At 38.9% G+C, this 56,845-nt stretch overlaps 3 protein-coding genes, 1 long non-coding RNA gene, 2 other non-coding genes and 1 pseudogene across 8 annotated transcripts; 3 read left to right on the top strand and 4 right to left on the bottom strand.

Moving 5' to 3' along the window:
- The first annotated feature begins 348 nt into the window (after window positions 1-348).
- On the top strand, window positions 349-1,006 carry LOC125580355. Its single transcript, XR_007318097.1, has 2 exons — window positions 349-547; window positions 774-1,006. It is a non-coding gene; the product is annotated as an uncharacterized LOC125580355 (long non-coding RNA).
- A 10,104-nt stretch (window positions 1,007-11,110) lies between these two features.
- On the top strand, window positions 11,111-11,217 carry LOC125581107. Its single transcript, XR_007318818.1, has one exon. It is a non-coding gene; the product is annotated as a small nucleolar RNA R71 (small nucleolar RNA).
- Window positions 11,218-19,214: 7,997 nt separating this feature from the next.
- LOC125581108 lies at window positions 19,215-19,321 on the bottom strand. Its single transcript, XR_007318819.1, has one exon. It is a non-coding gene; the product is annotated as a small nucleolar RNA R71 (small nucleolar RNA).
- Window positions 19,322-24,683: 5,362 nt separating this feature from the next.
- Window positions 24,684-27,385, top strand: LOC125580350. Its single transcript, XM_048744711.1, has 2 exons — window positions 24,684-24,794; window positions 25,165-27,385. Exon 2 carries the CDS (start codon window positions 25,168-25,170, stop codon window positions 26,653-26,655), a length of 1,488 nt encoding a protein of 495 aa, XP_048600668.1. The 5' UTR covers window positions 24,684-24,794; window positions 25,165-25,167; the 3' UTR covers window positions 26,656-27,385.
- A 5,674-nt stretch (window positions 27,386-33,059) lies between these two features.
- On the bottom strand, window positions 33,060-35,181 carry LOC106378771 (receptor-like protein 35). Its single transcript, XM_022695668.2, has 2 exons — window positions 33,418-35,181; window positions 33,060-33,325 (listed from the first exon to the last, which is right to left on the bottom strand). The coding sequence occupies exons 1-2, from the start codon at window positions 35,179-35,181 to the stop codon at window positions 33,254-33,256; spliced, it is 1,836 nt and encodes a 611-aa protein (XP_022551389.1). The 3' UTR covers window positions 33,060-33,253.
- A 3,191-nt stretch (window positions 35,182-38,372) lies between these two features.
- LOC106382270 (receptor-like protein 53) lies at window positions 38,373-47,434 on the bottom strand. 3 transcript variants are annotated; one of them, XM_048744705.1, is made up of 3 exons: window positions 47,241-47,434; window positions 38,826-42,174; window positions 38,373-38,750 (listed from the first exon to the last, which is right to left on the bottom strand). In XM_048744705.1, exons 1-2 carry the CDS (start codon window positions 47,324-47,326, stop codon window positions 39,579-39,581), a joined length of 2,682 nt encoding a protein of 893 aa, XP_048600662.1. In that variant the 5' UTR covers window positions 47,327-47,434; the 3' UTR covers window positions 38,373-38,750; window positions 38,826-39,578. The 3 variants fall into 3 exon arrangements, with proteins under 3 accessions (XP_048600662.1, XP_048600663.1, XP_013677724.1); XM_048744706.1 differs by lacking the exon at window positions 47,241-47,434 and adding an exon at window positions 44,403-44,624; XM_013822270.3 differs by lacking the exon at window positions 47,241-47,434 and having other exon boundaries at window positions 38,826-43,515.
- Window positions 43,763-53,077, bottom strand: LOC111202000 (annotated as a pseudogene).
- Window positions 53,078-56,845: the final 3,768 nt, after the last annotated feature.

The following is a 56,845-nucleotide window of genomic DNA, read 5'->3' on the forward strand; positions in this document are numbered from 1 at the left end:
ATGGTGAATGAAATAGCAAATGAATGAAAATGAAAAAGCTCCCACATCGGTTGTGAGAAGCAAAGTCAACTGATATATAGTTCACACACTTAGATTTAATTAGACGTCGGCTTCGGAGATGAGACGACTCCCCCACACATATGTTTAACATAAGAAGTCATATGTCAGAGGTTTATATTTTCGACTTATCTAGTTAAAGGCTGGTTGATAAACGATGTGGTTAAGGATATATCGTTAGCAAAACATTGTGATTATGGCTTTCAGTAAGTTGAAGACAGAAAGGAAGATTTTTACTCCTTGTAAAGCTTTTACCGCCAATATTTAGCTAATTAGACTTCTATGACTTATGATTTTTATTAACATGTAGATCCGAGTGAAGGTGAAGGGTCGTCGTCGTGTAGGGAGCTGGCGAGAGCGATTCTGAAGTTAGGAGATGGTGGAACCTGCGAAGGAGCATGAGTTGCAACGTGTATGAATATGTTGATGGATATGCAAATGGAGCTTGAAAGATCCAAGCTTGCCAAACGTAGAGCTGCTGCTGCTTCAGGTAAAGATATAAACTTTCTTGGTCTCTGTTAAGCAAATTGTGAATATGGTAAAGTTAAAGATTGAAACTTTATGTAAGCTTCCGAGGTTTCAGATTGTTGATTTGGAACCATGTCTTTGAGCATCTACTCTTGATTCTGTTTCTTAAGATTATATCACTTGTTCATCATATGATGATGAGTTGCTGAGAACTTGAATTGTGCTTTGTTGTTGTTGTTGTTGTATAGGTAAGAAGTTGTAGGGATTAGATTGTGGAGAAGCTATACTGTAGTAAAAAAGGAGCATTGGTTGGATCTGAGAGCTCATTCGGAATTGGAGAAACTGTTATTATTCTTACTCACTAGGTTTCATGCTAGAGCAATGTGTTTTTCTTCTGTTTCATTCTCTTCTTTAGGGTACGTTGGTAGCAAAGCAGATTGGTGAAAGAAACGCTTGTAGTAATCTGACAGACATATCACCATGTACTTTTGTAAAGTGTTAGCTAGGCCTGGGCAAAATAACCGGAACCGAAGAACCGAACCGAAACCGAACCGAAATATCCGAAACCGGAACCGGACCAATATCCTCAAATACCCGAACGGTTCCTATATTTTTATATCCGAAATAACCGAACCGAACCGGAACCAAACCGAGAACCGAACGAGTATCCGAATATATAAAAATATTAATTATATATACATATAACATCACTAAATATATATTTTTAATTTAAAATTCTATTAAAAGTATTTGAAAATAGTTGAGGATAACTAAATTATTATAAAGTATCCAAACTACCCGAAAGTATCCGAAACTATCCGGATAGTTTTATCCGAAATATCCAAAGTAATCCGAAATATCCAAAATTTTATCTAAATCATCCTAATTATTTGATATTTTACCTTAAATAACCGATATTTTACCTTAAATAACCAATATTTTATCCAAATTATCCAAACTACCCGAACTATCCGAACCCGAACCGGATCCAAATGAGAACCGAACTTTTTCCGGATATTTTTCGGTTCCTACATTTACTATCCAAACCGAACCGAACCCGAAACTATCCGAACCGAACCGAACCGAAAATAGGTCAAGTACTAAATGGATCCTCTAGCCCCTATCCGAACTACCCAAAACCCGAAATACCCGAACCGAACCGAACCGATACACGAAATGCCCAGGCCTAGTGTTAGCTCTGTTCTTTTGGTTAACGCTGCCGCAGCGGCCAGCGGCTGAAAAATACGAAGGAAATTAAATAATTAACGGCATCGTCTTCTTAGTTTCGATCGCTGGCTTTTCAGAAACGCCTGCGTACTTCCACTTTTCTGACGCTGGATTTAATGGCGTCAGAAATTTCATACAATTTTCAGATGCAGTATTCTTTTTTTTTGGGCAAACTACTTGATTGATATAAAATAAAGTTACACTCCAACAGGAGGGGTTACAGATAAACGAAAGGCGTTCTTTGCCAAAGAGTCTGCAACAACATTATCTGACCGGGAAACAAAGGAAAAAGAGATAGAGTCAAACCGACCACACAACACTCTAATATCAAACAGCACACTGTGAAGAAGAACTGTCGAGGAGGAGGAGTTGAGAAGGTTGACAAGAGACTTCGAATCAGAGAACACGTTCAACTGAAGGAAATCATGAGTGACTGCATCCTAAAGAGCAGCCTTTACCACTAGAGCTTCCGCCACTATGGGCATAGCTACATGAAGACGGTTGGAGGAGTAGTGTCTTATCACGTCACCAGCAGGGTCGACAAATGCCCATCCTTGTCCGCTATGTCCAGATATCGGGTCCCATGCTCCGTCAGTGAAGCAGGAGATACCCTTCAATTCCGGAGTAGGGAGTGCAGAGCGAGTACATCGGGGGGACGGGTGTTTAACCGCTTGAGAAACTTCTTCCCAAGCACGGGCATCATAGAGAACTTTACGGATCAGTTCAGCTTCGGACCAAGACTTATTCTCAAAGATCAGCCTGTTTCGGTTTTTCCATAGGTACCAATAAAGCCAAGGGTAAATAGGAGAGGATACCAGACCAGTAGGAGCAGGTCCGGCCCTGGGCTAAAGCCCATAAAACAAGGGTTTTAGGCGCCAAATATTATACATATTTTGGGGGCGCCAAAGTTTGCTTAAAAGTTGTCCTTAGGCTAGTGGTTGTTAACTTGTCCTCATGAATAACAAGTCAGGAGTTCGAAACTGACTTCTTATTCCATTTTATTTATAATAATACTTTTGTCCTTTTTGATGATAATACAACAAAATTTGATTTATTCATTAATATACAATACTAAAAGGGGAATAAGATCAATAGCTAGGGTGTCCACGTAGGCAATTAAAATCATCCAATAGAAAAGTTTTATACTGCCACGTCATTACCAATCATCTAAAAATCAAAGTGATATCAATCGTATCACTCCTAAACCCTAAAGACGCCGACCATCACTAGACTCTTCCATTCCCTTATCGTTTCATGTCTCTGTAAATCGACATGGCAGCTCGTACATATAGGAACGGTTAGTACTTAATCTAACAACTGCACATGTTATATTAAGTAGTGTGAGAATAAATAAATAATTTAATTAAACAAAACATAATTATTTATTTTTCTGTTTTAATAACAACTAACAAAAATTTATTTTCTTTACGTCTTTTTGTGTATTTCTTCCGATATTTGTTATTAGCTACAGAAACTATAACAATTAAAAACTCAAATGATCAATTCTTCATATTCCAAGTTTGTTTCTACATTCGATGCTGATAAATGATTTTTTTCAAAAAATAAAATTAAAAATTCATGAAATATTTGTTCATATTTTCTTCATTTAAAAAAAAATAATTTTAATAATATATAATAACATTTTATTAATTATTTTAAAATATAGTAAAAATAATATATTTAAAGGGCATATTTTTTAAGTACGCTTTAGGCGCCTGATAAGTCCGGACCGGCACTGAGTAGGAGGAAGATTGATCATTCTGGTGTTACTAATCAGGAGCTCTCTCATTGTCGAAACAGAGCCTGCATTAGGCTTGCACAGGTGATGTCTCGAGTTTTAACCCGATTATCTAACTGCAAGTGCACAGTAAAGTACGCAGTAGTAATGCGGGATCGAATCCACAGGGACCGATGATCACACGTAGAGTTGCAGACAAGTTAATAGCTACAGCGAATCAAGATATATTTTTGATGGTTCTTATTTAATTTTCTTAGGTGTCACAAAACATAAACAAGCATGTAAAAAGATGATTTAAACGATTTGAAAACTATTTTAAAACAAACGTTGGGCATTGGGAATTCTCAGGGATTTCTTTTTAATCAAGATACAATTAATGGAAGACACAGGGATATATTAAGAACCGTCTAGAACTCAAACACGATATTAGAATTAACCTACTTCCGTAGCGCTAATTCTCTATGTTATAGAAATCTCCACACTAACTTCCGCTGAGTTTCAATTTCTAAACAAGCATTAAGAACAGGTTCAATATGTTCACAAAGCGCAATAACATCAACTTCCGAGGGTTAAGGACACTTTGCTCATCTAAAGTATTTTCGGAAGTTCAAACAATCACTTTCGGTGCATCAAACAATCTGAAATCATGAACTAAGTGATCAATTCAGTTCAAGCAGTAAGAAATCCATTAGATGAAGAACCAAAACGTAATCCCTTAGTCTACACACGTTTTATGGATCAAAACATCAAGAAATCCCCTATGAGAACCCCTAAACCCAACTAGATGACTACTCACACATAACTAAGCAAGAACAAAACGATTTTGATGAAGAAAACATGATAAGATTGTATTAAAACAGAGTAAAGGTTCAGAAGATCTTCTCCAAATGGTTTTGAGATGAACTCCTTTACAAATCTTCACAAATCACACCAAAACAAGTACAAAACACTCAAATCTTCTCTCTAGAACTTGTAAATCTCCTCCTTGGTCGCCCCTGGTCTTTTCTGAGTCTCAAAGGTCGAGTTTTTTTCTGAATTATTGAGGGGAGTGGGTAAAAAGGAGTGAAAAGCTCGTTTGTGCGTGTGGAGCCCGTAGAGCCTTAGATCGGTCGATCCACATATACCGGATCGGTCGATCTAGTGCATGAAAGCATAAGATCGGTCGATTTACATTGACCGGATCGGTCGATCCCACGTCCTGTGCGATCAATACTTCATTCGGTCCATTGTTCGGTATATCTTGCTTCTGAATAAATCCCGAATGCGTTCTTTTCTTTCAAGCTATCTAGTAACCTGCATATTACACTTAAGAACACCAAAATGCATCAAATAGACCAAAACATTAATTAAAACCGACCATTTAATTGCTCCAAAACGAGTTTAAAACCGTTAAAAACACGGAATATCAACTCCCCCAGACTTGAATCTTTGCTTGTCCTCAAGTAAAGAGGATTAAAATTTGGGAGCTCACTAACCCTCAGTAGACCTTACCTTGTGATTTCGCTAACCACTTGAATCAGAGACTGTCAAGGCTTTCATTCCAAATCCATACCAAGACCTCGCAAACCTTCCCATATTTCAGACCTGCAAGTCTCAGTTTCAAGTAATCAACTCTTTACATTCATTAAAAAGGGCTTGACCTTTCCACCAAAGATATCTCCATCAGGTATAACGGGCTCGGTGTATGGGAGGCTGTTTTAGTGTTTAATTAGGTGAGGCTCAAGTGTTTGTGGGTATCAGCGATAACAAAAAAAAATGCAAAACATTATGCAAAATCGCTGGAGAGACCGAGTATATTGATAACCATGTTTTCGAACTGCTCAAGTCTCAAATGATCAAAACCCAACAAATCTCAAACTCTAACCCCAAATTTAAACAAAGCATCATCTCTAGTACATAAAATAAAAATAAAATGTCTAAATCAAATATACTGAATGAGATATAAACATGAACTCTTTTTTTTTTTTTTTTTTTTTTTTTTTTTTGGCAAAATTGCAATTCATCCTACAAATTGGCAATCTAGGTAACCCATGAGTATAATCATCACAAATAAACCATCCTAGATGCTATTCTATTTAGAATTCGTAGATTCCCCTAAATCCAAGCCTAGGGCGATTTTTGATTCTAAAATTAGAGAGTCATACCTGTGTCTTGATGAAAACTGATGGTAGAAATGGATAGAGCTTGAAAAACTAATGAGTTTAGCACCAAGAATTACAAAAATCGGTTGAGATATGATGAAAATCGATTTGCATGTTCTTTAGAGGTTTGAGAGAGTTTAAGAGGAGAGGAAGATGAAATTATGAGTGTTTTGATCTGATTTTCGCGAGTGGGATCTTTTGTGGGTGTTTTCCGGTTTAAATTGAGTGAAATCAAACCGGGCAAGACTTACCTGAGATCGACCGATCCGTACTCTTACGATCGACCGATCTTATGAACGGATCGACCGATCTGCGTATACCGGATCGACCGATCCCTTACCTGGATCGCCGTTCTGTTTCTTTCGGATCGATCTATGCCTGATCGTGATACATGCCTAAAAATCATCTAAAAACACAACCAAAAATCAATTCACACAAGAAAACATAATCACAAAAGAGAAAGAAAATCAAACCATGTGGGTTGCCTCCCAGTCAGCGCTTGTTTAAAGTCGCGAGCCTGACTATTTTGTTGTCCTTAGGCGAGATCGGGTTCCGTTAAAGGAATGTTGGTCCTTCTTCGGGTTTTGCATCTGTGAAGTAAGGTTTTAGCCTCTGCCCATTGACGGTGAATTTCCTCCCATTGTCTTCCAAGACAACAGCTCCATAAGGTCTAACCTCTGTGATAGTGAAAGGTCCGGACCAACGAGACTTAAGCTTTCCAGGAAATAGCTTGAGTCTAGAGTTGAACAGAAGGACTTTGTCTCCAGCAGCGAAGTCTCTCGGGATTATCTTTCTGTCATGCCATGCCTTAGTTCTTTCCTTGTAGATTTTGGTGTTCTCATAGGCGTTCAACCGAATCTCGTCCAGCTCGTTCAACTGAACCATCCTCCTTTCTGCTGCGGTTTTAATGTCGAAGTTCATCAACTTCGTTGCCCAAAAACCACTGTACTCCAATTCCACAGGTAGGTGACAAGACTTTCCATAGACCAGATTAAAAGGAGTGGTGCCCAAGGGAGTCTTGTAGGCGGTTCTATACGCCCATAAGGCGTCATCAAGCTTCACAGCCCAATCTTTCCTTGTTTTGCCTACAGCCTTCTCCAAAATCCCTTTGATTTCTCGGTTCGATATTTCAACCTGCCCACTTGTCTGAGGATGATAAGGTGTAGCTACCTTATGCTTTACTCCATGTTTCTTCAGCAGTTTATTGAACGTCTTGTTGATGAAGTGAGAGCCTCCATCACTAATAACCACTCTCGGGATCCCGAATCTTGGAAAAATGACTGTCTTGAACATTTTCTTGACAACACTAGAGTCATTTGTCTTGCTGGCTACTGCTTCCACCCACTTGGAGACATAATCAACCGCAACCAAGATGTACTCATTTCCATAAGAAGATGGGAAAGGGCCCATAAAATCAATTCCCCATACATCAAAAACTTCAACTTCAAGGATGAAATTTTGGGGCATCTCATTTCTCTTACTGATGTTACCCTTCCGCTGACATGCATCACACTTTGAGACAAACTCATGGGCGTCTCTGAAAAGTGTAGGCCACCAGTAACCAGCCTGCAGGACCTTAGAAACCGTCTTGAATGTTGCAAAATGGCCTGCGTATTCTGAGCTGTGGCAGTGGAAAAGAATCCCTTGCATCTCATTCTCCAGAACGCATCTCCTGAATAAACCATCTGAGCATCTCTTGTAGAGGAAGGGATCATCCCAGTAATAGTGGTTCACATCTCTCATGAACTTCTTCCTCTCATATCCCTTCAGGTTCGGTGGTTCAATTCCAGCACATAGGTAGTTTGCAAAGTCTGCAAACCATGGGAGATCATCCTGAATTTGTCTCATGGCACAGCAATCAGCCTGATCCAAATACTCATCCTCCAGCAAGGTGATCACATAGACATTCTCCTCGGGTAATGTATCATCCAGTGGTGTTTCAGCTTCCACTCTCATTCGGGAAAGATGATCTGCCACTCCATTTTCTGCTCCTCTCTTGTCTCTGATCTCAATATCAAACTCCTGTAGGAGTAAGATCCACCTTAAGAGTCTCGGTTTAGCATCTTTTTTCGTCATCAGGTACTTCAAGGCTGCATGATCTGTGTGCACAATTACTTTCGAGCCCACCAAATAGGACCTGAACTTCTCGAAAGCATAAACTACTGCCAGCAACTCCTTCTCAGTGGTAGCATACTTGATTTGAGCATCATCAAGCGTTCGGCTGGCATAATAGATCACATGGAGTTTCTTGTCTTTTCTCTGCCCCAAAACAGCTCCAATCGCGTAATCACTTGCGTCACACATTATTTCAAATGGCAAGTCCCAATCTGGTGGCTGCACAATGGGAGCACTGACTAGAGACTTCTTGAGAATCTGAAACGCAGCGAGGCAGTCAGCATCAAAAACAAACTTCGCTTCTTTGCACAGCAGACGGGTGAGTGGCCTCGCTATCATAGAGAAGTCTTTGATAAACCTCCTGTAGAAACCGGCATGTCCCAGAAAACTCCGAATATCCCTCACTGTCCTGGGAGGCTGTAGGCTGGTCATAACTTCAATCTTTGCTTTGTCAACCTCGATACCCTGCTCTGATATCCTGTGACCCAAAACAATGCCATCTTTCACCATGAAATGACACTTCTCCCAATTTAACACCAAGTTCTTCTCCTCACATCTTTCCAGCACCTTGCACAGATTAGCAAGGCAGTCGCTAAATGAAGAACCGTAGACTGAGAAATCGTCCATAAAAACCTCCATAATGTCCTCAATAAGATCAGTAAAGATCGACATCATGCATCTCTGGAAAGTGGCAGGAGCATTGCACAATCCGAAAGGCATTCTCCTGTAGGCAAAAGTACCGTATGGGCAGGTGAATGTTGTCTTCTCTTGGTCGTCTGGATGAATGGGTATCTGAAAGAACCCGGAGTAGCCATCGAGAAAACAGTAGTAGGGGTGGTTGGCTAGTCTTTCCAGCATCTGGTCAATGAAAGGAAGTGGGAAGTGGTCCTTCCTTGTGGCTGAGTTTAGCTTCCTGTAGTCAATGCACATCCTATGCCCTGTGACTGTTCTGGTAGGAATCAGCTCATCCTTCTCATTTGTGATGACAGTGATGCCACCCTTCTTAGGAACCACATGAACCGGGCTCACCCAAGTACTGTCTGAAATTGGGTAGATCACCCCTGCACTCAACAGCTTTAGAATCTCCTTTTTCACAACTTCCATCAGTTTGGGATTCAGTCTTCGCTGGTGCTCTATGGACGTCTTTGACTCATCCTCCAAGTGAATCTTGTGCATGCAAAGATCTGGAGAAATACCTGTAATATCATCCAAAGAGTACCCCAATGCTTTTCTATACTTTCGCAATTTTGAAAGAAGCAAAGCGGTCTCCACATTATTCAGGTTAGCACAAATAATAACAGGATATGTGGAATTCGGTCCCAAGAATGCATACCTCAGCCCAGCTGGGAGGGCTTTAAGTTCCACCTTTGGAGCATTCTCCTCACTCCAATCTGGTTGGGAGGATGACGGTTTGACGGTTTTATCGGTGCCTGAGTCTTCAAGGCTGACATAGGCGACATGCTTCTCAATCGGTGAGGCTGAATCCAAAATCTCAGAAAATCCAACCACTTCTTGGTTCATGAACCCGAACTCACTCTCCTTTTGGGTCAATGCGACTTGTAGAGGATCATCAGTGTGCAACTCTTCATCCATTTCCTCCACCAGTTCAGTCAATGTATCAACCCAGAAAGTCTGTCCATCAATAGTCGGATTTTTCAGCACCTTCTCCACATTGTATCTCATCGCCATGTCTCCTAGACGTAAGTCTATATGCCCATTCTGTACATCAATCATGGCTCCAGCAGTAGCTAAAAACGGTCTGCCCAAAATGAGAGGATCTTTAGGTTCCTCTTCCAGCTCCAGAACTACAAAATCGGTAAGCACGTATCCCTTTCCAACACCAACAGGGATGTTCTCTAGTACACCGACTGGTCTTCGCACTGATCGGTCAGCAAGGACCAAGGAGATCCTTGTAGGTTTGTAGTTCGTCATGCCTAGCCTCTCAGAGACAGAGAAAGGCATTAGGCTCACTCCTGAACCCAGATCGCAGAGACTCTTCTCAAAAGTAAGTGATCCAATGCGGCATGGTAGAACAAATGCTCCGGGATCTTCACGCTTTTTAGGCATGACATTTTGTAGAACTGCGCTACACTCCTCATTGAGCATCAACACACCCCGCTCTAGGCTCATCTTATCGGTAAGAATCTCCTTCATGTACCTTTTAAGAGAAGGTACCATCTTCACCGCTTCAACAAATGGCAATCTCACATGTAACTCCCCAACAAGGTTCTTTAGCTTCTCGTACTCACGTTCTTTGATCTTCTGCCTTGGTCTGGATGGGTATGGAGCCTTAGGAACATAAGCAGGAGGCGCCACATACACCTCTTCAGGTTCAGAGGAATTTGGCTTCGTCGACACGGGATCGGTCGATCCAGATGGACCGGATCGGTCGATCTCCTTCCCCTTGGATCGGTCGATCTGTTCTTGAGATCGGTCGATCTCTTTCTCTTTCGATTCCTCAATCGTTTTTCCACTCCTAAGTGTTATAGCATTCACAAACTCCTTGGGATTCGTCTCTGACTTCCCTGGTAGAAATCCAGGTGCTGTTCTGCTGCTGGAGGCGGTTTGAGCAACTTGCTTTTCCAAAACTTTCAAATGGGTGTTCAAAGCTTCGAACTTCCCATTAAGCTCTCCATACATGTTATCCACCTTGGTGTTTATCTCTGCAGTGCTATTCTTCTGACCTTCTAGCACCATTTGCAGCATCTTCTTAATTTCGTTATCCTGAGAAGGCTGTGACGAAGAGGCATTTCCTTGATTCTGATAGTTGTTGTACTGCTGCCTTTGCTGAAATCCTGAGTTGCCCGAGTTGTTCCCCTGATATTGATTTCTGTTCTGAAATCCTTGGTTGAACACACTCTGGTTCTGATTCTGGTTCTGCCTGTTTCCTGCCTGAGGGTAGGACTGATGTTGTGGATTCTCCACATTGTTGCTCCGGTAAGACAGATTATTTTGCTGATTTTGATTCCACCCAAGGTTCTGATTGTAGCCTCTGTTGTAGTTTCCTTGACCACCAATGTAGTTCACATCAGCCTGCATATCACTTGAATCATCACCAACAGCTTCTTGTGAGGAACGATAGCCTTGCTCCTCCACAAATTTCACAGATTTCTGATCTCTCTTGAGAAGCATCTCAATCTTGGCATTCAACTCATCTATCTTCTTGGATTCATAACCAACACCCTTCTGGCTGGTATCAAACCTTGACTTGCGGTTTGCTTTGCTGGATGACAGGTTGTTCAACAAGGTGTAAGCTTCTTCAACAGTCTTGGTCATGAAATCACCATTACTTGCTGTGTCCATGGCATCTTGACTCTCTTCATGAACTCCATTATAGAAAATGTTCAGCAAACTCACATCAGTGTAGCCATGGTGAGGGCAGTCCTGTGTGTACTCCTTGAAACGCTCCCAAGCCTCATGAAAGCTTTCTGAATCAAGTTGCTGAAAGCTTCCAATTCTGCTTCTCAGATATGTGGACCTTGACTTGGTGAAGAAATGCTGTAGAAAAGCAGCTCTTGTCTCTTCCCATGTAGTAAGAGATCCTGGAGGGATGGACTTTAACCATCTGATAGCTTTATCAGCTAAGGAAAACGGGAACAACCTGCATTTCAAAGCGCCTTGAGGAACTCCATTATGTCTGCTGGTGTCACAGACTCGCTCAAAATGCTCCAAGTGATACATCGGGTCCTCAGACGGGTTTCCATGAAACGGATTTTTCTCCACCAAATTAATGAGACCAGTCTTGATCTCAAAGTCTCTTCTCTCAATGGGAGGTGGGCGAATCCCAGAACGATCGGCATAGAATGCATCTGGTGTATCATAATGTGCAAGCGTCATCCTAGGCATGCCATAGTCTCCAGCCTGTTGTCTTGCAGCTACACCAGCCTGCTGATTATCACCAGCATTGTTGCCTTCTCGTTCATTTACAGGAATTGGATTTTGCGGGTTGTCCTGAAATTGGTCTTCTTGGTGTTCAGCCATTTCAACCTCTTCAGCGGACTCAAGTCTTTTCTTTTTCACTTGTCTCTCTAGGCGGCCGAGCTCTAACTCCAAAGGTATTAAATTCGATGATCCTTTGCTTCTAGTATGAAATCCGCTCATTCACCTGAAAACACAAACAGAAAGAGAAAGACAGAAACATTAGACAAAATAAAGAAAATGCTATAGTCTTAAACTGATCATTAACTCTAGGGTGACCAAATGGTCCCCGGCAACGGCGCCAAAAACTTGATGTCTCGAGTTTTAACCCGATTATCTAACTGCAAGTGCACAGTAAAGTACGCAGTAGTAATGCGGGATCGAATCCACAGGGACCGATGATCACACGTAGAGTTGCAGACAAGTTAATAGCTACAGCGAATCAAGATATATTTTTGATGGTTTTTATTTAATTTTCTTAGGTGTCACAAAACATAAACAAGCATGTAAAAAGATGATTTAAACGATTTGAAAACTATTTTAAAACAAACGTTGGGCATTGGGAATTCTCAGGGATTTCTTTTTAATCAAGATACAATTAATGGAAGACACAGGGATATATTAAGAACCGTCTAGAACTCAAACACGATATTAGAATTAACCTACTTCCGTAGCGCTAATTCTCTATGTTATAGAAATCTCCACACTAACTTCCGCTGAGTTTCAATTTCTAAACAAGCATTAAGAACAGGTTCAATATGTTCACAAAGCGCAATAACATCAACTTCCGAGGGTTAAGGACACTTTGCTCATCTAAAGTATTTTCGGAAGTTCAAACAATCACTTTCGGTGCATCAAACAATCTGAAATCATGAACTAAGTGATCAATTCAGTTCAAGCAGTAAGAAATCCATTAGATGAAGAACCAAAACGTAATCCCTTAGTCTACACACGTTTTATGGATCAAAACATCAAGAAATCCCCTATGAGAACCCCTAAACCCAACTAGATGACTACTCACACATAACTAAGCAAGAACAAAACGATTTTGATGAAGAAAACATGATAAGATTGTATTAAAACAGAGTAAAGGTTCAGAAGATCTTCTCCAAATGGTTTTGAGATGAACTCCTTTACAAATCTTCACAAATCACACCAAAACAAGTACAAAACACTCAAATCTTCTCTCTAGAACTTGTAAATCTCCTCCTTGGTCGCCCCTGGTCTTTTCTGAGTCTCAAAGGTCGAGTTTTTTTTCTGAATTATTGAGGGGAGTGGGTAAAAAGGAGTGAAAAGCTCGTTTGTGGGTGTGGAGCCCGTAGAGCCTTAGATCGGTCGATCCACATATACCGGATCGGTCGATCTAGTGCATGAAAGCATAAGATCGGTCGATTTACATTGACCGGATCGGTCGATCCCACGTCCTGTGCGATCAATACTTCATTCGGTCAATTGTTCGGTCTATCTTGCTTCTGAATAAATCCCGAATGCGTTCTTTTCTTTCAAGCTATCTAGTAACCTGCATATTACACTTACGAACACCAAAACGCATCAAATAGACCAAAACATTAATTAAAACCGACCATTTAATTGCTCCAAAACGAGTTTAAAACCGTTAAAAACACGGAATATCAACAGGGCAGGGACTTTCTCCCAAATGCGGGCAGCAAAGGGACAGGAAAAGAATAGGTGGAGTGGGGTTTCAGTTTCCCCGCACCGCTTGCATCTTGACTCGGCCTGTAGCCCTCTTATCAATAGGGTATGTCCCACCGGTAGTGCTCCATTCAAAGCGCTCCATAGGAAAGATTGAATCTTAGGAGCAGTGTTTAGGTTCCATATGCATTTGCGCCAGGGATACTCAGCTGTCACAGGGGTATGGAGTGACTTCCTGGCCAACTCATATCCTGATTTAGAGTTGTACAAGCCTGAAGCATCTGGAAGCCAAACAAGTTCATCATGTTTTTTGAAGGAGCTAGGAATAATCTGGAGAATCCGGTCCTCATAAAGAGGCAAGTGTTGTCGTATAGCCATGACGTTCCACTCCATAGTGTCTGGGTGCATATGGTCTGAGACTCGTAAATCTTGGCTCTCTATAGAGGGAGGAGGTCCTATAGGTGTTAGAGGTTCTGAAGAGGCCAGCCATGGTTCAGACCACACCTTGATCTGGGACCCATTTCCGACGCTCCATCCCAGTCCCAGCTGAAGAAGGTCACGGCCCTAAATAATCCCTCTCCATCTGTGCGACGCAGACGTGGGGCAGTTACACTCACGGAGGGAGGACGACTGGCAATACTTTCCCAAAAGGGTTTGAGCCAGGAGTGATTGCGGTTCTCGGATAAGCCGCCAGGTTATCTTAGCCAGTAGGGCCTGATTGAAACACTCGATGTCTCGGAAGCCTAATCCACCCAAGTTCTTCGGTAGGGTGAGCTTAGACCAGGCTATCCAACACATCTTCCTAACATTGGGTTTTGAATCCCACCAAAACCTCGTTAATAGAGATTGGATTTTCTTTCATAGAGAGGTTGGGAGTTTGAAACATGACATAGCGTAGGCGGGAATAGCGGTGAGAACCGACTTGAGTAATACTTGTTTACCCGCACCAGATAGTAATCTTGTATTCTTAGCATTCATTTTAACAACAGTAAAAGAAAAGATGAGTCTATTATGTAGCGTATTTTCTGAATTGTTGGCCGCTGCGGCAGCGTCAGCCAAAAGAACAGAGCTAATGTATGATGTTTTGTGTATCGACAACGCATGCAGATCCAAAGAGTCTTGTAGTAATCTGACATATCAACATGTACATTGGTAGCAAGCAATTCAGAGTGGTGAAAGCTCTCTTTTCTCCTTATGCGATCTGCAATTTAATCTTTTGCGTAATCAGGTCTTAGAGCATCACAGTAATTCATGTTCTTCCTTAATTCACTTTTGGAACTGATCAAACCCACCAAGCTTTTCATTTGGCTGTTTGCTTACGTGACTTTGCCTCAATCTGGAATCTCCAGGACAAGAATCTTGTGACCTGATGGACACGAGCCTTGACACATGAGGCTCTATTGAGCCTCAAAAGGAAAACCGCAGAAGCATATCTATCAATGTTTTGTGTTTGGTTGAATTGGGGGCTGACATTAGAATGTGCTCTCCTAAGTAGACCTGACTTACAGAGAAGTTCTGCATCGAAAACACGTTACTTTACTTGTCATGGCCCTTGGTCCAAAACTGGCAAGGACATAGACCTAACAAGGCCTATCATGGGCGTTAGTGGATTTGGACTTTGTGGACGCGGTCGGTCTAATGGTCACAAAAAGCTAAGGTTTCTTATTCAAGTTATCCCGTCAAAATATCAAAATTGAATTTTTTCTTCTAAAATCTAAATATCGAGTATTTCCACCAAAACCGCAAAACTGAGTTTTCCACAAAAACCGTAAAATCAAGTTTTTCACCAAAACCGCAAAATCAAATTTCCCACTAAAACTGCAAAATCGATTTTCCACAAAAACTCATAAAATCAAGTTTCCGCCAAAACCGTAAAATCAAATTTCCCTCCAAAAACGCAATATCGAATTTTTCCGGCAAACCCGCAAAATCAAATTTTCTGGCAAAACCGCAAGATCAAATTTTTCTGCTAAAACCGTAAAATCGAGTTTCCCGCCAAAATAGCAAAATCAAAATTTCCACTAAAATCTTAATATCGAGTTTTCCGCCAAAACCGTAAAATCAAGTTTTCCCGCCAAAAATGTCAAATCAAAATTTTCCACCAAAAACGTGAAATCAAATTTTCCCGCTAAGCCGTAAAATCAAGTTTTCCCGCCAAAACCGCCAAATCAAATTTATCCGCCGAAACCACAAAATCGAGTTTTTCCGTCAAACTCGGAAAATCGAATTTTCCCACTAAAATCTTAATATTGAGTTTTCTGCAAAAATTGCAAAATAAAGTTTTTATGCCAAACTCGCAAAATTGAGTTTTTCTCCAAAATCAAGTTTTTTTTGGAAACAAACACGAAAATCAAGTTTTCTGCCAAAATCATAAAATTGAGTTTTTTCACCAAAACTACAATATAAATTTCCTGCCAAAACCGTAACAACAAAAATTTCCGCAAAATCTTATGAGTTATGAAATTATGTGTGAAGTTGTACTACTTATATGGTCTTTTGAACTTATGTTTTGTTGTACTTATGGATTTATAGATGAATTTTAGTCTTATAAACTTGTATTTGTATTTATAGGCTTATAAATTGATATATAAAATTTTCTTATATGGTTTATTATGGATTTGGTCCTTAATGGATATGGTCATTCCATACGTCCATAAACAATAAATGAACAAATGAATATAGGGCGAGCCCAATTTACAGTTCACCTTATCTTTCTTATTTTTCATAAGGTGGTTGACTTTTGAAGTTAATCTGAGTTGCTTTCACAAATGAGGAGGTAAGCATGTGATTTTGCATAATCGGATTGATACATTAGCGACTTCAGAAGGGAACTGTAACACCCGTAACCTCCTATATGGAGAACGGCGTGTAACTTACCGTAAAATATCGAATTAAACCGATTTATAAAATCAAATAAAATGTCGAACCTTTTAATCAAATAATTTCCAAATAAATACGAGTTTACAATTTAAAACCAAGTACCTTAAATCGAAAAGTTAATTAAAACCGAAATAAAATACAACGATCCCAAGACACCAATCCGTCCACATATCCAACTAGTTGTCATGCTCACCTGCAAGGGGAAGAAAGAGGGGTGAGCAACAGGGGAGTTACTCCGTGAGGTATGGGATGCTAAACACGCAAACCACTGACTTGAGTAAATAGAACTTCCACTATGGAAGTTTAACTCTAACATGAACAAACAAGATGCCTAAAGCATCACACAACACAAACAATGCGATGATAGCATATAGCTAGTCCATACACTCCGCATCTCCTCATACGGATATATATACATATGTTGCATCGCTAGTACAGTCTGTCTCTGTACCCCCGCCCTCCAAAGCTGCGTCGAATGCAAACGTCTCTGCACCCACGCCCCACACAATCTGCGTCGCTAGCCCAGACGTCTCTGAGCCCCCGCCCACCAAAGCTGCGTCGCTAGTCCAGACATCTCTGGACCCCCGCCCACTCACATAGTCCCTACTCATAACTATGTATACATACATATATATATCGCATATTTTAACATCACACAATCAAATCAACGGTTGAATCCTCTAGACCCCTAGTTCCAGTTTACAATGAATGAACTAACTAACAATCAAGACTCAAACAGACTCGACTCAAACAGACGGATCATGATTCAAAATCTAAACTACGATAGAGAGAATTCTACACTGGTACGGGATTTACGGAATAGACCCTCACCTTAGCCAATATCTAGAACCGGAATCAGATCGGAAAACAATGACATAACTTGATCACCAAGAAAGCTAAGGTTTCGCCATGGATCTTCATCCCGCCAACAACACTGATATTCCGTGTTTTTAACGGTTTTAAACTCGTTTTGGAGCAATTAAATGGTCGGTTTTAATTAATGTTTTGGTCTATTTGATGCGTTTTGGTGTTCTTAAGTGTAATATGCAGGTTACTAGATAGCTTGAAAGAAAAGAACGCATTCGGGATTTATTCAGAAGCAAGATGGACCGAACAATGGACCGAATGAAGTATTGATCGCACAGAGCACGAGATCGACCGATCCGGGATACCTGGATCGACCGATCCCAGGCTTTCATACACGAGATCGACCGATCCTAGCCATGTGGATCGACCGATCTCAGGCGCTACGGGCTCCACACGCACAAACGAGCTTTTCACTCCTTTTTACCCACTCCCCTCAATAATTCAAGAAAAAGAACTCGACCTTTGAGACTCAGAAAAGACCAGGGGCGACCAAGGAGGAGATTTACAAGTTCTAGAGAGAAGATTTGAGTGTTTTGTACTTGTTTTGGTGTGATTTGTGAAGATTTGTAAAGGAGTTCATCTCAAAACCATTTGGAGAAGATCTTCTGAACCTTTACTCTGTTTTAATACAATCTTATCATGTTTTCTTCATCAAAATCGTTTTATTCTTGCTTAGTTATGTGTGAGTAGTCATCTAGTTGGGTTTAGGGGTTCTCATAGGGGATTTCTTGATGTTTTGATCCATAAAACGTGTGTAGACTAAGGGATTACGTTTTGGTTCTTCATCTAATGGATTTCTTACTGCTTGAACTGAATTGATCACTTAGTTCATGATTTCAGATTGTTTGATGCACCGAAAGTGATTGTTTGAACTTCCGAAAATACTTTAGATGAGCAAAGTGTCCTTAACCCTCGGAAGTTGATGTTATTGCGCTTTGTGAACATATTGAACCTGTTCTTAATGCTTGTTTAGAAATTGAAACTCAGCGGAAGTTAGTGTGGAGATTTCTATAACATAGAGAATTAGCGCTACGGAAGTAGGTTAATTCTAATATCGTGTTTGAGTTCTAGACGGTTCTTAATATATCCCTGTGTCTTCCATTAATTGTATCTTGATTAAAAAGAAATCCCTGAGAATTCCCAATGCCCAACGTTTGTTTTAAAATAGTTTTCAAATCGTTTAAATCATCTTTTTACATGCTTGTTTATGCTTTGTGACACTAGAGAAAATTAAATAAAAACCATCAAAAATATATTTTGATTCGCTGTAGCTATTAACTTGTCTGCAACTCTACGTGTGATCATCGGTCCCTGTGGATTCGATCCCGTATTACTACTGCGTACTTTACTGTGCACTTGCAGTTAGATAATCGGGTTAAAACTCGAGACATCAAGTTTTTGGCGCCGTTGCCGGGGACCATTTGGTCACCCTAGAGTTAATGATCAGTTTAAGACTATAGCATTTTCTTTATTTTGTCTAATGTTTCTGTCTTTCTCTTTCTGTTTGTGTTTTCAGGTGAATGAGCGGATTTCATACTAGAAGCAAAGGATCATCGAATTTAATACCTTTGGAGTTAGAGCTCGGCCGCCTAGAGAGACAAGTGAAAAAGAAAAGACTTGAGTCCGCTGAAGAGGTTGAAATGGCTGAACACCAAGAAGACCAATTTCAGGACAACCCGCAAAATCCAATTCCTGTAAATGAACGAGAAGGCAACAATGCTGGTGATAATCAGCAGGCTGGTGTAGCTGCAAGACAACAGGCTGGAGACTATGGCATGCCTAGGATGACGCTTGCACATTATGATACACCAGATGCATTCTATGCCGATCGTTCTGGGATTCGCCCACCTCCCATTGAGAGAAGAGACTTTGAGATCAAGACTGGTCTCATTAATTTGGTGGAGAAAAATCCGTTTCATGGAAACCCGTCTGAGGACCCGATGTATCACTTGGAGCATTTTGAGCGAGTCTGTGACACCAGCAGACATAATGGAGTTCCTCAAGGCGCTTTGAAATGCAGGTTGTTCCCGTTTTCCTTAGCTGATAAAGCTATCAGATGGTTAAAGTCCATCCCTCCAGGATCTCTTACTACATGGGAAGAGACAAGAGCTGCTTTTCTACAGCATTTCTTCACCAAGTCAAGGTCCACATATCTGAGAAGCAGAATTGGAAGCTTTCAGCAACTTGATTCAGAAAGCTTTCATGAGGCTTGGGAGCGTTTCAAGGAGTACACACAGGACTGCCCTCACCATGGCTACACTGATGTGAGTTTGCTGAACATTTTCTATAATGGAGTTCATGAAGAGAGTCAAGATGCCATGGACACAGCAAGTAATGGTGATTTCATGACCAAGACTGTTGAAGAAGCTTACACCTTGTTGAACAACCTGTCATCCAGCAAAGCAAACCGCAAGTCAAGGTTTGATACCAGCCAGAAGGGTGTTGGTTATGAATCCAAGAAGATAGATGAGTTGAATGCCAAGATTGAGATGCTTCTCAAGAGAGATCAGAAATCTGTGAAATTTGTGGAGGAGCAAGGCTATCGTTCCTCACAAGAAGCTGTTGGTGATGATTCAAGTGATATGCAGGCTGATGTGAACTACATTGGTGGTCAAGGAAACTACAACAGAGGCTACAATCAGAACCTTGGGTGGAATCAAAATCAGCAAAATAATCTGTCTTACCGGAGCAACAATGTGGAGAATCCACAACATCAGTCCTACCCTCAGGCAGGAAACAGGCAGAACCAGAATCAGAACCAGAGTGTGTTCAACCAAGGATTTCAGAACAGAAATCAATATCAGGGGAACAACTCGGGCAACTCAGGATTTCAGCAAAGGCAGCAGTACAACAACTATCAGAATCAAGGAAATGCCTCTTCGTCACAGCCTTCTCAGGATAACGAAATTAAGAAGATGCTGCAAATGGTGCTAGAAGGTCAGAAGAATAGCACTGCAGAGATAAACACCAAGGTGGATAACATGTATGGAGAGCTTAATGGGAAGTTTGAAACTTTGAACACCCATTTGAAAGTTTTGGAAAAGCAAGTTGCTCAAACCGCCTCCAGCAGCAGAACAGCACCTGGATTTCTACCAGGGAAGTCAGAGACGAATCCAAAGGAGTTTGTGAATGCTATAACACTTAGGAGTGGAAAAACGATTGAGGAATCGAAAGAGAAAGAGATCGACCGATCTCAAGAACAGATCGACCGATCCAAGGGGAAGGAGATCGACCGATCCGGTCCATCTGGATCGACCGATCCCGTGTCGACGAAGCCAAATTCCTCTGAACCTGAAGAGGTGTATGTGGCGCCTCCTGCTTATGTTCCTAAGGCTCCATACCCATCCAGACCAAGGCAGAAGATCAAAGAACGTGAGTACGAGAAGCTAAAGAACCTTGTTGGGGAGTTACATGTGAGATTGCCATTCGTTGAAGCGGTGAAGATGGTACCTTCTCTTAAAAGGTACATGAAGGAGATTCTTACCGATAAGATGAGCCTAGAGCGGGGTGTGTTGATGCTCAATGAGGAGTGTAGCGCAGTTCTACAAAATGTCATGCCTAAAAAGCGTGAAGATCCCGGAGCATTTGTTCTACCATGCCGCATTGGATCACTTACTTTTGAGAAGAGTCTCTGCGATCTGGGTTCAGGAGTGAGCCTAATGCCTTTCTCTGTCTCTGAGAGGCTAGGCATGACGAACTACAAACCTACAAGGATCTCCTTGGTCCTTGCTGACCGATCAGTGCGAAGACCAGTCGGTGTACTAGAGAACATCCCTGTTGGTGTTGGAAAGGGATACGTGCTTACCGATTTTGTAGTTCTGGAGCTGGAAGAGGAACCTAAAGATCCTCTCATTTTGGGCAGACCGTTTTTAGCTACTGCTGGAGCCATGATTGATGTACAGAATGGGCATATAGACTTACGTCTAGGAGACATGGCGATGAGATACAATGTGGAGAAGGTGCTGAAAAATCCGACTATTGATGGACAGACTTTCTGGGTTGATACATTGACTGAACTGGTGGAGGAAATGGATGAAGAGTTGCACACTGATGATCCTCTACAAGTCGCATTGACCCAAAGGGAGAGTGAGTTCGGGTTCATGAACCAAGAAGTGGTTGGATTTTCTGAGATTTTGGATTCAGCCTCACCGATTGAGAAGCATGTCGCCTATGTCAGCCTTGAAGACTCAGGCACCGATAAAACCGTCAAACCGTCATCCTCCCAACCAGATTGGAGTGAGGAGAATGCTCCAAAGGTGGAACTTAAAGCCCTCCCAGCTGGGCTGAGGTATGCATTCTTGGGACCGAATTCCACATATCCTGTTATTATTTGTGCTAACCTGAATAATGTGGAGACCGCTTTGCTTCTTTCAAAATTGCGAAAGTATAGAAAAGCATTGGGGTACTCTTTGGATGATATTACAGGTATTTCTCCAGATCTTTGCATGCACAAGATTCACTTGGAGGATGAGTCAAAGACGTCCATAGAGCACCAGCGAAGACTGAATCCCAAACTGATGGAAGTTGTGAAAAAGGAGATTCTAAAGCTGTTGAGTGCAGGGGTGATCTACCCAATTTCAGACAGCACTTGGGTGAGCCCGGTTCATGTGGTTCCTAAGAAGGGTGGCATCACTGTCATCACAAATGAGAAGGATGAGCTGATTCCTACCAGAACAGTCACAGGGCATAGGATGTGCATTGACTACAGGAAGCTAAACTCAGCCACAAGGAAGGACCACTTCCCACTTCCTTTCATTGACCAGATGCTGGAAAGACTAGCCAACCACCCCTACTACTGTTTTCTCGATGGCTACTCCGGGTTCTTTCAGATACCCATTCATCCAGACGACCAAGAGAAGACAACATTCACCTGCCCATACGGTACTTTTGCCTACAGGAGAATGCCTTTCGGATTGTGCAATGCTCCTGCCACTTTCCAGAGATGCATGATGTCGATCTTTACTGATCTTATTGAGGACATTATGGAGGTTTTTATGGACGATTTCTCAGTCTACGGTTCTTCATTTAGCGACTGCCTTGCTAATCTGTGCAAGGTGCTGGAAAGATGTGAGGAGAAGAACTTGGTGTTAAATTGGGAGAAGTGTCATTTCATGGTGAAAGATGGCATTGTTTTGGGTCACAGGATATCAGAGCAGGGTATCGAGGTTGACAAAGCAAAGATTGAAGTTATGACCAGCCTACAGCCTCCCAGGACAGTGAGGGATATTCGGAGTTTTCTGGGACATGCCGGTTTCTACAGGAGGTTTATCAAAGACTTCTCTATGATAGCGAGGCCACTCACCCGTCTGCTGTGCAAAGAAGCGAAGTTTGTTTTTGATGCTGACTGCCTCGCTGCGTTTCAGATTCTCAAGAAGTCTCTAGTCAGTGCTCCCATTGTGCAGCCACCAGATTGGGACTTGCCATTTGAAATAATGTGTGACGCAAGTGATTACGCGATTGGAGCTGTTTTGGGGCAGAGAAAAGACAAGAAACTCCATGTGATCTATTATGCCAGCCGAACGCTTGATGATGCTCAAATCAAGTATGCTACCACTGAGAAGGAGTTGCTGGCAGTAGTTTATGCTTTCGAGAAGTTCAGGTCCTATTTGGTGGGCTCGAAAGTAATTGTGCACACAGATCATGCAGCCTTGAAGTACCTGATGACGAAAAAAGATGCTAAACCGAGACTCTTAAGGTGGATCTTACTCCTACAGGAGTTTGATATTGAGATCAGAGACAAGAGAGGAGCAGAAAATGGAGTGGCAGATCATCTTTCCCGAATGAGAGTGGAAGCTGAAACACCACTGGATGATACATTACCCGAGGAGAATGTCTATGTGATCACCTTGCTGGAGGATGAGTATTTGGATCAGGCTGATTGCTGTGCCATGAGACAAATTCAGGATGATCTCCCATGGTTTGCAGACTTTGCAAACTACCTATGTGCTGGAATTGAACCACCGAACCTGAAGGGATATGAGAGGAAAAGTTCATGAGAGATGTGAACCACTACTACTGGGATGATCCCTTCCTCTACAAGAGATGCTCAGATGGTTTATTCAGGAGATGTGTTCTGGAGAATGAGATGCAAGGGATTCTTTTCCACTGCCACAGTTCAGAATACGCAGGCCATTTTGCAACATTCAAGACGGTTTCTAAGGTCCTGCAGGCTGGTTACTGGTGGCCTACACTTTTCAGAGACGCCCATGAGTTTGTCTCAAAGTGTGATGCATGTCAGCGGAAGGGCAACATCAGTAAGAGAAATGAGATGCCCCAAAATTTCATCCTTGAAGTTGAAGTTTTTGATGTATGGGGAATTGATTTTATGGGCCCTTTCCCATCTTCTTATGGAAATGAGTACATCCTGGTTGCGGTTGATTATGTCTCCAAGTGGGTGGAAGCAGTAGCCAGCAAGACAAATGACTCTAGTGTTGTCAAGAAAATGTTCAAGACAGTCATTTTTCCAAGATTCGGGATCCCGAGAGTGGTTATTAGTGATGGAGGCTCTCACTTCATCAACAAGACGTTCGATAAACTGCTGAAGAAACATGGAGTAAAGCATAAGGTAGCTACACCTTATCATCCTCAGACAAGTGGGCAGGTTGAAATATCGAACCGAGAAATCAAGGGATTTTGGAGAAGGCTGTAGGCAAAACAAGGAAAGACTGGGCTGTGAAGCTTGATGACGCCTTATGGGCGTATAGAACCGCCTACAAGACTCCCTTGGGCACCACTCCTTTTAATCTGGTCTATGGAAAGTCTTGTCACCTACCTGTGGAATTGGAGTACAGTGGTTTTTGGGCAACGAAGTTGATGAACTTCGACATTAAAACCGCAGCAGAAAGGAGGATGGTTCAGTTGAACGAGCTGGACGAGATTCGGTTGAACGCCTATGAGAACACCAAAATCTACAAGGAAAGAACTAAGGCATGGCATGACAGAAAGATAATCCCGAGAGACTTCGCTGCTGGAGACAAAGTCCTTCTGTTCAACTCTAGACTCAAGCTATTTCCTGGAAAGCTTAAGTCTCGTTGGTCCGGACCTTTCACCATCACAGAGGTTAGACCTTATGGAGCTGTTGTCTTGGAAGACAATGGGAGGAAATTCACCGTCAATGGGCAGAGGCTAAAACCTTACTTCACAGATGCAAAACCCGAAGAAGGAACCAACATTCCTTTAACGGAACCCGATCTCGCCTAAGGACAACAAAATAGTCAGGCTCGCGACTTTAAACAAGCGCTGACTGGGAGGCAACCCACATGGTTTGATTTTCTTTCTCTTTTGTGATTATGTTTTCTTGTGTGAATTGATTTTTGGTTGTGTTTTTAGATGATTTTTAGGCATGTATCACGATCAGGCATAGATCGATCCGAAAGAAACAGAACGGCGATCCAGGTAAGCGATTGGTCGATCCGTCATACGCAGATCGGTCGATCCATGTCACGGATCGGTCGATCCTTACGCGTGAGATCGGTCGATCTAGGGTAAGTATTTCCGGTTTGATTTCACTTAATTTAAACCGGAAAACACCCATAAAATTTCCAACTCGCGAAAAAACGATCAAACACCTCTGATTTCATCTTCCTCTCCTCTCAAACTCTCTCAAACCTCTCAAGAACATGCAAATCGATTTTCATCATATCTCAACCGATTTTTGTAATTCTTGGTGCTAAACTCATTAGTTTTTCAAGCTCTATCCATTTCTACCATCAGTTTTCATCAAGACACAGGTATGACTCTCTAAATTGGGAATCAAAAATCGCCCTAGGGTTAGATTTAGGGGAATCTCCGAATTATAAATGGAATAGCATCTAGGATGGTTTATTTGTGATGATTATACTCATGGGTTACCTAGATTGCCAATTTGTAGGATGAATTGCGATTTTGCCTAAAAAAAAAAAAAAAAAAAAAAAAAAAAAAATTAAATTTTCGAGTTTAATTGAAAAACGAAAATTGGAATGGAGTGTGATGTGTTATTTTGTGTTTAGAGAAGAGATGTGTGCTAAATTTTTACATGTTTAGGATGTTGATCAGAAATGATTATATAAGAGTGTTTTTCTATATGTCTCTTACTTGGGTTTTGATGAATTAATTTTGCAGATAATGCCTAAGAGACAGAAGAAGCAGAGTGAGCGTGGGGATTCCTCGGTACAGACTGCTAGGCTCAGCACAAAGGGCAGGTTCCGAAAGACGGATAGGTCTCATCCTGCGAATCGAGAGATAACCCAGCAGTGGGATATACATGATGATGATTTCTATGAGCAGATGAGGGGAGTGGAAATATGTCCGTCGCGCTTCGCTCACAGAGACACTACAGATGCATTGGGGATAACCGAGGATATTGAAGCCTTGTTCGAGAAGATTGGCCTGGGATACATCTTCGATCTTCACTGTGATTGCTATGCTGACTTGACCAGGCAGTTCCTCGCATCAGCCCGCCTCTACCATCCTGACGAGGACAACCCAGTTGCTGATAAGGCGATGTTCTCCTTCATTGTGAACAGGCAGTTCCACTCCATGACCATCTTTCAGCTGTGCGACGTCTTTGGGTTCGGGAAAGGACGTCAATCTTGTGTTCCTGACTTCCCGGAACACAATGATTTCTGGACATTCATCGCTTCAGGAAACTTCATCTCTCGAGAGGCCAAGCAAGCTAGAATTCGTAGCCCTGTTCTGCGATATGCAGTGAGAGTGATCAGCAGTGTTATCTATGGGAAGACGGAACCCGCTGCAGTGACAAAAGATGAGCTAGCTCTTCTGTTCATCGGGGCTGGACACCTATGGCCTCAAGGCGCGGACATTACCTATGTTAGCGGGAAGGACATAAACATAGGAGCTGTGATCGCGGAGAAGCTTGCGTACTTCAAAGTTTCAGATACGAAGAGATGTGGGTTTGGAGCGGTTATCACACAGATCTTAAGGCATTGTGGAGTGTTTCTTCCACCTGTTGACAGAGTGGTGGATAAGAAGGGGATGTATCAGAACTTTTTCGACATGAGAGCACTCATTAGCAGCCACTACCTCACCGGCCCTTGGCGAGGAAGCATCGACAAGTCCGCCCCTCATATCTACCAGTTCCAGAACCAACAAGGGAGAGAGCAATTTGTCAAGCTACCCGATACCGCCATCACCGAGCTGACTGATCCAGGTGCCCTCATATTTCTACCACCGCCTCCATCTCTCTGCACCAGACCCGCGACACTGAAGAAGAAAGGAGTCGCATCATCATCGACACACCAGCAGGCACCACATGATGATATAGAGGAGGAACCTGAAGATGAGGAAAGTCTTTTCCCCACGGATTTCACTCCGTATATGCTGCCACCAGCACCTCCCGCTACTGCATCCGCTGCTGAGATCAACGCTTGGTCCATCAAGAGCCATCAAACCAACAACTCCATACTGCTGAAGATGTGGAAGGGAATCTGCAACATTAAGAAGGGATGCGCATCACAGCCAGCTGTTTCTGGAGATAGCGATGACGACTCAGGCGCTCACGACACCGCTGCTGGACCTGAGGCAGCGGAGGACTCTGATGATGATGGAGCCTTGGAGAGGCGCTCCAAGAGGCGTACTGACCGCAACGCCTGATCGGTAATCTCTCTTGGAATTATTTTCACCCCGAGACGGTGTGAAGTAAGTCTGGGGGAGGATGCTACTTATGTACCATATTGCTTTTATTTCTTTTATTTTCTTTGTGTTTTAAAAACTCTCTCCGTATTTTTCTCAGACCCTGTGATGATTATTAGACTATTTCCTTGTGTGTTGTGCATTACATTTCATATTGACCATTTTTCAGGACTGTTAGCGCAGACAAACCGAGGAACCACTTGACCAAGCAACCTCTCCTTAAATCTTTTATCAAGTCTCGGTGAATTGTAATCGATTCAACTATTTTTGACCATTAATGAATTTAATTTCTTTTGACCAGGAATCAACATCAGGAAACGGTACACCATATACACATTCAGGATTTTCTTTACCACATTTTACCACTCTTTAATAATCCTGAATGGCCAGACTCATCAATAGTTTGGTACCTCACCTACACCTTACCCTTTTATTTCATCTCCATGCATTCTTACACACTGATTATATGTGCATACATGTGCAAAAACAATGGAGAGATTAGGGTAGACATGGTTCATCCGACTGCTTAGGTAGGATCGGAACATTTAGGTGGTTAGACACGGACCTGTGTGTCTAGAGGTGTAAATGGAAAAATTGGGTTTTGTAAGTGTGTGATTGCATCGCAGTGTATATATTCGATTTCGGTTTGTATATATTGTTTTCAAAAAAAAAAAAAAAAAAAAAAAAAAAATATATATATATATGATTCGATCGATTACCACAAAACATTTGCAAGTAATCGGTCCAAAAAAAAAAAGAGTTCATGTTTATATCTCATTCAGTATATTTGATTTAGACATTTTATTTTTATTTTATGTACTAGAGATGATGCTTTGTTTAAATTTGGGGTTAGAGTTTGAGATTTGTTGGGTTTTGATCATTTGAGACTTGAGCAGTTCGAAAACATGGTTATCAATATACTCGGTCTCTCCAGCGATTTTGCATAATGTTTTGCATTTTTTTTTTTTTTTTTGATATCGCTGATACCCACAAACACTTGAGCCTCACCTAATTAAACACTAAAACAGCCTCCCAAACACCGAGCCCGTTATACCTGATGGAGATATCTTTGGTGGAAAGGTCACGCCCTTTTTAATGAATGTAAAGAGTTGATTACTTGAAACTGAGACTTGCAGGTCTGAAATATGGAAAGGTTTGCGCGGTCTTGGTGGGGATTTGGAATGAATGCCTTGACAGTCTCTGATTTAAGTGGTTAGCGAAATCACAAGGTAAGGTCTACTGAGGGTTAGTGAGCTCCCAAATTTTAATCCTCTTTACTTGAGGACAAGCAAAGATTCAAGTCTGGGGGAGTTGATATTCCGTGTTTTTAACGGTTTTAAACTCGTTTTGGAGCAATTAAATGGTCGGTTTTAATTAATGTTTTGGTCTATTTGATGCGTTTTGGTGTTCTTAAGTGTAATATGCAGGTTACTAGATAGCTTGAAAGAAAAGAACGCATTCGGGATTTATTCAGAAGCAAGATGGACCGAACAATGGACCGAATGAAGTATTGATCGCACAGAGCACGAGATCGACCGATCCGGGATACCTGGATCGACCGATCCCAGGCTTTCATACACGAGATCGACCGATCCGGCCATGTGGATCGACCGATCTCAGGCGCTACGGGCTCCACACGCACAAACGAGCTTTTCACTCCTTTTTACCCACTCCCCTCAATAATTCAAGAAAAGAACTCGACCTTTGAGACTCAGAAAAGACCAGGGGCGACCAAGGAGGAGATTTACAAGTTCTAGAGAGAAGATTTGAGTGTTTTGTACTTGTTTTGGTGTGATTTGTGAAGATTTGTAAAGGAGTTCATCTCAAAACCATTTGGAGAAGATCTTCTGAACCTTTACTCTGTTTTAATACAATCTTATCATGTTTTCTTCATCAAAATCGTTTTGTTCTTGCTTAGTTATGTGTGAGTAGTCATCTAGTTGGGTTTAGGGGTTCTCATAGGGGATTTCTTGATGTTTTGATCCATAAAACGTGTGTAGACTAAGGGATTACGTTTTGGTTCTTCATCTAATGGATTTCTTACTGCTTGAACTGAATTGATCACTTAGTTCATGATTTCAGATTGTTTGATGCACCGAAAGTGATTGTTTGAACTTCCGAAAATACTTTAGATGAGCAAAGTGTCCTTAACCCTCGGAAGTTGATGTTATTGCGCTTTGTGAACATATTGAACCTGTTCTTAATGCTTGTTTAGAAATTGAAACTCAGCGGAAGTTAGTGTGGAGATTTCTATAACATAGAGAATTAGCGCTACGGAAGTAGGTTAATTCTAATATCGTGTTTGAGTTCTAGACGGTTCTTAATATATCCCTGTGTCTTCCATTAATTGTATCTTGATTAAAAAGAAATTCCTGAGAATTCCCAATGCCCAACGTTTGTTTTAAAATAGTTTTCAAATCGTTTAAATCATCTTTTTATATGCTTGTTTATGCTTTGTGACACTAGAGAAAATTAAATAAAAACCATCAAAAATATATTTTGATTCGCTGTAGCTATTAACTTGTCTGCAACTCTACGTGTGATCATCGGTCCCTGTGGATTCGATCCCGTATTACTACTGCGTACTTTACTGTGCACTTGCAGTTAGATAATCGGGTTAAAACTCGAGACATCAAACACACCAGATCAGAAAAGAATATAAGCAAAACAATAAGACATAATTAAAATATAATTAATCTAGGGTTTATAACATAAGATTACTTGTTGCTCAAGTAAGTGCATAAAGACCACTCAACCTCACGGCAAGGCTCACGGTTATGGATCTCCGACTCCATGATGTACTATCGCCGGTGACACGCCGCGGCTCTCCGGTAGCATGGCATACTCGTCCACTAGTTCACGGCTGGTATGGTGGTGGTGTGGATCGGCGTCATGATGATGAGAAGCGACAACGCCGACATCACTCGTCTCTCCCCCACGTCTCAGCTCTGCTACATGACACCAACAAGAGCAAGAGCTACCATTGTTCCATAGGAATCAGCTACAATGGATCCGGTGGTGATTGATGGTGAACGGCGCGTCTCGTATCCTCCAACGTCAACACACGAACACAATAAAGATGATCTCTCCTTTCACACCAACACATGAATGATAATGAAGGAGCAGAAGAGACTAACAGGGAAGTGAGCTCGGGAGGAGATGAGAAATGGTGCATGGAGAAGAAGATACCAAAGAGAGAAGGACGAGATGATCATATGATAAGGCGGCTCCACTCTCGACCAAATAAAATTAATAGGGTTTTGATTCATTTTAAATACACACACGCACGACTTAAAAAAAAGCTTTGGTTTAATAATAATAATAATAATAATTACACAAATCAAACCGGTTAAGAAACCTGGGTCACGGTCGTTACAGGAACACAATGGGACAAGGGATGGGCCATCATTTGTGTTGGCTTGACCTTTTCATTGCCTACATGATTGGCTCGTGTGTTTAAGTCCAAGCTCGTAGGTCATAAATCATGATCATATACTGGTTTATGTTCGAGATTGTGGTGTTGAGCTTCAAGGGCAACTCCAATCCCATTATATTTTTTTCACTATAAAATAAAATTTGAAGTAAAAAAGTTTCAACCATATTCTATATTTCACTTTATATAGATTAAAATAATTGGTTTAATCTATAAATGGAATATTCTTTTTTGTTTATCGTACTATTTTTCACTCTAAAATAGAATATTACCATAGTATAAATCAATTCTATTATAGAGTTATTCTAATTCGAAGAGAAAAATAGAGTTATAGATTGAAAATGTTTAAATATAATGTTGAAAAATCAAAGGATAGCGTACTAGAGATAGAGTGAACATGGCCAGACAGTTGAATGTCTCTTTTTAGATATTTGGACATTGAAACAAAGAGAAGCAAGACTTTGAGATTAGATGAAAAGTCAACCAAGGAAAATATAAAATAGATTTCATATTGATCAAAGAAGAATTTTCTTATAAAGTAGACGATGATCGCTAAAACAAATTAAATTGAGCATATATATATATATTTTTGGGTTATTATTAATTTAGATAATATCCTATCCTATTATATATTAATTGAGAAGTCATTTTACTGATTTTTGCTTACATATCGATCATAGGTGAACTCTTACAAAATTGTTATAATTTGATTGGTCCATGATTTTTCATTTTTATTTATTTTAATTAGATCTAAAAAGAAAAGGTAATATCAATTGCCAAATAATTTACATAATATTACAAATAATTATTTATGGTAACTAATTGTCAAAATTATAAAAAGAGAAATAAATTGATCATTTTTTATAAGAGCTTAAATCCAAAGTTATATATCCTACTATATATTAATGAAAGAACTTAAATCCAAAGTTATATACCTTACTATATATTAATTGAAAAGTCATTTAAAAGATTTTTGGTTATTTGTCGATCATTTATAAAATCTTTAAAAAATGTTATAAATTGATTATCGATAATTTTTAATTTCTATTTATTTTATTATATTTTTAAAAAATAAGTTTATAAACAGTTAATATCACTTGCCAAACAATCTACATAATATTACAAATAATTATTTATAGTAACTAATTGTTGAAACTATAGAAAGAGTAATAATGTTTGATCAACTACATAAAATAGTAAACAATTTTTTTATTAAAATCGATATAATGATTTTATATTCTTATATAAAGTCTTATATTTGTATATGGCCTTATATTTGTATATAAAGTATTATAATAACTATTAATATTTAATAAAATCCATACATGATTTATAAATCATTTATAAAATTATAAATACGTTTATAAAATTATTTATCTTGGCTTGTTATATGTTTTAAATTATGATAAGAGGTTTTAATTTATTTATACAAGCTTAATTAAGAATTCATTTAAGATATTTTTGGTTATGTGTCGATCATTTATAAATTTATAAAATCTTAAAAAACTGTTATAAATTTATTGTTGATAATTTTTAATTTCTATTTATTTTTTATTTATTTTAATTAGATTTAAAAGAAAAAATAAGTCCACAAAGAGTTAATATCACTTCCCAAACAATCTAAATAATATTACAAATAATTATTTATGGTAACTAATTGTTGAAACTACAGAAAGAGTAATAATGTTTGATCAATTTTTATATATTTATAAACGACATAAAATAGTAAACAAATTTTTTATTAAAATCGATATAATGATTTTATATTTTTATATAAAGCCTTATATTTTTATATGGCCTTATATTTGTATGTAAAGTATTATAATGACTATTAATATCTGATAAAATCCATATATGATTTATAAATCATTTATAAAATTATAAATATGTTTATAAAATTATTTATCTTGACTTATCATATGTTTTAAATTATGATAAGATGTTTTAATTTATTTATACAAGCTTATAAACTAATTTATAAAATATATTTTTAAATTTCATTTTATATTAAAAGATAAATCACTTAATTTATTTTTTCTTAGGTGTCGATCATATATAGAGTTTGAGAAAAATATATTATAATTTGATTTGTTAATGGATTTTCAAATTTTCTTTATTTTACGAGTACGAAAATTAGTTTTAGAAATACTTTTATCAGTATCCAAACGACCTAAATATATTGCACAAAACCATTTATGGTTATTAAATATGTGATTTATATAATATATATAATTCTTCATAAAATCATTGTAGCAATCAAGTATTTCTAAACTATATAAAATATTTCAAAAGTTTCAGTATTATATATTTTCAAAACTTAAGTAATTTTATTAAAAACTTAATCATGAATATTATACATAACTAATTTTAGTACAATTATCAATACAAAATTTCAAAAAAATTTAAAATAGCCATATTTATCTTTCTGAAACAATTATTCTTAGAAAAATATTTAACAAAAACACATAATGATAAAAACATATTTTAATTTGAAAAATTATAATAAATATATTATTACAAAACATTCAAACCTGTGAAACCGCGGACATCCACCTAGTACGTATTTAAACAAATAAATCGCAGGTTGCATTAGAAACAAGGGAGTGTGGGTATGGAGAAAACAAAGACATTTGACAAGATAATTGAGAGAATGAGAAAGCCCATCACCACCGCCGTCCCTTTTCACTATCTATTTCTCTTCCTTTTCTTCTACTCATCTATATACCAATCACCAGAAGAAGAAAAAAAAAACAATAAACAAAACATGACTTTTCGTTTGTTAAATCAAACTTGACTTTGTAAATATAAGGTTTGCTTGTTGACAATAAAAAAGATGTGCTTTTGAAGCAAATGGATTCTTTTGATAAAATATTTGCAAATCTAGTTTTGCTATCTATTTCTGTGTCTCACTAATATGAAAATCGAAATATCCACGTATAGTATGTATATCCTTTTCTGAACTCATGTGGTGCTTATAGTGTTAATCTGGATCGTCTGTTTGTTGCTCTGGTCACGTCTAAGCAATTGATGTTAAATTACAGAGAAACAAAGAAGTTTGCTAAAAACGTAAAAACAGAGAGGACAACACACACCAAGCTATACCAGAAACAATAACCCAAATCTTCACTAATCCAGATTTGGACATGGTGGTTGCTTTGGATTTCTTCTTTCAGATTCTTCAGGTAAGTTATCAAAGACCTATACAACAAAAGGTTTATCCAGGTGATTATTATAATTTTTTTGTTTCTTCAAATGTCTGCTAACAAGTTGATTTAAAACTGGAATATTACCTCTTTAATGAGTTGTGTTGCTGCTGCATCTTCGCTGCTTTGGACAAAATGGTTCATGAACCACTCTGGTTTGTAGTAAACAAGTATGTATCCAATCACCCATCCAAAGGCAATACCAGGTATGACTCCCTTTACAGCTGTTATCCAAGTCAACACCTCTTCCTCTTCTTCTTCTTCCTCCTCTGATTCCGGCGTTTCATGTGGTGTTGACGCGTGAATATCTCTGCAAATTTCGTCAAGAGAAGGGCCAGAAAGTCCCATGTTACCCTCAAATGAAGTGCAGTTCTGCCTTCGAAACTGGGTGCCTCCAGGTACTAGACCAGAAAGCTGGTTATGAGAGAAGTTCATGTATGAAAGGAATGAGAGGCTCCCTAGCTCTTGAGGAATTTCTCCTGAAAGCTGGTTTTGGGAAACATCGAGTGACTCAAGAGCTGTCAGGTTTCCTAGAGATGAAGGGATGTGGCCAGTGAAAGCATTGTTCGAAAAGTTGAGCACATGAAGCTCTTTCAATTGACCTATGGACCTTGGGATCTCTCCTTCAAATTTGTTTCCTGAAAAGTCAAGTGCTCTGAAAATTTTTAGGATACGTACAAGCTCCACCTCTAAACCTTTATTCATCAACACCATTGAATCTTGGTAATAGTAATATCCCATGTACATTTCGTCCGGCTGATCAGATACCGTCCCAAGTGATGACATAGCAATCCACTTCACAAAGTAGTCTGATGGCAAAGCTCCATTGAAGTGGTTGTGCGATATGTCGATGATTTGCAACTTAGGGAACGAAGTTTGATGCATCAGTCCATGGAAGGCATTGGAGCGTAATACAAGAATTTTTAGCTCTGGTAGAGAACGCAGCCAGAAGGGAAACGTATCATTGATCATGTTGCTTTCCACGTTCAAAACTTCAAGACTAGAGAACCGGATCAAAGATCTTGGAAGTTTTCCCGTCAGTTGGTTATGACCGACGTCAAGTGTTCTTAATCTTCCAAATATATTCTCTGGAAGACGTCCTTGAAGACGATTTTGACGAAGGTTTAGATCTCTAAGAGTATACTTGAGATTAATTCCCAGACAACGAGGGATTGAACCAATGAAGTTGTTTTTCGATAAATCAAGAGTGCTAAGATTACGCCATCTGCATATGAAAGCGGGAATATTTCCCGTGAAATTATTGTTCGAGGCTAACAAGGTCATTAAAGATAGCCCATGTTTCTTTGCATTTTTGAAGCCGGTGAAAGAGTTGTTCGAAATATCCAGGTAATACAGATTTGATAGCGTCCATAACCATCCGGGCACTTGTCCTTTGATTTTATTGTTGGAAATGTCTAACCTCTCTATATTTTGCGATTTTACAAACTCTGGAAACTCGGTGATACTGCAGCCTGACAAGTGCAACTTATACAACAAAGGGAGATCTGAAACTGGACTCTTGTTTGTGGCTGAAACATGGTTGCCTGAGAGATCCAACCAACGGAGCCACTTAAAATATGACAAGATATCATTCAAGTCAATCGTAGTGGTCGTGTTCAAATAGAATAGGTCAAGAACTTCGAGCCACTTTAGATGCGAGAAGATACTAATGTCAATTGGACCTTGTGCATTGTAGTGGGAAAGGCGTAGTCGGACAAGGTTTGTGAAAATATAAGAGAAATGGTATTCACTGTTTTTGTCCACACCAAAGAAGACGTAAGAAAATCTTATTTTGCTTAGGTTTATAACTAACCATCCCACGGAATATTGTTTTATTATTGCCAAAAACATGATTTTTTGGATAATATAATTTTGTTGTCGTTTTTATTTGTTAAGAGCATTACTTGTTATTTTTAGTGTGTTATGTAGTATATATGATATATTAATATATTTTGTTTTGTTTTTTTGAATAATTTGTTGTTGTGTGTATAGTACTTGGTAGTAGTGAAGTGAACCTCTGACGTAAAAGAATATTGAATTTCAATAACTTTGCATCTACGCATTTGTTGATTCTAAGATTAACGGTTTCAGCGTCAAAATTGTGTTATATTTTTTTTTTGAAAATTATAACTATGTTTTTTGCCCTCTCCCCATATTTTGACCTTGAGCCGTCACCGTCTATGTATTTCGTTATCTTTCTGGTGTGCGATACTTCTCACCATCACCAGAAAAAGATTCACCTCTTTCTCTTGTTCTTCCTTGTCTTGTTCACCTGTGAGATTATATGGTATTTGTTATAGATCAAGTTTATATGTTTTCAGTTGTTCGGTTGATTCTCATGGCATTGTAGGTTGTTCCAGTCAATATTGACAGTTCCTCTTCTTTCTTAGATTTCAGCTGATGTTAGGAACTGCGTCTCTTTGGTTGGGTTAGAGTTTAGTCGTCTTTGATGTTGTATTCATCGTTGTTGGCTTACCGTCAATAGTCTCTGTTAGTCTTGGTTTTCAAGATCTATTTTTTGGTGTTCTAATTTATATGCTCTCTTTTATAGCTCGAGGACGGCTCCATAGTTTGCTGATTTCGTTTCGTCTCCCTTTCTCTCTCTATTCTCGCATCTCTTTTCAGCTTTCATCGCAACTCTGGTGGTTCTCCCTTTAACCATGTTTACCACTTCAGGTTTGGATAATGTTTCGTTCATGTATGCTATGTGGGTTCTGGACTCAAGTTTAGTCTCTGATTTCTCAGTGGTTGTCTTTCATTCTCCCTCTCTCAAACTTAGGGTTTGTATGTATGTTAGGATTTAGGATTTGTATAGTTCAAAGTTATTTTGTAGTGATTTAGGGTATGACCCGTTTTTAGGGTGTAAAATAAATTATAAATAATCAATATTTTTTTTAACATTGATTAATTATGCTATTACAAAAAATAATCAATATTTAAGATATGGAGATATTTGTATTTTTTAACAATGCTTAAATGTAATTGGTAAGAATTATTGGATGTAATTGGTTTGGAAAAAACGTGACAAAGGTGGAACGATATTAAATAATGCTGTAATGTTATTGGTTTGAAAGATCGATGATTTCTGATTGGGTGTAATTAGTGCTGATTTTTATTTTTTTTTAAACAGAAAAAGACAGTAGCATTCCTTGGTAAATAACTTAAAAAGCAAGGGCATAATCATATTAGAGATTATGTTTTAATAGTATAGATGTTATAACTAAATATAAAAAAAACATGTTACTTATAATATCTTATATGCGGCAACATTATTAGAGAAATTTACGGTGCAAAATTCATTTGAAATTTCTGCAAATCTTTTGGTAATAATATTAGATTTGAAGGAAATATTCTGAACTGACTTTATTTAATATTCAACATTCATTTTGTGAATTCACTGAATAATATATTGGTATCTATGAATTTGGTGATCAACAGTTAGATATTTTAGTAGATATATTGTGACACTTTGATCCAACATAGCTGAAAATATCGGCGATATCAGGATACTTGTATCCAAGCACAAGGACCGAAACAATGTCGTTTAACAAAGTAGGATCGCATGACCCCTTTGACAAAAACCCACCAATATGAATCGAACCTGAAATGAAAAGAAAAGAAGAGGGATAAGCATTTCAACAAAAGCTCAGTGAAAAAAGCTCTAGGAACCGCAAAATCATCACCCAACATTCACTACACAACATAACAAAAGCTCTAACAACATAACTTGTAGCTTAGGTGGTGAAGATATATTCCCAAGCTCAAGAATACCGTTGAGTTGGTTATTAGACAAATTAAAGTAATCAATAGAAGGAATTGTGAAGAGAGAAGAAGGCAGGGTTCCAGTGAAAGCATTGTTACTTGCATCGAAAATTCTCAATTTGGATAGTGAAGTGATGTTATGAGGAACTGTTCCTGTAAACTGATTGACGCTGAGTACTAAATATGACATCTCTGTCAGATTCAGTAGTGTAATGGGCAAGCTTCCATTGAGCTTATTTTAATAAACACTTAAGGTGGTCAGCTGGTTTAGATAGCCAATAGAAGATGGGATATCACCAACAATAGTCATGTTCTTCTGATAAACGCTGCGTTAGCGTCTGCGTCTCTTTTTTGCTCTATATTTCCGTTACTTTAAAAGCAAGATTGCTGAAAAACCACTTTGCCGCTAAAAATTGTAGCGTCAGTTACGACTCACGCGGCGACTATTTTTTACTATTACGGCGACACTTTTATGTCATCACCATTGTCCGCGTCGTTTCACACGAAGTAGCCACCGTAAGATTTGGAGTCGCTGACGTGAGAAGCTGCGTTAATCAAAAGATTTCCAATAGAAGATGGAATCTGACCCAAAATTTGAGTAGAAGAAAGGTCAAGGTAGGTGAGATGAGATGAGAAAGATTTCCAATCGAAGATGGAGAAGTGCATCCCTTTGATCAGGACGACACAAGTGCCTAGTAGTATCCGCAGACACGTCCTCATAATTGTAGCAGAAAAAGAAAAGTATAGAAAGAGTAAGAGAAATGGTACACGTTAAGTTCCAAAAGCCTCTCATTTTTCTTTAAGCTAATTTAACTGTATATTTATTACACAAAGAAAAATTCACTATACATTACAGCGAAAGCAAAACAACTTTCCTAATCGATATTAAGTTCATGCGTGGAAATTTCTCTGGTCATATTAAATAGTAAGAAAGCAGACTATATGCACCAGTTGCCCTCCTCATTGATTTCGAAGCAGACTGAGACTGACAGACGTGTAGACCTGCTCGTGTACTTGCTTGAGAGAAAGTCCGAGAGAACGTTCTTTATAGGAAGAATACATATAAGCTGCTAATTTAGTGAAAAACCAAGAACAAAACATGAGCTAAAGCACAAATTCGTATAAAGAAAGCAATCAAAAGAATGGTTTGGATTTGGATGGTAAGTTGTTTGATACACTGGATGATGTAATCAAATTTGCCCCTCTACTATGAGAAGATGAGCGTTCAGGGGGCAGAGTAAAAAGTTAGTTAGTATTCATTGGTGTTTTTGAACTAACTGTGGACCTAAGAATCTTTTGATGAGGTCAACAAATTGTTTACAATCCCAATGAACTTCTAATGAACAACATTGTTGTAACTGTTTTGCTTTGTTCATCCCAAACTTCTAAAGCCTTGCACGATACATTACAGCCAAAAAAAAAAATACATAGCGAGTAGATATAATAGAAGGCAAAGTACTTAAGAATTTCAAACTTTGGAGCAGAGCCCTTCTTCCTTGATGGGTTCCAGCTTAAATGACTCACCAGTCTTCACTCCATTTAACTTCACAGAACCCTGTCAACTCTTTTCCCAATCCCAGTCTTCCATATTTGTCAGCCTTTTATCTTCCTCGCCTTCTCGATACAATTCCCCTTCAAAAACATTTCACCGGTAGACACTGCCACAAAGACTCGAAAACATTACAAACTTTGACAACAATGTTGAAATGATTAATGAAAACCTAACTACGTACCAGTTTACAGCTCTTGAGGTTGTATGGTCAGAGAGTTAGTGTAACGAATCTGTATTGGCTTGCTGTATATGAAGAATAACACAACTAGAGAGCAGGCGTTGTACCAGTTTGCACAAGTTTGTTTCTTCCAATGTTTGGTAATAACAAGTTGATTTAAAACTCTGGAATATTAACTCTTTAATGAGTTGTTGTACTGCTGCGTCCGCGTTTGTTTCGGACAAAAGGATTCATGAACAAATATGTATCCAATCACCCAACCAAAGGCAAAACCAGGTATGACTCCTATTACAACTCCTCTTCCTCTTCCTCTTCTTCTTCCTCTGATTGGGGGTTTGTGGTGAGGAAGCATCGGAGAGTGGAGGATGTGGATCAGAGTGGAGGGGAAGGGTCGTCGTGTAGGGAGCTGGCGAGGGCGATTTTGAAGTTGGGGGAGGTGTACGAGAGGGTCGAAGCAGAGGATGATGGTTGAGCTGGAGAAGCAGAGGATGGAAGCTGCGAAGGAGCTTGAGTTGCAACGGATGAACATGCTGATGGATATGCAGATGGAGCTTGAAAGATCCAAGCTTGGTAAACGTTGAGCTGCTGCTTCAGGTAAAGATATAAACTTTCTTGGTCTCTGTTTCTGCTAAGCGATTGTGAATATATGGTAAAGTTTTCATTTTTATGTGCTTTTATAGATTGAAACTTTAGCTTCTGAGGTTTCAGATTGTTGATTTGGAACCATAACTTTGAGCATTTACTCTTGATTCTATATTACTTGTTCATCATATGATCAATCACCCAACCAAAGGCAAAACCAGGTATGACTCCTATGACAGCTGCTATCCAACTCAACACCTCTTCCTCTTCTTCTTCCTCTAAATGGGGCGTTTCATGCGGTGTTGGCGTGTGAATATCTCTGCAAATTTCTTCAAGAGAAGGGCCAGAAAGTCCCGGATTACCGTCAAAGGAAGTGCAGTTCAGCCTTAGAAACTGAGTGCCTCCTGGTACTAGACCTGTAAGCTTGTTATGAGAGAAGTTCATGTATGAAAGGAATGAGAGGCTCCCTAGCTCTTGGGGAATTTCTCCTGAAAGCTGGTTTTGGGAAACGTCCAATGACTCAAGAGCTGTCAGGTCTCCCATAGATGAAGGGATGTGGCCAGTGAAAGCATTGTTCGACAAGCTGAGCACAAGAAGCTCTTTCAATAGACCGATGGAGCTTGGGATCTCTCCTTCAAATTTGTTCCCTGAAAAGTCGAGTGCTCTCAAAGTTTTTAGGATACGTTGATATTCCATCCCTAAACCTTTATTCATCAACACCATTGAATCATGGTAATAGTAATATCCCATGTACATATCATCCCGCTGATCATAAGAAACAGTCCCAAGTAACGACATAGCACTCCACTTCACAAAGTAGTCTGATGGCAAAGCTCCATTGAAGTGGTTGTGCGATATGTCGATGATTTGCAACTCAGGGAACGAAGTTTGATGTACCGGTCCATGGAAAGCATTGGAGCGTAACACAAGAATTTTTAGTTGTAGTAGAGAACTCAACCACAACGGAAACGTATCATTGATAAAGTTGCTTTCCACGTTCAGAACTTCAAGATAAGGGGAATGAATCAAAGTTCTTGGAAGCTTTCCAGTCAGTTGGTTATGACCGACGTCAAGCGTTATTAAGCTTTCAAATATATTCTCCGGAAGACCTCCATGAAGACGATTCTGACGAAGGTTTAGGTATAAAAGAGAAAGCTTGAGATTACCCAGACAACGAGGGATTAAACCACTGAAGTTGTTGTTTGATAAATCAAGAATGTATACAGAGCGCAAATCACATATGAAAGAAGGAATCTTTCCCGTGAAATTGTTGTCTGAGGCAAGCACGGTTATGCTATATAGCCCTGAAACTAAAACTGTTGTTGGTTTTTCGAAGCCAGTGAAATTGTTGTTGGAAAGATCCAGGTAAGACAGATTCGGTAGCTTCGTCCACAACCAGCCGGGCACTTGTCCTTTGATTTTATTGTTGGAAATGTCTATAAATGACATATTTTGGTTTCTTACAAACTCTGGAAACTCGTTGATACCGCAGCCTGACAATTCCAAATAATGCAGCAAAGGGGGATCTGAGACTGGACTCTTGTTTGTGGCTGAAACATGGTTGCCTGAGAGAACCAACCAACTGAGTCTCTTAAAATATGACAAGATATCATTCAAGTCAATGGTAGTGGTCGTGTTCAAATAGGATAGGTCAAGATCTTCCAGCCTCTTGAGATGCGAGAAGATACTAAAATCAATCGGACCTTGTGTCTTGTAGTGGGAAAGGTCAAGTCGGACAAGGTTTGTAAATTTTGATATCGTGGCCGGGATTGGCCCTCTCAAGTTGTTTCTGCCAACGTCTAACTCTCGTAGCTTAGATGGTGAAGATATATTCCCAAGTTCAAGATTACCGTTGAGTTGGTTATCAAACAAATCAACACTATCCATAGAAGGAAGGGTTAAGAGGGAAGAAGGCAGGGTCCCAGTGAAAGCGTTGTTTCTTGCATCAAAGGTCGTCAATTTGGATAGCGAAGTGATGTTAGGAGGAATTGTTCCTGTGAACTGATTGTAATAGAGTAGCAAAGATGACAACTCTGTCAAATTCAGTAGTGCAATGGGAAAGCTTCCATTGAGCCAATTTACAGCAACATCTAAGCTGGTCAACTTGTTTAGATTGCCAAAAGAAGATGGGATTTCTCCAACAATATTGTTCCCAGAAAGGCGAAGATAAGCGAGGTTATAAAGATTTCCAATAGAAGATGGAATCTTGCCCGAAATCTGATTCGAACGAAGCTCAAGATTGGTGAGATGAGAAAGATTTCCAATCGCAGATGGAATCTGACCCGAAAAACGATTTTGAGAAAGATCGATAGAGGTGAGATAATAAAGATCTACTATCGAAGAAGGAATGAACTCGCTGAAACCATTTAGTGAAAGGTCGAGAGAGGTGAGATGAGAAAGGTTTCCAATTGAAGACATGATTTGACCACTAAAATCATTAAGTGAAAGGTTTAGGGTGGTTAGAGAATGAAGGTTTTGCAGACTGCTATTGGAACGAAACGTGCCACGTAGGTTGCTGCAACTAAGGTCTAGCTCGATCACTTCACCGGATTTGGCATCGCACGTGATACCCTCCCAATTACAGCAGTCGCTGTTATTCGCCCATGAGTCCGTCTTCCGATGAGACACTAGTATATCATCATTGATATAACAATTATAAGAAGAAAAGGAAGAGTTTAGAACCTCGAACTCGGTCTTGAATTGGAGAAGTGCATCCCTTTGTTCCGGACGACACAAGTGCCTAGTTGGAACCGCAGACACGTCCTCATAACTGTAGCCGAGTAAGAGAAGTATAGAAAGAGTAAGAGAAAAGGTACTCGTTATGTTCCAAAAGCCTTTCATTCTTCTTTTAAGCTTATTTAACTTTGAAATGAAAAGGGAAATTGGTGATGAGTAACATGCTTCCATGCCCATCTCTTTATAGCGCAATAATAGACTTCGTTTTTATTCCACACAAAAAAATATCCACAGAGATAAATCCAATATTCATCACGTCGAAGGCAAAATCTTTGTGTCGGATAGTCAAATTTCCACACATATTGGTCCCCTACACTAATTACATGAATTTTCAAAAAAAAAATTGTCTACACCAAAGAAGACGTTAATTATGAAGTCTTAATTTGCTTAGGTTTATATTTGGATTCAAACTAATGTTTACGAGACCCATGCATATTGCATATACTAAGACCCATGCATTGCATATATTATAGTCTTTCGATTTGATAGTAAATGAATGTTTTATCTTTTTTACTTATAATTTAAAAAAGTCAAGATTTTATGACAATATGACATTCCTAGCTTTAATAAAAAAAAACTAATTTAACTGCTACACTAGTTTAATTTTGATAGAATTTCAAAATAAGAATGAATCTCTTATACTAATAAGAAGAAAACAAACATCAACCTTTCCAAGAAAAATCAACGGCCAGCGGTCTTATTTTTATTTTTGGTTTATTCCTCATGACTTCAAAAATGAGAAATATATGCAAACATGACAAAAGGATCAACCCTTCACTAAGAATCAATCACTTGGAGATACTTCAGGTGGCCTAGCGGCAGTACTGAAGGGATTCTCACACACGACTGCCAGAGGTCGCGGGTTCGACACTCTGTCGGCGGGGTGGTACTGAAACCTCTCCAACAAAATTCTAAGGGGTTTTCCTGGATGCGGGGTCTTTCGGGGTGGGGTCAGTCACTATAAAAAGTTTACCCACAACAGTTTTGAGATACTTCAGGTGGCCTAGCGGCAGTACTGAAGGGATTCTCACACACGACTGCCAGAGGTCGCGGGTTCGACACTCTGTCGGCGGGGTGGTACTGAAACCTCTCCAAAAAAATCCTAAGGGGTTTTCCTAGATGCGGGGCCTTTCGGGGTGGGGTCAGTCAATATAAAAAGTTTACCCACAACAGTTTTTAACCGGGCCTCGTGGTCTGGTGGTAAAAGAACCTCGGCTGAGGTGCCCGACTTCGAGCCCCGGCCACAGCGGATTTAACATCCCTTCCGCTGGAGCGCTGGACCCCCTACGGGGGATAGTTGGGACTGTGGCTGCCCAGATACCATAGTTATCAAAAAAAAAAAATGAGCAAAAATATCAAGCTAGCTGGACGAGAATATTCTTCATGACAGAAGAATTAATTTTTCGTCATGAATGTAATCACGATCGAGCCATATGTCCCCATATCATAGCGAGTACATTCTTCAACTAAGAGCATATGCAATGGTGTGCTCCAGCAATGGATCTTTAGCATTATTTTATTAATATATATTTTTTTGAATAGTTAAGGATTGGAATCAAAAATGGTCGTCCAATGGTGTGTCTGAAGATGAAGTCCTTAGCAATAATAAAAAAAAAATTAAATTGAAATTGAAATTTTGTTAATTGCATAACTAAAAATAAAGATACAATGATGAAAGGAAAAGATACACAAATTATTAATCTTCATCACCAAATTTGTTCTAAATATTTTTGATTAAATCATTCTTCAATCGTTCATGCATATGCCTATCACGAAGATCATTCCGATTGGGAAACAAATTATTCATATTTGTAGGCCTCTTGGTTTCGACCTCTGAACTTCTGGTGACGTCTCCTTCTTCAAATTCTTCTGCATCGTACCGGCTGTAACCATCTCGTTCATTTTCAACTATCATATTGTGTAGTATGATACACGCTCTCATAATCTTCCTTATCTTTTCTTTGTCCAATGTACGAACCGGGTTTTTCACAATCACAAATCAAGCTTGCAATACTCTAAAAGCCCGCTCCACATCTTTTCGGGCTGCTTCTTGCACTTTAGCAAATAACTCTTGTTTCGGAGATTGAGGGAGTGTGATAGATTGGATAAATGTTGACCATTTGGGATATATACAGTCTGTGAGGTAGTATGCCAACTTATACATGTGTCCGTTGACCACATACCTTAACCTGGGAGCTCGACCTTCTAAAATATCATCAAATACAGGAGACCGATCGAGGACATTAATATCATTTAATGTACCTGGATGACCAAAAAAGGTGTGCCAGATCCAAAAATCTTGCGAAGCTACAGCCTCTAGGACAATTGTCGGTTTTGATGATCCACGTGCGTACTGTCCTTTCCAAGCGGTTGGGCAATTTTTCCACTCCCAATGCATACAGTCAATGCTCCCGACCAAATCCTGGTTTTTATTAAGCAGCAGCAAGATCGTACCTGGCAAGACAATCTCGAGTTGAGACGTTGTGGCTTAAATCCTCCAAAGCTCTTCCTGAAAACACATAACAGAAAAGAGTTACAAGTATTTTTTATTCAAATAAATTACCTAAACTAAGGATAGTAACTTACCAGCACAAAATCATGACCGTTATTACCATGACCAGTAGACAAACTCCCTTTGCAACCCCTGAATTCTTCTTACGTAACAAACCAACGGTCTTCTCTAGCTTTGCCACCTTCTGGTCAGTCTCAAAGAATTGATCCTTGAGAAGCCTGATTTTTCTCTGAACGTCACGCATCTCCTCCATGATCGCCACATCCCACCACTTCCAAATGTGACAGTCTCCATCGTCAACGTTGACGCACGAGAAGTACCTTCTGCCTGGATCTCTAGGAGTGTACGAAGTTTCAACAACTGGCTCAGCACCACAATAGCATGTCGTCGGGATGCCTTCATCTGCCTCAGGTTGCAGTGGGTACTGAACCGGCTCTTCAATTGTGTAGCTACTCTCAGCTTCATCCGCGTAGGCTTCAGCTTCTGCTAAGAGTAGGGAGGTCATGTCAAACTCCGAAGATGAAGAAGGCTGGCTGTAGCTATAGTCTTGTCCCATGGTTGGTTGACCTGAAAAAAATAGATAATTTATAAGCAAAGAAGAAGGATTATTAAAGAGCAATAAGACTACAGAGCAACAGAACAGAATAACGAGAACGAGAACTAATAAAACAAGATAGGCAACACTACAGAGGGCATCCAAGATTGAGTTTTCGAGTTTAACAGACAACAAGATAAGAATAACCAAACCATACAGATACGCAAACTAAAAACCAAACACATATAAACCGTAATAAGAAAACAAATAGACGTTCAAATCGATTGAAAACAAATTGGTATTTCGAAACCGAAATCGAAACATGTTTAAGAACAAATACGAAGATCCCTTAGATTGAAACCGAGAACGTTTTGAATAAGTTGAAGCCAAAAGAATCGGAAATCAATTGAAAACCCAAAAAAATTTTGAAACCCTAAATCGAAAGTATCCCCAAATCGATTGAAACGGAAAACGAACCCTAAATTGAGACGATAACATCATAAAACCTAGTTTAATCATTAAATCGACCACAGAAGACAACGATTTACCTTGGATCTTCGTGGAAGAACACGATTGAGGAACCACAACGATATCGCCTTTTCGTCGAGAGCTTTGTTTTTTTTTTCCTCGGCTTCGGTTGAATGATTTTTTTTTTTCAAAACAAAACACATATGCGACCCAGCCCTATCACCCTCCGCCACGTGCACAAGGATCAAGTCCTTCGACTCCTTATCTACGGACTCATCCTTGGTTATCTTAACCTAAATATTATTATAAAATTGCATAATACATCGGTTTAGCGGCTAAGGACTCCCAACGTGCCTCCGTTGCGGTTGGTCTAATAATATTCCTCAGGGCGAGATTGTCTACTCGGGAAAAGTGCCTATTTCAACGTGAATTTTAACCATCATACTTATTCCTACCTGAACTTTGTAATAATGCATATTTCATACCGAACTACATAAAAATTCAAAAAATACTACATGAACTTTAAGCGTTGTGTTTCCTTCACGAACTTTACAGTAGTGCATATTTCATATTGAACTAAACAAAAATTCAAAAATACTACATGAACTCTCAAAATCGTGCTTATATATATTGACAATCAAAGTTGTTAGTCATCTGTTAATTTATCAAAATGACTTCATTTTGGAATTTTTTTGTAAAATTAATTGTGAATGTGACTGAATCATTTGGATAGTGAAGTGATGTTATGAGGAATTGTGCCTGTGAACTGATTGTAATAGAGTCCTAAATATGACAACTTTGTCAAATTCAGTAGTGCAATGGGAAGGCTTCCATTGAGCCTATTGAGACTAGCATCTAAGGTGGTCAGCTGGTTTAGATTGCCAAAAGAAGATGGGATTTCTCCAACAATATCATTCCCAAAAAGGTCAAGATAAGCGAGGTTATAAAGATTTCCAATCGAAGATGGAATCCGACCCGAAATCTGATTCGAACGAAGGTCAAGATTGGTGAGATGAGAAAGATTTCCAATCCAAGTTGGAATCTGACCCAAAATCTGATTAGAACGAAGGTCAAGATTGGTGAGATGAGAAAGATTTCCAATCCAAGATGGAATCTGACCAGGAAAACTATTATATGAAAGATCGAGATAGGTGAGATGAGAAAGATTTCCAATAGAAGATGGAATCTGACCAGAAAAACGATTAGATGAAAGATCGAGAAAGTTGAGATAATAAATATCTACTATCGAAGAAGGAATGAACTCGCTGAAACCATTTCGCGAAAGGTCCACAGAGGTGAGATGAGAAAGGTTTCCAATTAAAGACATGATTGGACCACTAAATTCATTATTTGAAAGGACTAGAGTGGTTAGAGAATGAAGGTTTTGAAGACTGCTACTAGAATGAAACCTGCCACGTAGGTAGCTGCAACTAAGGTCTATCCCAATCACTTCACCGGAATTGGGGTTGCACGTTATACCCTCCCAATTACAGCAGTCGCTGTTATTCATCCATGACTCTGTTTTCCCATGAGGTTTAATACCTTTATACATACAATAATAGTAAGTTAAGGAAAAGTTTAGAACCTCAAACTCGTTCTTGAATTGGAGAAGTGCATCCCTTTGTTCCGGACGACACAAGTGCCTAGTGGGAACCGCAGACACGTCCTCATAACTGTAGCCGAATAGGAAAAGTATAGAAAGAGTAAGAGAAAAGGTACTCGTTATGTTCCAAAAGCCTTTCATTCTTCTTTAAGCTTATTTAACTTTGAAATGAAAAGGGAAATTGGTGATGAGTAACATGCTTCCATGCCCATCTCTTTATAGCGCAATAATAGACTTCGTTTTTATTCCACACAGAAAATATCCACAGAGATAAATCCAATATTCATCACGTCGAAAGCAAAGTCTTTGTGTCGGATAGTCAAATTTCCACACATATTGGTCCCCTACACTAATTACATGAATTTTCAAAAAAAAAAAATTGTCTACACCAAAGAAGACGTTAATTATGAAGTCTTATTTTGCTTAGGTTTATATTTGGATTCAAACTAATGTTTACGAGACCCATGCATATTGCATATACTAAGACCCATGCATTGCATATATTATAGTCTTTCGATTTGATAGTAAATGAATGTTTTATCTTTTTTACTTATAATTTAAAAAAGTCAAGATTTTATGACATTATGACATTCCTAGCTTTAAGAAAAAAAAAACTAATTTAACTGCTACACTAGTTTAATTTTGATAGAATTTCAAAATAAGAATGAATCTCTTATACTAATAAGAAGAAAACAAACATCAACCTTTACAAGAAAAATCAACGGCCAGTGGTCTTATTTTTATTTTTGGTTTATTCCTCATGACTTCGAAAATGAGAAATATATGCAAACATGACAAAAGGATCAACTCTTCACTAAGAATCAATCAAAATGAGCAAAAATATCAAGCTAGCTGGACGAGAACATTCTTCATGACAGAAGAATTAATTTTTCGTCATGAATGTAATCACTATCGAGCCATATGGCCCCATATCATAGCGAGTACATTCTTCAACTAATAATATTCCTCAGGGGAGATCGTCTACTCGGGAAAAGTGCATATTTCAACGTGAATTTTAACCATCGTACTTATTCCTACCTGAACTTTGTAATAATGTCTATTTCATACCGAACTACATAAAAATTCAAAAAATACTACATGAACTTTAAGTGTTGTGTATTTTTCTTCACGAACTTTAAAGTAGTGCATCTTTCATATTGAACTAACAAAAAAATTCAAAAATACTACATGAACTCTTAAAATCGTGCTTATATATATATTGACAATCAAAGTTGTTAGTCATCCATTAATTTATCAAAATGACGTCATTTTGGAATTTTTTTGTAAAATTAATTGTGAATGTGACTGAATCATTGGGAAAAATGTTTATTTCAACCTGAACTTTACCCGTCGTGCTTATTTTCTCCCGAACTTTGAAGTGGTGGTATTCCATACCGAATTACATAAAACTTTAAAATACTATATAAACTTTAAGTGTTGTACTTTTTCCTTTCTGAAATTTATAGTAGTGCATATTTCATACTGAACTAAACAAAAAATTCAAAAACACTACATAAATTCTCAAAATTGTGCTAATATATATATATTAATCGTCAAAGGTGTTATTCAACCATTAATCTATCAAACGACGTCGTTTTTGATAAATTATGTAAAATGTAAAATTTAAATACTGTATAAACTCACAAAATCGTGTTTATATATATTGACGTCAAAAATATTAGTCATCCGTTAATTTATTAAATGACGTCATTTTGAATATATTCTGTAAAATTAAAAATTAATTTTTGGAAGGTTCAAATTCTCATACTGGTGGACAAGTAAAATCAGATTAATTACTAGACCAATGTAAATTTATTGTATAAATTTTTAAACAGTAACTGATATTTAAGTTTTATTTTAATCAAATAAATATTATCAAAGTTTTATTGTTCCAGTTTTATAAAAAAATGTATAATCATTTATGTTTTAATTTAACTTTAAAAATATTTTATAAATTTAGACCAATTATTATTAATTTAAATATTTACTTTATAGTATTACTAAAAATTGAACTATATTGTAAAATTTTAGAATTTTGTGTTGGTTTGCCTTTAGATCAGAGGCAAAAGATTTTGTTTTTGATAAATTCTGTAAAATTTAAAATTTGAAAATACTACATAAACTTTCAAAATCGTGTTTATATATAGATTGACAATCAAAGATGTTAGTCATCCGTTAATTTATCAAAATGACGTCATTTTGGTTAAATTTTGTAAAATTAAAAATTAATATGTAAACACGATTTTGAGAGTTTATGTAATATTTTTAAGGTGTTTAAAAATATAGTATTGTTAAATTAAAAATTTACAGAATTTATTAAAAACAACGTCGTTTGATAAATTAATTGTTGAATAACACCTTTGATGGTCAGTATAGCACGATTTTAAGAGTACATGTAGTATTTTTGAATTTTTGTTTAGTTCAGTATGATATATGCACTACTGTAAACTTCGCAAAGAAAAAGGCATAACGTTTAAAATTCATGTAGTATTTTTGAGCTTTTATGTAGTTCGGTATGAAATACGCACTTTTACAAAGTTCAGGTAAGAATAAACACAATGAGTAATGTTCAGGTTGAAATATGCATTTTCCCCGATTTTACTCGGTCGATTTTTCTTTCTTCTTCAATATATGAAGCGAAATTCTATCGAATAGCCTTTTTAATTCATAAAAATAGTTATCAAGATGGAAAATGATCGAAAGAGATTTTATTAAAAGTTAAATATGTATTTATATCCCTAAAGTTAATTAATCTAGACTTAGGGTTTAGAGCTAAAATGTGAGATTTTGGGATAAGATTTCAAGTTTAAAAAGGATAAAAAATAAATGTAAAAAATTCAAAATAAATTTTTTTTTGTCATTTTATTTTTTGAGGGCTATTTTTATGATAAAAACTTAAAAATAGTTATCTGAGAGAATTGCCCGAAAATAAATGTTGATGACCCAATCAGTTTCCGCATTTTTTCTTTCTCAGTCCATAATAACAAGTTTGGTGATAATTATCCCACTTTCATTCGATAAAATATACAGAAAAGAGACTAGTTCACATATGGAGGAGACTAGTTGGTAAGACTAGTTCAGATTTTTTTATTATGTTTTTCCCCACTTTCTATATTAATGTATTTTTGTAATATACATTATTAATCGTTTCATACATAGTTTCAAGCAACCTACGAGAGACCTTCCAAGTCCACAAGAAGGTTAGGGGAATCATCTACCTTCATCCATGAACCATCTTCACCACAGGATTGAACCACGAAGCTGACTCCTTTCACGTCCGAATCTAGCACCAGTTCCGAAACGTAGTAGGCTGGTACGTGAGAGATTCCGAGGAACACTCTCTCGCTTCTTGGTTTCTCCAAAACCTTCCTCGATCTTAGTACATCAGTTGACTTCACACTCTCTGCATACACATTGTACACTGGGAGAACAGAGTCTTCACGCTGTTTCTGTCTCCATTCTAGCTTAACCCTGAGGATCTTAGAACCGGAATTACACGGTACAAGCTGTATGTTATGAGCCTCGATGACCCATGATGACGGTGGAGGTAAGGAAACGAAGTTTTGCTGGAGGAGCTGAACATGATCTTTGATTGAGATGTGACCGAGCAATGCAACGTACTCTGATGTCTTTGTCGAGTTCTATGGTCCGTAGCAAAAGGCAAAGATTTCAATCAGTGTGTGTCCATCCATGACAAGGCTTGTCTCGTGTACCGTCCACTCGGATACAGTCTGCTCTGATGTGACGAGGCACTTCAAGAACATGTGATCTACTAATATGGGGATTGGTTCTTGTGGGGCCACAAGTATTGATTTAGTTTCGTGTGATGGGGATGAGAAACGAAGCAGGAGTCCAAGTTTAGAAGTTTCATCTGATTTCACCTGCACCAACTCCAAAATTATTCATTAGTAAGAGAAACAAGAAGATCTCATAATGTGATGTATCTAAAAGCAAAGACTTACAGAGTAGGAGACTGTGATGGGGGAAGAAGAAAGGTGAAGAAGGGGTTTAAAAAGCCTTGCTGTGAAATACACATCTCCTTCGAGTCTTCCTTTAAATTCGATGTTTCCTCCTCCGTTATAAGATGCTTCTCTAGCACTAAACAAATTCATGTGCTTACCGTTATACACGTTTGCAAATAAATGTATCTAAATCAACAAAAAGTCAAAAACAGTTTTTAGTTTCAGGGCCAGAACTCACTCAACAGTGACCTGAATGATATCAGTGTTGTCTTCCTTGAACTCTAGGAGTGGCTGACGTGAATAACACAACAATCAGATGAGAAGATAATATTATATGTACAATGAATGACTATAAGATGGTTGAACCTGGAGACTTTGGCAAGATATGTTGTACCATGGAGCATCAGATAACTGATAGGAAGAAAGACTAGATCAATCTCAGATTACCTGATTGAAATCCGAGTAAAAAGGCAAGATTTGTGGATATGTTTGGACTATTCCCCATGACTTCTCAACAAGTGACCACCATCTGAAGGTAAAACGCATCAAGGAAAATAACAACAAAGAAATGGCAATTTCTTATAATAATCAAACAGACAAAAGAAGTAATACTTATTCTGAGCTGTATGAAAATTAGGAGGTTGTGCAGTCTCATATACCCATCCGGGAGCAAGCTCTGCCAAACGCTCAGCATACATCAGAGCAGACTCCTTAGTGGAAAGCATCTCATTGCAGGTAGCTTTACCTTCCTCAGCCAAACGCTCAGCATACACATGAACTTCAATTTTTTGTGTTCACTAATCTATTTCCACACAGATTGGTCGGTCCCTTGCATTAATTACGAGAAGTTTCAAACAAATTTCAAACCAACCAACAAGTACTTACTAAAGACTTATTTACTTAGGTTTACATTTGCGATACAATTTTCCTAATCGATATTAAGTTCATGTGTGGATATTTCTCATGGCATATTTAATAGTATGCTTGAATGCAGAAAGCAGAGTTGCCTCCTCATTGATTGATACGGGTCTATCAGACTACCAGTTTACCGTGTAGGTCAGCTCGTGTACTTGCTTTTGAGAAGACCAAGAGAAAAGTCTGAGAGAACCTTCTTTACAAGAAGAAAACGTAAGCCAGTCTTGAGTCGAAAAGTAAAGACGGGAACTAAAAGGAGTGGGAAGTCTTTTGAACTTCGGCAAATACAATCCCCACGCCAACCCTCACAGCCATAAACTATATAGAACCGTCCCATATCCAAAAAATATTCTGAGAACAAACTCAATCGAATGTGAAGTTAGTACTTAAGTAGCTCGTGAAATAACGAAATACTGAGAACAAAAAAATGAGATTTGTACAACGGAAGTAATCAAAAAGAGCCAATATTTAGCCAACTAGACTTTTGTGACTTTTGCTTGTTCTAAAGCTTTTAAAGTCATTTAGGAGATTTAGCCAATATCCGTGTGAAGGATCGTCGTGTAGAGAGCTGGCGAGAACGATTTTGAAGCTTCATTTTTATGTGCTTGTAAAGATTGAATCTTTAAGCTTCTGAGGCTTCAGATTGTTGATTTGGAACCATATCTTTGAGCATCTACTCAATTGAGTTGAATTGTGTTGTTGTTGTACAGGGAAGAAGTTGTAGGATTAGATTTGTGGAGAAGCTATACTCTGGTAGAGCAACGAGCAGTGGTTGTGATAGAATAATTTGTATTTGTATTTATGAATAGGAAAGAAGAATCCAATGTTCAGGAAACACCGATTCAAGAAATACAATGTTAAGCAACTAGTCAGACTAGCGACTCAATCACTGGATTTCCCAGGAAAGTAGAAAAGAAAAGAAAAGAAAATGTTCATACTACTCCAATGAATGAAAATGAAAGCGTCCCTCTCTTTTTAATTGAAATCGTAACAAACTTCTTCTTGCGTCCTCTCTCTCTTCTGACGTGGCTGATGACGTGTCCCGCACCACTTGAATATCTGTATCAAATCCTCCCTGTTTAGACAACCTTGTCCACAAGGTTTGTATCAGGAAAGCGCTTCTCCAGATCATACAAAAGCTCCCACGTTGAATCCTCTGCAGGTCTATTCTTCCATTTCACCAAATCCATTGTTGCAGGTTTGTTCTGCCTTTTAACCATTTTCCTCTCAATGATAAACTCCGGTTCCTTAACCAACAACTCATTGTTAAGAGAAGGCAAAGCCGTTGAAGTATGGACATCCCCCACCACTATCTTAAGTTGTGAAACATGAAAAACCGGATGGACTTGAGAAGACTCCGGAAGCCTCAACTTGTAAGCAACCTTCCCACAACGATCAATGATCTCATAAGGCCCATAATATTTTGGTGCTAGCTTCTGATTACTTCGGTGAACTACGGAGTTTTGCCTGTAAGGTTGCAACTTCACAAAGACATAATCACCAACATTGAAAGACCTGTCAGTGCGATGATCATTAGCAACCTGTTGCATACGATGCTGAGCTCTCAAGAGATGAAACTTCAAGACCAATAACATCTTCTCCCTTTCTTCCAACGACCGAGCTACCACTGCCACTTTAGTCTCTCCAGGTAGATAAGGTAAGTGTTGTGGAGGAGCTTGACCATACACAGCTTCAAAAGGAGACATCTGAATAGCTGTGTGATAGTTCGTGTTGTACCAAAACTCAGCTAGAGGCAACCACCGACTCCAAAGATGTGGTTCATCACTACACATGCACCTCAAATATGTCTCCAAGCAGCGATTAACCACCTCAGATTGTCCATCACTCTGAGGATGGTACGCACTTGAGTAATTCAGTGCTACACCCTGCAAAGCAAACAGCTCTTTCCAAAAATCACTTAAGAAAACTGCATCACGATCGCTGACAATAGATCTTGGGAAGCCGTGTAACTTGAACACATTGTTGAGAAAAGCTTGAGCCACTGATGCTGCAGTATACGGATGAGAGAGAGCAATGAAGTGAGCGGCCTTAGATAACCTGTCAACCACCACCAAAATCACTGTTTTACCCGCAGAAGAAGGTAATCCATCGATAAAATCCATGGAAATGTCTGTCCAAATCAACTCAGGAATTGGTAAAGGTTGGATCAGACCAGGATAAGCTGCAGTGTCATACTTGCATCTTTGACAAACCTCACAGCTGCGTATGAAAGCTTGAATATCTGTGGTCATGCCTTTCCAATAAAACAGACCTTTCACTCTCTGTCTCGTAACTTCACGTCCGGAATGACCTCCACCGCAAGAACTATGCATCCAATCTAAGATCTTGTTACGCAGAATAGTATTATTCGGCACAACCAGCTTACTCTTCCTCCTTAATATCTCTTGAGACCATGTAAAGTGTTTTTTACTTCTCGAACTCAACTTCAACGCTTCAATAATCTCCTTTGTTGTTGGATCAGAATCATAATTTTGTTGAATCTGTAACATCAAATCACACTCCAAAACAGTCATTGCCATGTGCAACACTTCAGAACCTTCCTTCCTTGATAAAGCATCAGCAACAAGGTTCTCTTTACCCTGTTTATACTGGATCTCATAGTCAAATTCCAAGAGTTTTGGCAGCCATTGTTGCTGAATAGGAGTATTCAATCTCTGTTCAAGCAAGTACTTCAAACTACGCTGATCCGTTTTGATTATAAAATGACCAGTAAGAAGATAATGACGCCATTTTTGAACTGCAAACACCACTGCCAAAAGTTCTTTCTCATAGATAGAAAGATGCAGTTGCTTACCCTTAAGATGACGACTGATGTAAGCAATAGGGTGGCCTTTTTGCATTAGCACCGCACCTATACCCTCTCCACACGCATCAGTTTCAACAACGAAGGGTAAGTCAAAACGAGGCAGCGCTAACACTGGAGCTTCGCACAGAGCTCGTTTCAAATTATTGAAAGCTTCTGTTGCTTCTTCCGACCATCCAAAACAATCCTTCTTGGTCAAAGCTGTTAAGGGTCTAGCAATAATACCAAAACTCTTGACATAGCTTCTGTAATACCCTGCTAGACCGAGAAACCCCCGTAACTGCTTCAAAGATACCGGAATAGCCCACTCTGCAACAGCCTTGATCTTATTAGGATCAGTTGAAATTCCTTCTGCCTGTATGTAATGCCCCAAATACTCAACTCTGTCAGTGGCAAAGGCGCATTTACTCATCTTCGCAAAGAGCTTGTTACTTCTCATTAATGCAAAAACGCTTTTCAAATGCTTTTCATGCTCTTCCATTGATGAACTATACACCAATATATCATCAAAGAAGATCAAAACACACTTCCTTAAGAGACTTTTAAACACTGTGTTCATTAGACCTTGGAATGTAGCAGGTGCATTTGTGAGACCAAAAGGCATCACCAGATATTCATAATGGCCACTGTGAGTTTTAAAAGCAGTTTTATGAATATCATCTGTGTTCATCCTCACTTGATGGTAGCCTGCACGTAAGTCAATCTTGGAATACACTTTTGATCCTCCCAGTTCATCCATTAAATCTGCGATTAACGGAATAGGAAAACGATCCTTCACTGTCATCCCATTCAGGCCACGGTAATCAACACATAACCTCCAAGACCCATCCTTCTTCTTAACCAAAACCACAGGAGAAGCATATGAGCTTGAACTAGGTTGAATAGTCCCTGCATCCAATAACTCTTGAACCAGCTTGTCTATTTCATTTTTTTGATACACTGCATACCGGTATGGCCGCTGATTAATCGGATTAGACCCTTCCAGCAGTGGTATCTTATGGTCATGATTCTTGCGAAAAGGAGGTAGAGCTTTTGGTTCCTCAAAAATATCTTCAAACTCTTGTAAAGCGTTTGAAATACCAGGATATAATTTCTCTGTGTTGGTATTCTGCATCTCCATAGTGTATGCAGACGCTTGTAATTCAGTATCAATTCGCTGCACCGATATCATTGCTAACTGAACCTCGGATTCTCTCAATCTGTTCAGCTTAGCTGACTTCACTTCTCGAACAGAACCATCTTTAATCCCATGTAACAAAACGCCCTTCCTCCCCATCTTAAACTGCATTGTCAGATTCTGAAAGTCCCACGTGATAGGTCCCCATTGTTGTAACCACTGAACTCCAAGAACCATATCACAACCTCCCAAAGGTATGACCATAAAATCAGCTTTGAAAGAGATACTCTGAAAATTCCAGTGAAAGTCATCAATCTTATTACTCACTCCCAACTTCCTACCATCAGCCACTGCAACTCTTGAAATACCAGTTGGCTTCAACTCACAACCCAATTTCTCAGCTACCAATGCATCCATGAAATTATGAGTTGAACCAGAGTCAATGAGAATGAATAATGAACGTTTTCCATGAATTCCTTTCACTCTCATCGTTTGATAATCAGAAATGCCTGCTACTGCATTAACAGAGATATGAGCAACCTCTGATTCTACTTCGTCACTCAACTCCACTTCATTCTGCAACACTTCCTCCTCTTCCTCACACTCAAGCATAAACAGTTGTGTTTTTTTATGTTTCAAGTAGTGGCCTGGTGAATATTTCTCATCACAGAAGTAGCAAAGACCGGCAGCTCTCCTCTTGCTCATTTCCTCTTGTGAGAGAAACGGTCTTGGCTTATCAGGAAGTTTATCTGCTACTTTCTGAAATTCC

The sequence above is a fragment of the Brassica napus genome, chromosome C1 (assembly GCF_020379485.1).
Source record: "Brassica napus cultivar Da-Ae chromosome C1, Da-Ae, whole genome shotgun sequence".
NCBI classification, from domain to species: domain Eukaryota; kingdom Viridiplantae; phylum Streptophyta; class Magnoliopsida; order Brassicales; family Brassicaceae; genus Brassica; species Brassica napus.

Bases quoted from the DNA above. Each gene is read 5' to 3' on its own strand.
- LOC106382270 (XM_013822270.3), bottom strand. From the start codon at position 42,317: ATGGGCATGGAAGCATGTTACTCATCACCAATTTCCCTTTTCATTTCA.
- LOC125580350 (XM_048744711.1), top strand. From the start codon at position 25,168: ATGCCTAAGAGACAGAAGAAGCAGAGTGAGCGTGGGGATTCCTCGGTA.
- LOC106378771 (XM_022695668.2), bottom strand. From the start codon at position 35,181: ATGTTTTTGGCAATAATAAAACAATATTCCGTGGGATGGTTAGTTATA. The intron at 33,326-33,417 runs GTAATATTCCAG...TTTGTTGTATAG, and splicing joins CAACACAACTCATTAAAGAG to GTCTTTGATAACTTACCTGA.